A 72,089-nucleotide genomic window follows, 5' to 3' on the forward strand; every position below is an offset into this window, starting at 1 on the left:
GAACCGGATTTTGTTTTTGATGGAAAACGAGGATGTGAATAATAATAATAATAATAATAATAATAATAATAATAATAATAATAATAAAAAGTAAAAGGTGCTTTGCTTCTGTCAAGTTGTTTATGATTGATATAACACAACATACACGTGTCGGGGTTTAAGTTTTAATTTTCTTTTTCTTTTTTAAGTTTTAATTTATGAATAGAGTACGCTAATGATTCGTAGGGCTGTCACTTTTCTCGAAGCTCGAAATTCAATATAAGAAAACTCGTACCCGAACTAATTCTAACCTTGGTATACTGAAAACGATTATGTTAGTCTTGTTTATTATGATTGAAGTTTGTTAAAGTTTACTCGTTTTAGGATGTTTTATCGGTTTATTTTTGTTTTGTTATTACATTACAAGTAAAGAAATATATATTGCATTTAAATTTAGCAATGTGGTTTTTTTTTCATAGAATACTCGAAACCCGATTAACCCAACCCGAAAAACCTGAACCTGAAGAAATCATGAGAGATTTGGGTTGGGTTTCGAGTCTAGATTTAAAACTTTGAAACCTGAAAAACCCGACCTAAAAACCGAAACCTAAAAAACTAACCCAAAAAGCATCTCTGCCGGTTCGGCTTGTTAGATATTGGTACGGTAAGGGTACTCAAAACATAAAACAAAAATGAAAATCTGAAAATGGATATCAATCATGGGCATAGTGACTTTTAATATTATATCCTATGTTAATATTTAATCTATAGACAGGTTTGTTGATTAATTTAAAAATCTATTTGAAAAGTTATATTGAAAAGTTTTAGACATAAATGAAAAGTTTTTAAATACTAAGATTATACGTAGTTAAAACTAGTTTTACCTTTTCACTACCTCTCTTAAAAACTCTCAAAATTCATGCCATCTTAACGATAGTACAAAACGCTTCACCAAAAATATTAACCTAAAATGCCGAGGGGGGGCTGTGTGCCCCAGCCTTTTGGGCTTAAAACGCTTATACCGCTTCGACTATGGACGGTCTAATAGTCAGTTGGTTAGACATCAAATCCCTTTTTGGTCGTATTTGGGATTACTTGTGAAACCTCCTTATTACTTTTCAAAAAGTTAATAAGTGTAACTTATCAACTTTTTCCCCTCGCAAGTCACACCATAAGCAATCTCAAATGCCTTATTACTTTTCAAGAAGTTATTAAGTTATAATTTGACTATAATAAGCAATCCCAAACGCCCCCTTTGTTTTATGAAATGATTTTAATGAACTAATCTATGATATCTCAACAATCAAAATTTTAATCAAGTGTAAATAGCTAAAAGATAAGAGCGTTAGCAGAGGCCTACGGTGCGTCTTATCTGAAGGGAACACGCTTTTTCGACCACGGGATGGTATGATTGTCGGGGCCTCTCCTCGTTCCGCCCGCTGGCCTATTGGGATAGCAGCCTTCGGGCTTTGCCTGTCCTTTCTAATCAAGAATTATAGCTCGGCCTGGGAAAGCGCTGGCGACAACAGAAAAGGGGTCCATGTAGCTGATGTGCCCCCCCCCCCCCCCCTCTTAGTCAATGGGCAGCAGGTTCGGCATCTACTACAAAAGAGAGAATCTGCTTCAGATAACCACACCTCTGCTAGGCAGCGTGTAAAATGGCCGAGAGCGGACTTTATTGGATATATAATCCAAGTCGAGAGTAGAGTTAGTCGATTCGCCGCTACAATGTTCGTGTTTTGTCATTTTTTTTGTTTTAAATTTCTTAATTTTTCGAATAGATTTTTTAGGTTTAGTTCTTGTGTCATGGCGAATTGATCGATACCGATCAAATTTTCTGCCACAAGACCCGTATTTTACCAACCAAATAAACACCGTTTTACATATATTATTTTTTTTATCATAAGCTATACATTTAATAATTTATTTTTTTAATTTGGCGTTGGTACCAGTATGAACCTAACCGATATCGACTGTATATGTGCCGCTTTAATCATAAGTTATATGTGTGTTGATACTATTTCGGGCGTTCACATATATTTTTTGATTTAGTGTAGGTGTCGTGACGAACTTAACCGATATTGACCGAATTTATGTCAAACCGCCTCTGCAACGCGATAGCAATTTCTTTACGTTTAAGAATGCAATTTTTTTCCTGTTTTTCTCATTGCATTTGTGTATCAATGGGTTAGCCACGGTTTTTGTTGTTTTCGATTTTAAAAAATGTTAATTTGTTGTATTCTGACATTGACGAATTTATATTCTGGTACCACAATGAAAGTTTTTGTGTTTTCGATGCGTTTTGTCTTCAGTTTTAAATATGATAATTTGTTGTATTTTGGTGTTAACGAATTTTACAATGAACATACCCGACATTATCCGATTCAGGTAGACTTACCTCCGCAACGCTCGATTTTTATAGAATGATACATGTGTTCTGGTGTTTACTAATTGATTTTTTGCGTTTAGTGTCGATGACATAATGAAGTCAACAGATACCTATCGAATTTGTTTCACTTTGATCATAAATTGTACGTGTGTCAATGCAATTTGGGCGTTCACGGATTTAATATCTTCATTTCGAAGGCACTGATACCGACCAAATTCTCTACGGTTTTTGGTGTTGGATAATCTATGAAATGTTGATTCAGTGTAGAGAAAATTGGCCGGTGGCATACAAGCATAATTCACGTAAGCAAGGTACCATGGCCGACTCGGCGCCGCCTAGCTCGACTTTTGACCAACTTGGATTACCCTTGACCAAGTTTTGATCAACTGACTCCGACTAATCTTGGCCGACTTGAAGAAAGTCTCTTTAGAAGTGGTCTGAGGACCGACTACTCCCCACCTAAGCCGACCTTTTCAACATTGATTAAAATACTGTAGTATTCTTAAAATTGCTAACCACTAAATGATATTCATTCTTTAATACTAGATAAATAAGAATCATGTTTTATTTTTAAGTCAAAATCGACACGAGTTAACCGACTATATCCGGTTTTGGCTGAAGTTGACCGCCTTTGATCAATTCTGAGTAACTAGACGGAGTTAAAGAAAATTATATTGACATCGTACATTACAATAATTCAAAAATCAATCAATCAATCATACCTAGTGAAGTCTCACCAACAGCAAAGCTATAAGTAGGGTTTGGAGAGGGTGAGATGTAGGCACACCGTACCTCTATCCAAAGGGATAAAGAGGTGACTTTCAGAGAGACCTTCAGCTCTAAAATACATATGTATGAGTCAATATAAAGTAAATCAAAGTTCAACAGTAATATAAAAAATTTAAAAAATAAAAAGAGAACAAAAATAATAATAATAATAATAATAATATGGAAAGAAAATACCATTACGGTGTGTAACCAATATAAGGTATATAAAAGCCCTAAGGTATTTTTTTTCTCCCTAAAAATCCTTATCTCTAATTCTACTTCTCCAAGAAGTCTTATCCTCAATTATGTCCTCGAAAAGGTTTAGGTCTATTAAATCATGCATAATTCTCTCATTCCAAGTCAGTCCTCTACCCTTGTGATTCAAGACCTCTTAACTAGGTTCTTATTGGTTAACATCTTGCGGTCTACGACCCATACACTTTAGTTTAAAGAAAATCTTAACTTGTTTCCCATACATCGTCTTGCAAATTTACAAACTTCATATATCCCATATCTGCCCTTTAGGATAATAGTATTAGCCAAGGGTTAACATTACATGTTTTGTACTTGATGGATTATGGCTAACCTAAGTTGGTCATATTTCGCACGTGCTATCAGATTGTGAAGGATAATTGGTATTCGTTTGATACGAGGAAGTTGGAGAAACATATTGTGCATCACATCCCATGTATACAAACAAACAAAACACACTTAAGTTCTAATAAGTAACAAAGACGAGATTATCTACTACTCTAATAAAAGAATACTCCTTTGTGCCACTTGTCACTCTCTCATCCATCCTCACATTTTTTAAACACATTTTGTTAAGTGGATCCCGTATGGGTCAATCCAACCCAAAAAGCTTTATTCTTATGTATATATAAAGCAAGTGTGTTAATATTTATTTATTTCTTCTTTTTTTCTTTTTATATTTTAATGTGATGTTTATCCTTAATTAATAAAATGAAATAATAGACTATAGAAAAAAGAACATACTAAATGGGATTGAAGTGGTCGGAATATTGTTTTATTATTATTTTTTTAGTATTTTCAGGTATATAAAATAAAAGTTAACTAAAATACTTTCTTCTTTAAGAATTTTCAGTATATACATTGACTACATTCTCATAAATTTGTTTATCGACATACTAACCATTTAAATTTATTATTTTGGAAAGCTAGAATCATGAAGTTCCTTTCTTAGCTATCATATATATATATATATATATATATATATATACATATATATATATATATATATAACTAGCTTTATTCCCTGTAATACGAGGTTGTTTTATATTATTCGTTTCTAATATTAATAATTTTTTTGTTATTAATATACTTGGGATTTAATGATGAAAGAATTTCACAAATAAATGAGATGTTATAACCTGGTTTAGAGGCTATATGGGTTTGGTAAGACCCATGACCCGTTTATCTTTTACTATAAAGTTGTTTTTTAATTATAAATTATATTAGAAAAAACCGGATACTAATTTTTAGTATATCCCTATTTTACAGGATTCTCATATCGAATATTTGATAAGATTAATTAATAATATAATGAGATGTTATAATCCATTTAAAAGGTTATTTGGGTTTGGTGAGACCCATACCCGTGAATTCGGTTTAAATGCATGAGAAACATTCATTTACAAATAAAATAATCTGGTGGCTTGAGAAAATTTAAGGAGGTTTCGTTTTTATATATTCAAGATTAAGATATTATACATAATCTTGTTTTATTATTTATGGTTGTCTTGTACTTGAAAGACCCCGTGCTTTCACACGGACATCTATACGTCACTTTGTCAAGATTTACAGGCAGACATTGACTTAAAATTTTGATTATTGATAAACTAGGTATATTGACCAACACAACCGCAAACGTAGTGTACAAGGAAATTTTTTCTTATCAGTAAATATTTGCGTAATGTTTCTTTAGTAATTCCTATAATTTTAATATAAATTGTAATTTTATTAACAATATATGATAATTGTGTTGTCGATTGTATTTTGATTAATGTTCAAATTTTAAAATTTTCATCAATTCCCCGTGTAATACACGGGGCTCAAACTAGTGTTAAATATAAATTAATCTTGTTAATACGTATAGCCATGGTATATTATATTATTATCAATTATTAATTATTAATTATTATATCTAATAAGCAAAGCAATGAAGATTAAGGTAATACGTTTTTATTTATATATCTATGTTGATAAGTATTTTGCAAGTCATTACATTCAAGTGTGATAAGATATTCAAATGCACCAACTAATGCTTTCACTTCGTTCCATCTTTGAGTTGTTAGGATTAAACGCACACACGAAACTGAACACGACATGAAAGCAATAAACAAACACGAGGATTTAACGTGGTTCGGTCTAAACTGACCTACGTCCACGGGTGGCAACTAGGTATATCTTTATTGAGTGACAAATATTACAAGTACATAATGTTGTTTATATAGAGACTGAACTAGGGTTAGTAAATTATTATGCAAGAAATCTAAACCGGGCCGGGCTTGGGCCCGACCGCCCACACCCGTCTCCTCTTTTGACTTCATATAATAAACCGGGCCAACAAGGCCTACGAACCCAACAATCTCCCACTCGGAGGCCTTGAGTACTCTCGTCTGCACTCCTGATTGTACTTCTGTAATCTGAACATTAAACTTCTTCTAGTTGCCACCGCCTTCTCATCAATTAACCTGAAGGCCCGTTGAAGCTCCCCGGAGCTCCAACACGTCAGTCACGGCTGAAACTGCCCCTGACCCATTCTCTGTCCCTACCGGCTCCCACTGTAACGAACTACCGGATCCTGAGATAACCTGAGAACAGACACTCTCCATATTCAGCAAGTAATTCATTGGAGAGACTTTTACAGCTGGAATACTGGTTTTCTTAATCCACTGTCGACCTGGAACTGTAACTGAAACACGACCTGTGCTCCCACTGTCACGATGTCCCCCAACTGATTTAACCTTCCTAGCTCGTTCATCCTGAATCTTCACTTTGGCTCTGGGTTTGTTACTTGCAAAACGAACCTTCTTCTGCCCACGAGATTCTGTGAACCGGACTTTGTCTTTCACCAAAACTGGATCCACTCCTTTCGGTGACATATCGACCATATACAACGAACCCATTTTCTTGCCACGAGCAACCACGAGATTCCCTTTGACTACTTTCCACTGCCCATTCCCGAACTTAACATCGTGCCCTTGGTCATCCAACTGCCCAACTGATATCAAACGTTTCTTCAAACTTGGAATAACCCTCACGTCTTTCAAAGTCCAAGAAGTACCGGCTGAAGTTATCAAATCAACGTCTCCCATACCCGTAACCTCTAAAATATCATCATTCGCTAGTCGAACCTTTCCAAAATCCCCAAATTTAAGATTCTTCATCGTTTCACTACAGTGAGTGGCATGAAACGATGCACCAGAATCCATCACCCAAGCATCAACGCTACTCTCAACACTACAAACCAAAGCCTCATCACTACTGACCCCGTCATCTGTGTCGTCTTCTGTAACTTTCACCTCTTTCTTACCATTCGGACACTGATTCCTGAAGTGTCCTTTCTCTTTACAACCCCAACATTCAATATCCTTACGAGTCTTAGACTGACTCCTCTTCCTGCTCCCACTGCCTCGCTGTTTTCCCCTACCTCTACCTTCTGTAACTAGCATATTGCCTGATGATTCACCTGAACTTCTGCGTCTTGAATCTTCTCCCAGGATCAGATCTCGAATCCCATCGAAAGTAATATTTGTAGACGAACTACAAACTGCAGTCACTGTTTGCGACCAACTGTCGGGCAAAAAGGATAATAACAAGAGGCCTTGAACTTCATCATCAAACTTAATATCAACTGACACTAAGCGGGACAAGATCGAATTAAGATTATTGATATGAGTTGTAACTGACCCACCCTCTTTCATTCTTGTTGTCACTAGCTCTCGGATAAGATAGACTTTATTCGCTGCCGAAGGCTTCTCATACATGTTGGATAGTGCGTCCATCATACCACGGGCTGTGGTTTCTTTCATGACGTTAAACGCCACATCTTCCGACAACGACAATGTAATACAAGCCCTAGCTTTCTTGTCTAACTTCTTCCAATCTGCTTCTGACAACTTTTCTGGTTTTTCATCCTCAAGTACTACATCCAAGTCTTTCTGACAAAGTAGTGCCTCAATCTGCATCTTCCACCAACCGAACTTCTGTCCGTCAAACTTCTGTATCGAAACCTTTCCGTCTTCTGCCATAACAATGACTAAAACGAAAAACTGGATAAAAACAGAGACAGACACAGCAACACGAGCGTGAACTTAACGACTGTTCTACTGAACTCTGTTAAAAAATCAACCTATTTAAACCGCAGCGGAATACGAACTGTAAATCAGAAACCGAAACTTTAAACTGAAACGATAAACCTGACAAACGCGGTTGGCACTGGTTCTCCGTTTCTTTAACGCTTCTTCTGACTTGACAACGATTATTCAACTAAAATAGGATCTTGATTAACGCGTTCCTGGCTCGTACTTTGCAAAATATGATCTCGTCCCAAAGAAAATATATGAATTTTACCCAAATAATTGTTTATTGTCTAAAGTGCTAGGCCCTCTCAAAAAATTAAACAATCTGGATAAAGTTGGTGGCCATTGAACTCCCTTGTCAACAAAATAATATAGTTTTTCCTTGTCTTTTCCTAGTCTGGCATGAATCTCAAGAGAAAAATAATAATACAAACCCTTCTTTTCTTCTCTGTTCAAACGCCACTAGCGGAAACAAAAGAGACAACCTGGAATCGAACAATACGATGCTTACAGCTTTCAAACGGAACCAACAAAAAAACGCAGATCGCGCGGGCTGGGTTTAGTAGCGGCGAAACGACGGCGGAAACCCTAACGGCGATCGGAAAACCGTAGGCGGCGGCGGAACCCTAGCGCAGTAGGGTGGCGGCGGCTGGATGGTTTGGCGGCGACTCGGCTGGTTCAACGTGTTCTTCGCGTGATCTGAACCTAAGCTCTAGATACCACTTGTTAGGATTAAACGCACACACGAAACTGAACACGACACGAAAGCAATAAACGAACACGAGGATTTAACGTGGTTCGGTCTAAACTGACCTACGTCCACGGGTGGCAACTAGGTATATCTTTATTGAGTGACAAATATTACAAGTACATAATGTTGTTTATATAGAGACTGAACTAGGGTTAGTAAATTATTATGCAAGAAATCTAAACCGGGCCGGGCTTGGGCCCGACCGCCCACACCCGTCTCCTCTTTTGACTTCATATAATAAACCGGGCTAACAAGGCCTACGAACCCAACATGAGTCTCCTCCATCACATAATCATATGCTTCAGTTTCCTTCTTCCCATAAGCCACAACCTCTAATCTTTGTTCTTCTTCTTTTGGTACCTCTTTTACTGCCTCCGGCTCCGGCTCCGGCTCTTCGTTATGCGCTCCTGGGTCATTTGATCTATCTTGTTCCACATCTTTTGAGTCAACCTCTACTTCTTGATCAGCTTCAAAATGAGGATGTTGGTCATTAGAATCGTCAGTGATACTCATTGGTTTAGTAGCGGTATGTTCAATGCTGACATGTTCATCAGATGTTGTTAAACTATCTTCACTACATGTATTCGGTTCGGCCATGTTTTGATCTTCTCTTAAACATATTGGGGCATCTCCGACATCTTGAGACTCCACTTCATATTTTAAGATATTTTCATCCTCGCGATCCATTAGTTTCTTGTCATCTTCATCATGAGTTGCAATCGTTGTTGGCTGCCTCGTTTGCTTCTTACCATGAAAGATTTCCTTCACAATATCGGGCTTTCTGAGGTCCTTAGTTTTGGTTAAACCGGTGTACGAATTTGTAACCTTTTTTCATTAAACTTTGATTTAAGAGACATAACTCTAGATTGTGGTACAAGTTTGTTACTGTCAACAGAAGGATGTTTTACATGACTTCTCGCATACATGCTTGAACTCACAGTATGTTTCTCATGGATAGGTATTTTTCTGGTTTCCGTGGAGGCCACGGTATGCTTTCGAGGAAACGGAGACCGCCCTCGTTTCCCCACCACGCTAATATCGCTTCCTTTTGTCAACATTGATCAAATGTAAACAAATCACCGGCTATCTCTAGATTGTGGTACAAGTTTGTTACCGTCAACAGAAGGATGTTTTACATGACTTCTAGCATACATGCTTGAACTCACAGTATGTTTCTCATAGATAGGAATTTTTCTGGTTTCCGTGGAGGCCACGGTATGCTTTCGAGGAAACGGAGACCGCCCTCGTTTCCCCACCACGCTAATATCGCTTCCTTTTGTCAACATTGATCAAATGTAAACAAATCACCGGCTATCAGAGGACCTGAAATATTCAAACAAAACATGATCATTTTCATGTTCAAATCCAATTACACGCATGGAAAAAAGATAGAAATAGATTACGAGTCACGCTAACAATCGTTACCGTGGTAGAAGAACGATGATGGACGTTGCGCTATTGGAAGAAAGCCCGCAGAGGTGATGAGAAACTAAGCTTATTGCCAAGGTTCCACATATAGGTTGACATGAACGAAATTTGATGGTTGACAAAATTGGCATGTTTTCTGGAGAACACGAACACCATCCGATATTTAGTTTCAAATTTCTGTCTCTAAAACAATCCTAAATACATGGAATTCTGGACCATTCAAAATTGCTTCCTGTTTAATTTTTATAAATAGGATAACGTTTACCACGCACGCCAAGTGTTTGTGAAGCCGTAACATGATTAACATAGAAAATAAGGTACATGAAATACAATCACAAAGTATATGACCATGAATTACAGATGGTTAGTCAAACACTAGATTAGTCTGAATACAAGGACGTAATAATACATACTACCTGCTCTAAAGCCTAGAAATAAACGCAAACTCGGTCTCAATCATCGGTCTTTTTTTTAAACACGCTAGTAAATAATGTTACAATGACATGACAGGCAGCATGTAATAAAGCTAAGTTACCAGACTACCCTCGTATGACCTTGTCATTTACCTCTTCCTTTGGCTCTCCGGGTGCTTCTGCTAGCTCTGGTCACTGCTTGGTTCTCAGTTATCTCATCTTTCTTCTTTGTAGTCTGACTTTCGTCGTTGGTCTTATTAAAGCTGTCCTGAGAATTACTAACAGTGGGTATGTCGGGCGATTCGGTCATAAAAAAACAATTGTTGTCTGCTTGAGCCATATCCTTAACCGAGCTATTGTTTTCATGGCCAAGATTTCTGTCATCAGGTTGTGTGGTGCCTTGTTCCTTCTCCAGACCGTTTTGATTAATACCCTTCGCATACCAACCAAAAGTTTAAACCGGTGAGGAAGTAAGCAGTAATATAAGTAGAGGTGGCAAGCGATGTAAGTGAGCCGAGCTTGAGCCTAGAAATAAGCTTGTTTAATGAACAAGCACAAGCTCGAACTTCACTTGTCAAGCTCGATTTGGCTCGTGAGCTTAAACAAGCCTATTATTAATATTGTTGTCATTAATATATTTAAATAAAAGTCTTATTATACATAGTATACTGTGTTAAAAATAACTAAATAATATATATTATGTTACATAAAATAAATAAATAAATATAAATGTATATAAATAAATTAAGAAAATCATTATTATATAATAAATGCGCCAATCTTTAGAAATATAGCTTGAAACGAGCTCCTAAATCACTGAATTCAAACTCTCTACACTAAATTCAAACTCTCTATCGGATTAAAGGGAGCGAGCGAGTGTAGGTTACTGCTGAGCGAAATTTGAAAAACTACCCACCAGCCAAGCTCCAACTTTAGAAATATAGCTTGCAAATTGCAATAAGCCGAGCTCGAGCTCTGGTAAGTTAAACCAGCTGAGCTCGAGCTTGACTCGTTTACACCCCTAAAGGTGGCAACACGGGTTAGGCAGCAGGTTAACTTTACATTTTGGTTCAGAATGGGTTGACCAAAAAGAGGACAAACACATGTATTTTTTTTCTTTACATATAATTATTGTCAAATTTGATCAATTTAAGAACGAATCAGTCTGATAAATTTGAGAACGAATCAGTAAAATATTTATGCAATGAATATTCACTTGTGGTGACCGTAAACCCGTTTGACATGTTTCTTTCTTTAAGCTATTTTATTCTAATTTACTCAGTAGGATCACTAGATAAAAAACATAACTTGACCTATTCATATGTAGACATAGGTCAAGATGCAAATTTTCTTCCACGCTGGTTCGATCATAAACATGTTTTGCCCTAACTTTCTAACTTTTTTAATAAGAAACTATTGTGTTAAACATGGTTGGAAACTCATATTATATCAACTGACTGTAGACCCATTTTTTTTACTTCTGTTTGACCATGTGACATGTTTCCTTTTACACTCTTCTTTATTTATTAAACCCATTAGATATAGAAACACAATACCACCCATATATACTTAAAATGGGTTTAGACTGCTACCTAGGATAGCCAAAATTACGCTTAGTATTATATCAATATACCCTCCCTTTCCTATGAGAATTGCAACACTTGACTATACATACTGATTAAAAAATGGTTGTCAATTAGCTTTTAGTCTCTAAAGTCCATCTTGTCAAAATAAAAGAAACCATTTTGAAACTCATTTCCAACTAAAATAGAATCTTGTGGACCAAGATCAGCATCAACAAAACTTTATAAGAGGGCAACTAGGTAATTTGAGCTTTAAGGATTACTATACTTAAATAAGCATACTTCTGTTGCAATTCCATACCTGATATTGCTCCAGATTTGGCATTGCAGGATGCGATTGTAAGGCCTCAGTGGCTAAATTATTTTGAGAAGTCATCATATCTGACACGGTGATTTTATTGCTTTAATATGCATGAAAATCGGAAACTGAATATTTCAAGACAACTAATATTTCACACATTTTCACATACAACCTGAGAGGATTGGATCACTCCCTTCAGCAGCCAGGTTCACAACTTCATCCACTGATTTAAACAGCTCGGTTCTTCCTGCAGCAATTATTGATGTTTCATTTGCAGATAATGCAAGTTTCGCAGATCGCTGGCTGTTTAGCAGATCTTCAGTTGCTTTGGTGCGAACCCGCCTAAGTTCTTCTTGAATGTTCCATGATCCAGCAGAAAGATAATCCTTCTGTGTCATTAACATGTTCACAAATCAGAAAATAAAGGATAGATTTTGGTATTAAAGGGCATTTTAGGTATTTGACTATTAGTATTGGTGACCTTTGCTGATGAGAAACAAAGACCACCAGTCGAAGAAAATGGTGTTCTTTCCTTAAACAAATCTGCAGCTAATGGTGATGGAGTTGTTAGTAATTTATCATTATTTATAGGAGATGCCCATGGAGGACGAGATTTCATATATGATTTTGCCACATCAACTGGTGACCCTGCTTCCTTTTCAGTAGCCTGAATACAAAAAAAATCAGAAAACAGATATTATTCATGTTTCATAAAATAAACTCAATTGAGATGAACAATCAAACACTTAAGGGAATATGATTGTATCAAAAGCTAAAAACCTAACCTGTGGTGTCATAACAGACTTAAGAGCAAAGATTCCATTATCCAAGTCTGATCTTAAACCAGATCTAACTTTGTTCTCTGCAATCCACTTTTTTGCTTCCAAAATAGCTTGGTTATGTATATCAGAAGTCTCTGTTTAACATTAAAAAAACATCATTTGTCCATATTAACGTAAGTTTAGCACAGAAAAACATAGTCACGTGTTCTTCGATGTTGGATATACCATTGTTAGTGCTGCTATGTATCATACTTGGTCCTGCATCATTAGAATTATCCACAACTCGTGAGTTGATAATCTCTATGAGTCTATCACACTCTTCCCTGTTAGATATTTTGGAAAAAAAAAACATTGGGAGCACAAAGTTAATCATCAAATAAATTGAGAACACAATGGACTAGCCAGTTTTTCACTAATGCACAAATCAAGGTAAATTGATTAAAGTAGGATACTAGTTGATAGTAATAATAGAATAATTTAATCAAAGGATACCTTGTAAAATGTTCAAACAAAAGTAGCTGCTCAATATAGTGCAAAAGCTCACTCTTCTGATACGGCTTTTGCTGCAGCAAAATATACACAATCAAACTTGAGTGGAAAACTAATCACTGGATCTACCATTTACAGAAGACTGTATGCAACTATTTCTTTTAAACTATTAAGTTCATAAACAGTTAGTTTGTGGTCAAAAGTCAACACTGCATACGAAACAAAAACTGAGAATAAAGAAATGAGAAACTACCTCACTCAACTCCAAAACACCATCCAAAGGATTTTCTTCATCTCCAGACTCATCATCTGCAAAGCATAGCAAAAACAGTATGAAATTAATTAATGAATTACCAAACTGTTCAAATCAAATTTTCTGAATCATAGAAACAGTATTATTCCCCTTCCAGTTTCTTCAGATTTCTTGTTTGTAGTATAACTATCCAGTTTTTTATAGGCCCTATGTTGTCAAAAGCCCTTTAGGCGCACCCAGGTGATGCAAGGCACATAAAAAGAGCATTGCTACCATTAAGGCCTCCTGGCGACCTTCATGCAAAGATTCCGGCCAAATCTTGACAAGTCAAGTAAAATTTTGCAAATTCCAGGAAATTTGGTCTGTAACATCCAAAAATGGCCTGGAACCAGCCTAAAGTAGCCCTAAATAAGCGTGAAACATGTCTAAAGCTCCCAAAAGTTGTATGTTTACGCTATGTGCCTTGCTTATCTCCAGCTCTCGTTTTTTAAGTGCCTTGAGCGCAGCATGTGCCTTTGACAACTATCTATAGGCCTAAATCCCAGATTGATTAACTTATAAATAAATGAAGATCACCAGCCTCCACCACCAATCCCAGATGAACTCATAAATAAATGAACATCAATTATGTAAGTCACAATTCTATAATAAAAATTGGTTTGAAATACTGAATGAGAAATTACCATTAATTCTACTTAATTAACTTTAAATTGAAGCTTCACCAATAACTGTACTCTAACTCAAGTAACAAACCCTAGAGCAAGTGTACGAACAATTTAAATATTTAACTAAATCACAATCCATAAGCCCTAAAATAAGATAATTAACCACCTGACTCAATCTCACTTTCATTAAACTAACATTAATTCTACTTAATTAATTAACTTTAAACTGAAGCTTCACCAATAACCGTACTCTAAACTCAAGTAACAAACCCTAGGGCAACTGAGTGATAAATAACTGAACTAAATCACAATACATGATAATCAACAACTAGTACCTGATTCAGCATCAGTATCTGAGGAACGAGCGGACCAGGTGTTAGGGTTCCAAATGGAGGAAATGATTTTGGAAGCACCGCCAGCGACCAATTTAGCAGGCGAAACAAGTCCCGTGAGCCAACCAGGCCTTTCTTCTTCTGGTTCTGGTGGTTGTTGAGGCTGAGTAATTGGACGGTCGTACGGTGTCTTCCGAGCACCAATTCGCTTCTGTTTCAGGATTTTACCGCCGGATCTGCCGGAACCGGAATCCATGCTTGCTAGATTAGATGTGCGTTTTACAAAGGGGGAAAGTGAGCAATTAAACCAATTTGACTTCACTTAAAGGAGTTAAATAATAATAATAATAATGTGTGAAGGATTTAATTTAAGGATTATATACAAATACAAATTAAAATTAACATGTTATATGTGAAAATCAGTTTGTGTAACTATAGTATTATAATTACACTACTCGTATATGTAATTACATTACTTGATTTTCATAGTTAGCATGTTAATTAAATTTGTATGTTAACTTTCTTTAAGTTAAAATTTCATATATATTATTTTTTATTATTTTAATTTTTAACTAATAGAAGAGTTACCGAAACTTCGCTTGTGGTCTAGTGGTACGAGACTTGAGTTTTTCAGTGAAGATTCAAGTTTGACTGTGTCACTTTTGGTGGATTATGGCAATTAATATTTGAGTTACGCCTTGCGAGGTTGTCAATTCGAATCCCGAGCCCACCCGGCTTTTCATCACACTGTGTGTTACGCAGGGACGGAACTACAGGAGGGTCTGGGGGATCACCGGACCCTCCGGCCGGCCAAGTTCTAAGTATACTCGGAAACTCAGCCAAATTAAATTCTTGTAGTTGGAACCTTTTGATTTATCTCTTATAAAGTCTAGAAGTCAAAAGAGGAAAAAAAATGGTTCAGAAACTTAACTGCCGGAAAATGGTTCATCGACGTATTGGAAATAAAAGAGGAAGAAGAACAGTACTATAGTGTATAGTGTAGTTGATTTGTGAATTTACTGTGAGCTTTGCATTGTACACAAAGTTCACTTTCAAGATTAATATGCCTTGTGAGTGTGTGTTTTTTTACTTTTTCTTTCTCTTTTTTTTTTAGTTTTGTTTTTTAGTTACTTTTTATTAGTTTATTAAGATTTTTACTTTTAGATATTTAGAATGTAATGCAAAGCTCTAAGTTCTTTTATGTAGGTTATTATATAATTAGTTAATATGCTACATAATTTTGTTCTTTTATTATGCAACGAGGGTTTAAATAGTAGACAAACAACCATGGTTTAAATGTAAAAAAAATTAATAACGTGACCCTCCAGTTGAAAAGTTCTGGTTCCGTCACTGGTCTTACGCCAGAGTTCTGATTATGTGGTGGCACAACGATTGTTAAGTGACAACCAACGGTAACGCCCAAGCAAAATTCTGAAGCCAACGTGGGTCCGGTTAATATTATTATAGTTTGGCTATAGTGAGATAACGACACTCTCCAAATTGAAGAGTGTGATGACGTAACACACAAGAAAGTAGTCGTTCAAAAAAAAAGTTGAAAACGCATGGGATTTTCCCACTGATATGCTAATCAATGAGATCGAGGTTATGGTAGCAAACTGGTTGGAAATCGACTTTTAAGAAATCTTCTATAAGAGGTTTCGTATCGGACGTGTGCTTATATACTTAAGAGGGCAAATTTCTTTCTAAAAATTGTGTAATGTTTATGGTATCATCATCATCATCGTACTCAGTATATCCCACCAATAGCAATGCTATGGTAGGGTCTGAGGAGGGTAAGATGTAGACAGCCTTACCTCTATCCCATAGGGATAGAGAGGCTGCTTCCGGTGAGACCCCCGGCTCGATAGTAGTTTTGAATCAAGCCTTGGACATAAGACACATAACACTCAATCATCGGGACGCCGGCTGATTGGTGCATGTGCCCTTGTCTTTCGGCTATCAACGCCACCACATGATGCCTGATTAACCTTCCGCCACTTTTAACGTTATTTTCACGTGATTAGTAAAATAACGTCAAAATTAGTGCAAATTTACTTTTGCCCACCCAAGGGTTCACACATATATACATTATATGTGCGCACCGCAAGCAGGGCGTATATATGTTCACACATATACGTTATTTTCACGTGATTAGTAATGTTTATGGTATGATTATATTAAATCATGTATCTAGCATCATTGCTTTATTTTAATGTGCGTATATATATATTTACATCAAAAGTTCTATAAAATTAAATTGATTACCCGTCACGTTTTAAATGAAACTAGTATGGTGCCGCGCAATGCAGCGGGGCGCACGCGCAACTCAATATCTAACGCATAGTCCGTGTCGGTACATACGTCACCTGATGAAAGTGAGCACATAACCTAAAATTGGGCGTGTAACTCGTGCAAAGCCAGTTGCGTGTAATCAAAGATTGAACACGTGTAACCGGACGGGAATGCACGTTACTGATATTAAAACATGTTAAACCAATATATAGTAACTTGAAATAAATCATTTTTTAAACCAACCCATTATGACCCCAAACCCGTTCTGACTCGACAACGTTTTGATCTGGCCCATTTCTACTCGAACCCGAACCATAACCATTGTTTTGTATCGACTCATTTCGACCCTATTGTACTTTTATAAATGACCCGAACTCGCCCGACTCGACTTGTTACCCGGTTCTAAATGGTAAGCGCGTAACATGCTAAATTTTTAAAACTAAAAACCATAACAATATTATACCCAAATTAAAGAGAATAAAATGCTCGTTTTTATGACGTAATGTTTTTGAAAAAATATTAACGTGTGAAAAAGTTATGCCCGTTAAAAAGTCGTGGGGTAGTTGGTTTTGAATTAGGGGGCATATGTGTAACTATTATTAAACTTTACAAAAAAGGTAGTGAAGTTGAGGGACCAAAATTGTAAGTATATTTTTGTAGGTAAAGACTTAATTACCCCTAGTTTTTTAAATTTTGGTGCATTAGGTGTTATATATAAAGCAATAAGTTTGGTACCTCTTAAATTTTAAGAGGTCCGTAACTCATGCTTTATATATAGTATAGATATAGATATAGATACTGGGTAATATTTATAAATAAATATGATTAGTTTTTATAATACATAATTTAAAACTGAAAAATAAAAAAAAGTACTGTATAATTTATGTTAAATTAAAAATACGGTAAAAGATTTAATAGGCTTGAGTAACTTTCTTTTATCTGAAAGATGCTTAAAACATATATGTGTTAAATTTTGACTTACGAGGTAGTAAAAAGTTTAGACCATAGAAATGGCAAGGTTGAGTAGGATTAAGTTGACCAAATTAATATCTTATGATAAGAAATTAAAACGAAAAACCATTATGATCAATGATTCATATCCATGGAATAGAAATACATAATACATGCACACTACTTTTAAGAAATTGTCCTAGTAATGATGCGTAGAGTCAAAACACGCTTTCCACAGTATATTGTGAGGCAAGATTTTTTAGGCTCCAAGTAAGAAGATAAGACAGAAGACAACAAAACCGATTAAAACCGAACCGAATTACAAGTTCGGTTTGAAACTAAATAAATTCGATTTGTCTTTATGGTACTTAAAACAAAACATAGCATTAAGAGTGACGTGTGTATTTTGGTTTTAAAAGGCGCGAGATGAGCTAGCAACGCCTTGAAGTGGCCGCTCATGGTCTCATGTATTTCTGGGTCAAAATTGGTTAAAATTAGAGTACATAGGAGGATGTTGTGTAAACACAACCAAAAAGACAGAAGATATTGCGAAAGCTTAACTTGCAAAGAGACGAGATAGACACAGCTTCTTGATGTGAATAAAGCTTTGGTTGTGTACACAACAATGTCTTGCATATGTGATGCGCACACCTCGACTTTTGGGACCTAAACGCCTCAGTGCACCTAGTGCCTTTCTAAACCAAGTTGTATGTGTCAGGGTGCATTTAATAATACTTAACATACAGGTTGCAAGGTATTATGCATATTGTTAGACTTGGTTAAATGTCAAATAAACACATCACACATGTTTTGACGAGTAACTCAATAACCAATGAAAATGTGCACTATAAATAAAGAAGAAAAGGGTGAATGATACAGGAATGGTGAAAGGTGACAGTTAAACATCATATACACATGGAAAAGGGTACCTTTCTAATATCACAACCCAAAAAAACACTTACAATCAAGTGGAAAGCTGAATTTGCAGAACAGAAAGATCTTCGCATATCTCCGCCGGTGGCTGTTTTGACTCCAACTCACGAGCACGAACCGTTTGATATAAACTTTAATCTGATGATGAATCATAGAAGTCACTTGGACATGGCGTCATAACCTCAGATTCAAGTGTCTTCACCACTTTGTGCATCGTGGGACGGTCTTCCAGGCTTGAAGAAACACATTGGATTGCAACCGAGAGCAGAGGGTGTAGGGTTTCTGACCCCACACCCTCACACCTACATCAATTATCTCATGTGGCCTACCCTCCGTTACTAAGTAATTTAACTGAAAAGATTTGGTCATGCAAATAAGGTTTTCAGACAATAACCTTATTATAAATAGTTAATGTGCTAAATAAGGCTATAAATGCAAGAAATACATACCCAGCCAACAATATTAAGGCCTTTCTCTATGAAAGAAGCATCAGTGGGCCTTCTTCTACTTACAACTTCAAGCATAAGCACACCAAAACTATAAACATCGGTTTTCTCTGTTGCTCTACCGCTCTGCATATACTCTGCAGTACATTACACAAATCACTGAATTAAAAAGATATTAAAAAATCGGTATGAAGGGATATTATAAGAGAAAGGCGTAAAATTTATAAGTGAACCTTACACTTTTTTAGTATTTTTCACAATTTTAATCAACATTTAATTTGGTGAAAATAGAAACCAAGATAAATTTCATTACCGACTGTACCAATGAATGAAAAGTTCAATTGGTAGCCCGTCATTTTGTTTGCTGATTTTTCAGAACCGCTGACGTGGCATCTTATTTGGCAGTTCAGTGTGCATGCAAATGCATGTGACATCTAACTTGACATGTAATAGTCATATTTGAATATAAACTAAAAAATAGATCATTTTCAAACTTGTAAATAAATTTGGATTTCATTTTCTTTTCATATAATCATTTCTTTATCAACCAATTAAATTAAGCGTAAAATATAAGCCAACTTACAACTTTAACAACCAAGTTGCATTTTATTACTGATTGTAACACCAAATGAACAAGTTCAATCGGTAGCCATATTTGAATATAAACTAATAAACAGATCATTTTCAAACTTGTAAACAAATTTAGATTTCATTTTCTTTTTACATAATCATTTCTTTAGCAACCAATTAAATTAAGCGTATAAAATATAAGCCAACTTACAATTTTAACAACCAAGTCGCATTTTATTACTGATTGTAACACCAAATGAACAGGCTCAACTGGTAGCCAGTCATTCTGTTTGCTGGTTCCCCAAAACTGCTGACATTGTATCTTATTTTGGCATTTTAGTGTATATGTAAATGCATGTTACATATGTAGCATCTAATTTGATATTTAATCGTTATATTTTAATATAAACAACCTTGTTCATTTTCTTTTCAAATAAACATTTCTTTTGCATATATGGCATAGATTGAACACTGCAACAGCAATAATCAATTAAATTTTAAAATGAGCTTAGTTGCTTAATTTGATAATAAACCGTAAGTTGGTTTTATGTTTTACACCTAACTTAAAGTTGATATTTCTTACCAGGAGCTAGATAACCAAAAGTTCCAGCAACTATAGTTGTAATATGAGATTCTTCATCCTCAAGCAGTTTTGCAAGTCCAAAATCAGAAACCCGAGCCTCAAAATTCCCGTCAAGTAAAATGTTACTAGCTTTTATATCTCTGTGTATAATCCGAGGTGAACAATCATGATGCAAATAAGCAAGCCCTTTTGCAGCTCCCATAATAATCTTAAGCCGTGCATCCCAGTTTAGTCGATTGCCATTTTCTGGAAACATCATGGTTATTATTAGTAACTATCACATAACTACTTGTTTAATGTAATTAACAAAGATAAAATGCACTAATTTATTACCATGGAGAGCTTCATCTAGATTGCCACCTGGCAGGTAGTCATATAACAGCAATTTGGATGTGGGAGAATTGCAATATCCTCGCAAATTCACTAAGTATTTGTGTTTGATGCTTCAGAGAATCGCGAGCTCCCTTTCGAAAAAACGATCGAATCCTTCGTTTAATTTCATTATCTTTTTTAAGGCGAAAATATTCCCATCATCCATTGCTAACTTGTAAACTGTTCCAAAACCGCCAACCCCGATTACATGCTCCTCGTTTAATGTTTCTAGTTTCTTGATGATGTCTTTTGATGAGTATGGTAAGTCTCCATGAAACATAACAATGGATGCACCTGACATTACAAAAACTTATTATCACCAATATAAACTCACATTTTCCCTTATTATTATTAATATCCATCAAATGGTTATTAGAATCCTACCTCCACTGACAACCTTTGCAAGACCTTTAACATCATTTTTCCCGAGTTTTTTATACAGAAAACAGCCCCAAAAACACATAAGTGCAACCAACAACAGTGCACCCACAGTAGCTGAAGCACTGATAAATAGCCGTCCAGAATTTTTTTTCACATTTTGGCTCGCTAAACAAATAAAGATTGAAAATAAGATCAGTCAAATGTAAAACACAAGTGACACATAAGGAGATGTGTCGAACAGAAGGAAGTTGTTAGCAATTACTGTCATAAGCAACAGATTATTATAAAAAAATCAACTAAAATTTTATTAAAGGAAGATAATTAGACCTGTAGGCTGTTGATTTTCAACATCATCTTTACATAACTTATTAACTTGCTTCCCACACAAGTCACTGTTTCCAACAAACCTACAAGAATTTAACCAATATGGCTTGTTATACTTGTGCATATGTAAAAATCTAAAATATATTTATGCATTTTAATACAGTATACATTAAACAACGTGATAAGCAGGGAACGGCAAATTAAGAACTCACGAGTTACTTCCAAATTGGCCAAGAACATCATCAGTTGGAATTGGGCCGGATAGAAAGTTGTATGACACATTGCTTTATGGATTATAAACAATACATGTCAGTAGAAGGTACCACAATATAAATAAAATAATAATCCAAAAAGAGCGAATGAGAAATTAAAACGAAACATGCTTACAGGTTTACAAGATTCCTTTAATTCCCAATTGTAGTGGGAATGTTTCCATCAAGAGAATTACTAGATACATCTCTACAGTAATATTTACAAAAGATCATGATTTTTTTTAACAGTCATGTATGAGCATGTACGTTTCCCAATCTAAAGAGAGAATCTAACTCACAGTGTTTGAAGGTTTGAAAGATTTCCCAATCCAGTAGGAATAAATCCACTTAAGTAATTATTCTGCAAAAATCTGTTTAAATAATAACAGAAGAAAACAAAATTAAAATTTAAGCAAATAAAGATGGTCATAGCTAAAACAAAGATGGTCAAATGGCTTACAATTCTTGCAGCTCTGTACAATTCCCTAACTCTGGAGGAACTGCTCCATAAAAGTTGTTGTGATGAAGATCTCTAGAACACATTACATATTCAAGTATACATCATCAGTAGTTATAGCAATCAAGCACAAACGTTTTAAGAGAATTTCAAAATCACTTACAAGAATTTCAACTGATCTAGCCGTCCAATATCTGGTGATAGTGGTCCCTTTAACTTGTGATGGGAAACATCCCTAAAAAGATTAAAACACACAGCAATTACAACACATACATACAGATCAAAACACCAAATAATAACAATAATCTATTTTGTTAAAATGAGGTTATGATGAATGATGACTCACAAAGATATAACTCTCATGGTTTTTGAATCACATGTTACCCCTTTCCACCCACACGGGTCAGGATCCTCAGGCCTCCATTGTCCAAGAACATCATCCGAGTTTATAATATTTGAACGGAAGTTAACAAGAGCTTCACCTGGATAATGAGCGCCACAAATGTGTTAATAAAAGAACTAGATTAAGTGACAGCTAAGCAAGAATAAAGTTGACATACCATCAGCAGTTAGACCTTGGCAGATTCTCATCAAACAGCAAAACAATACAATGTACACTTGCAATGGCTTTTGTATACTTTTTATTCCCATTGCGTTGCTGATTAAGCATAATAATGAATCTTTCACATATCATCTGGTTAAACCTAAATCTGCACATGTATTAGAAAGTAACCATTAGTGCAATCGTGAATGAATTCAAAGTAATGACTACTAGCAGTAATTACTCTGAAATGAAATGCTGACCTGGCAGCAGCAACTTTCTATTCTGGACCAATGGTTCATACACTACTTGAAGAGGTAGGTCCCAGCAGAGCCCAGTTGGACCCGCAAGACTCACCTCAAAGAGAGACGTCTGCGCAGTTGAACCCGCAAGACTCACCTGCAACAGGGACGTCTGCGCAAAGGCTAAACTCGCAAAGACTCACCTTGAAGAGAGACGTCTGCGCAGAAACCAACTGGATCCGCAGGACCCACCATGCTCAGAGACGTGACCTCCTTACGCGCAGTACGCAAGCTGTTCCGGCAGGAAAAGCCTCCCAATGGTCGACGTACTCCGCCTGTTCCCGCAGCAACGGATACTAGCCATCAGGGAAGGCTACCCGCGCAGCAAGGCTACACGCACAAGGCACTTAACTCTTAAATAATTCAGTAATGTCACCTGAAGAAGGAGTGAGCAAGCCGGGAACACTCCCGCACAAAGCCGGGAAAACTCCCGCCCAAATGAGCCAGTCCGTACGATACTGGAGGATCTTTTGTACTGTACCTGACGAGGTATGGACAAAAGATCTGACCAAAGATACGACAGCTCACTGACAACAGTATGACGAGCAGCACGCTCTTGTACTGTATGTCACTATTAGCCGCTGCCTACTCACCAACCTGTCGGAGGACGTGCATAGCCTGCAGTTGGTGGAACAGGAATAGTACACAGCCGCCCTGGTCACTATCAGCCGCTGCCTACCCACCAACCACCAGCATGGCACGTGCGTAGCCCACAGTTGGCAGAGCAGGAATACTATTCAGCCGGCTGTACCTGCTTGGAAACCTACCTTCGGCTATAAATACTCCAACACCTTGGAACGGTATTATCATCTCATCTCATACCATCATATCTGCTCTAGTCATTTCTCTTAATATACACTTATATTCAAGAGCAATCTAGTCTGATTCTCACGCCGGAGGGTGGTCACAAGGAGGTACCCCCCCCCTTCTCAGTGACGAGCTCACGGTGTCTGTTTTGCAGGTCATCTGAAGAACCATCTTTGCTGGATCTAACCCCTCGTGGGAAACATCTATTTAACCCCCAGATTATCCGTAATCTGCCCGGGGTCAATTAGTGTTTCTTCACTACTATTCACTAAAACCTGAAATGAATAACAAATATGCATATCAAATTATCAACAAAACCATTGCCAATAGCCTCAGGGTTACCACAAGTTCAGCATATTAAAACAACAAAATAAAAAACTCGATAATATTCATCAATAACAGATCACAAATCATCATTGCAGGTAAACAAAATCATAAAGCAAGCAAGAAACTATAACTCTAACCTAATTTCACATAATTACATCGAAAATACTCAACAATCTTCACCATTAACAGATCACAAATCCACATTGCAGGTAAACTAAAACAGAAATCAATAAAGCAAACCATAACTAAACCTAATTTCATATAGCTACATCAAATTGCAACTAAATCTGCTCAAATTAAACTGATAAACAGTCAACTGAACTCCTACGAATCTAATTCACCTAATTCGAGTAAATTACAACTATCAGAGTTAAACTTAAAGCTACCAACAGAAACTGAACGAGTATAAACAGATCGCTAATCATCAGTTTATGTAATCAGAATTAGAAAGCAAGTAATGAAACTATAACTCAACTAGTTTCACATAATTACATTGAAAAACCTCGATAATCTTCACCATTAACAGATCACAAATTCACATTGCAGGTAAACTAAATCAGAAAGCAGGTAAGGTAACCATAACCAAACCTAATTTCACATAACTACATCAAACTGCAACTAAATCTGCTCAAATTAAACCGATAAACAGTAACGTAATTCCTACGGAACTAATTCCGCCTAATTCGAGTAAATCACAACTATAACAGAAACTGAACGAGTGTGTGAGTGAATTTCACTATAAACAGATCGATAACATCATTTTAGGTAATCAGAAGCAGAAAGCAAGTAATGAAACTATAACTAAACCTAATTTCACATAATTACATCAACATCTCAAACCGATAAACAGTAAACTGAACTCGTACGGAACTAATTGGAGTAAATTACAACTAATTGAATTGAAGTAAAACCTATAAACGTTAATTGAACCGTTAATTGTATCTGCAATTGAGAGGATGAGGAAGCAGAAGCAGAAGCAGAAGCAGAAGCAGAAGCATGAAGGTTGAGCTGCAAAGTAAGTAGAGAGAACACATTATGAGTCTGTCAGTGTGTGACCAATCAGAGTAGAGTAGGTTCGCACGTGGGAGAAGGATGCTAGATACGTGCGACCGACGCCTTGTTGAAGAATTGATGATACATACAACTCAACTCAACTCAACTGCCCGTGGTATGAGGTATTTCAGTATGTGACTTGTTGATTGATTTACAATAATAATAATAACTAGGTAGCAAACTCGCCGCGTTGCGGCAGCGGAACACAACTTTGGTTAGTATCGATTAAGTTCGTACGTCACCAACACTAAATCAAAAACTATAACTTTGTAAACACCCAAAACAATATCGGCATACATACAACTTAAAATCAAAGTGGCACGACTTTGGTCGCTATCGGCCAGGTTCATACCAGTATATGCATTAACCTAAAAAATAGATTAGTAAACACGGTAACACTCATAATAGTAGTGACACTCGTATAGCCAATTATACAATATATTAACATGTTTAAAACAGAAAATGTTGGCTACGTTTGCTATGGTACCGGAACTAAACCAACAAAAATTCCATTAAGTTAACATTTTAAAAACACGGGCGCCACAACGTTGAGTTAACGCGGATTTGATCGGTATCAGTTAGGTTCATTACGGATATAGAAACTAAACCTAAAAAATAATTCGTTAAGTCATCATATTTAAAAGAAATAAAACATTCTAAAAAACTGAAAAGAACCTTCTCTCATAGATTCCTTTCACCAAGTCTCATTGCCAACAATCCGCTCTTATCCCTTGGTGTGATTTCTTTCTATCAAAGAATCATACCGATGGTTTATTCGTGCGCGATACACCGTGAATCGAAGTACCCCCCATCATAGTGAACCTCTCCTTGTGATCGGGATGAGGTAGATGCCTTCCGCCCCTGAAATAACTGAATTTTGGGTTGTTCGATGAAATAGAATTATCCGTCGCTACGCTGTTCCCAAGGACTAGCAGAATCGAAATAAAAAAGAGTCGAATTGGAAGTCAAGTAAGAAGGATATACTTATAAAGTTTTTTCCGTTTACACCCATTATCTCAAGTTTTGGATCGAACTAATAAGGAACAAGAGAAATAGTGCTTTTGTGGAAGAAAAAAAAAACTAATAAAGCAATCGAAAAATACATGCATATAGATACATTGAAGATTAAAGCAAAAATAATAAACTGTGATAGTGGAGAATCGAACTCACACGGATCACATATCAAAGGTTTTAGAGGACACCTTTAGCCATTTAACCAAATTAATATGTTGTTAAAATTCTAATGTTTATTACCTAAAAGGTCTAACAGAATATCCTAAAAAGTTTGTGGCACCGTCATTTGATTTTTATCTATATAGATAATTAGGTGGGTTGGCTTCACTATGCTAATGACTTTTGTAATCGGGTAAACTAGTAATGTCTCGTGAAATAATTTGACGTGGACGTGGTGGAGAGAGAACCAACGGCACGAGTTCTCGTGAGGAAAGTTACGGAACAGTCGTCGAGTGGTTAAAGCAAGAGAGTCAAGGTTAAAAAAATCTAGATCCCAAGAAATATATTTTTCAAGTTATGAAGTGCATGATCGATAAACAACAAAAGATATATGATTAGCGTGTTATGAAAACAAAATGTTTATTAAATAAAGTCTTAAAACTTAAAATGAAGTTTTGTGAAAGAAATGTTTACAAAAATATATCTAACACTTTACATTATGTGTTATAAAACTAGAATGTTTATAGAAAAAATGAAAATAAGATTATGAATATTTATATGAAAGTGAAAATGGCTTAGTATTGGTAAGTTAAAGCTTAGTCAGAGAAATCTTCTTAAATAAGAGGTAATTTAAATGAAGTTGAGTAGAAAAGAAGTGAGATTAAATCAACATAATAAAAAAAAATAATAACAAAGTCAAATATTTTTTCTCTAAGTAATAAATAAAAGTAGTTTTAATCATTAGTTGTAAAGATGGAGCATGTCTAGGGATGAGCTCGGTACCATACCGATATTCACCGATACTGACTACTGATTCTAAATTTCCATATTTAAAAAAAACTTGGCACCAATATCGGTATAGTACCGGTACCAAAAATGATCAGTTTGGTACTAGTATGCTACCAATATAGCAGGCAATTTTTTTTGATAAATACCAATACTAATATCGATCCCGATTTTCTAAAAACCGTTATACCGATACTGAAATGCTCATTTCAATACTAGTTGCTAGTATGATTTGTTCATACGTAAATGTGTCCTTTACTTTCCTCTCTCATACTACAACCACTTATCACATCCTTTCCAATTGTATCACTAAATTTTTATTTTTATTTCTATTTCTATTTATTTCACATCCCTTTTTCATCCTAAGTGCATGGCATGTACATCATTTTCGTCCCACCCACCCATAAAGAGTTTTTAGTTATTAATTTATATTAAAATTATACAATAATACGAACTAGTATTTAGTGCCCGCGCAACGACTGGAAGAGACCGTAAGCATTTGAAACGCACTGGTATGTGACCAATAAAGCCGTAAACGTTTGAAAATGTTAACACCAGTCGAAGCATAAATGAAAACCACATTCAAAACATAGGTAAAACAACATTTTAAACTGTTAAAACGCCTAACATAAATAAAAAGAACATTTGAAACTTTTAGCCACAAAAATATTCATAAAATAGTAAACAATTCCAACCTTACATGTTTACATCAAACCAATATATTCATATAGAGAAGTAATATTCATATTTTTTCCATTCCTTTCATCTCGCTATACTGTGCTCAAATTTACAAAAGTAGCAAGTTTACAAAAGATAATTAGTTATTGATATTACAACATCATCCCCTGCCGTTTATACCAAAAATAGAACGACTGCATTACCACCTGCCATCATTCTCTTGTCTACGTGCGTAGTGCGAAAATTACTTACCATGAAAAGTGACTCGTTTTGATCTTAACCGACTTACTTCTTACCCAAACGGGCCCACCAAATGCTTACATGATACAATTGTATAGAATTAAGGGAATAAGTAAGCACTTTTGAGGCGAGGCAAATGAGACTTGCTGGTACGCCTTGAGACGACTCAAGGGTCCCAAGGCAGAATACATTATGGCTCATAGTAAATTCATACATCACTTTCATTGTGTTACATATGCTATAGTTATAAGCCATTAAGATAATATCTGGAGATGCATAACAATATAATCTTACTTGCAACTTTAAGAGCCATATGTATTAAATTATTTGCACATGCAAAACAGTTCACTTGAGTTACAATAATAATTTTTTTGAAGAAGTTCAAGTTGAACAATGCCTTTCAAAACAGAAATGAACATAACATAAAAGAAAACAATAAAACACAACCTAATGAGTAACAAAAACTGAAATCATAAATTGAAATCAATATAGATATAAAAATGACAATTACCATGAGAGCAGGGTTGTTAGGTTTGAGCCGAGGTTCAGGTCCGCTCTACAGTTGCAACATAAGCCCAAATAATGAAACCAAGTAACAGTGATTGTGATAGCTTTGACTTTCTAAAGTCAAAAGTTGCACATGTCAACCAAATATAGGATACCACGAAAATCTATTTTGAAACAGCGAAACAGCAAAACTTGTAATTTTCATTGACATCATTAGCATCGTCATTTGTCCATACAACATTGAAATAAATTAGCATGTTTGACAATATTATTTGACTTGCATCCGGTAGTTAAAGGAGTGCAATAGGATACAACTGAGCAAACCACGTGTTACATGAAAATCACTGTAAAAGGTGGAACATAATGTTGATCAGTTTCTTCTATTTGATGATATAATGGAAACGAGTAAGGATGTAATACCTGATAATCCAGTGATGTTGGAGATCGACATCTTCTTAATCTGATTCGGTTCCCCTTTAGGGTGTATCGGTTAGGATGGAGTTATGTGTTCTTGATGAACACGATTTGAGAGAGAGAGTTGTGGGGTGACTCTGAGGTGTTATGATTAGCCAATTAACCAACCTTAGACTCTCTAATTATCTCTCTATATATATACACCCAAGGGGAAACCTTTTAATTAGTCTTAAGGGTAAAAGCGTCCATCAAGCTTTTACCTATTATCTAATAAGGCTTATGATATTATTTGATCAATTATAATAATATAAATAATCATAAGGGCCATAAATAAATATATAAATATATTTATTCTAACATTCTCCCACTTGGCCGAGTGATTATTTATTATGAGCATTAGGTAAGCATGCGCAGGAATTAATACTCATTTTAGTTCTAAACCCAAATGTAGCAGAGAAATACAGTCATTGAATCAGTAATCGAAACAAGACCCCCATTAATCATACTACAATCCAAATTTAAAACTTAACATTAGGATCAAATCATTCCCTTAATTTTGACTTACATATTAGTGTCTATATGTCATTAGGCTAGCGTGAACATATTAAGAGACAAGTAAATCAAGTAAGTGAGGAAACTTTTATTAATAAACGTAAGTAAGTACAATATGCCATTAAATAATATCTTTAAATAAGCCCATTCTCGAAACAAATTCTTCGAATACTTTAGATGGGAGACCTTTTGTCATCGGATCCGCAAGCATATCTTTAGTACTTATATACTCAATACAAAGATTATTTTCCTCAATTCGTTCACGTACGAACAAAAACTTTGTATCAAGAAATAGTCCAGCGCCAGTCGAACTGTTACTGTTCGAGAAACTAACGGCAGCTGAGTTATCACAGTAAAGCTTCAATGGTCTAGAAATAGAATTGACAATTTTGAGTCCAGTGACAAGATTCCTAAGCAACATTCCCTGACAGGTAGCGTTGTAAACAGCTATGTATTCTGCCATCATGGTAGAAGTTGCAGTCAACTGTTGTTTATGACTCTTCCATGAAATAGGTCCGCCTGCTAACATAAAGATATACCCTGAAGTGGATTTCTTATCATCTTTGCATTTAGCAAAGTCAGAGTCAGAATAACCCACCACTTCCAAATGATCACTTCTTCTATAAGTCAAATTATAGTCTTTCGTCCCTTGCAGATATCTTAAGACCTTCTTAGCTGCTTTCCAATGAGCCAGACCAGGATTAGTCTGATAACGCCCAAGCATTCCAGTGATGTAGGCGATATCTGGACGAGTACAGACCTGAGCATACATAAGGCTTCCAACTACTGATGCATAAGGTATCATTTTCATTTGCGCCTTTTCAGCCTCTGTTTTCGGACTTTGGAATGAGCCAAAAACATCTCCTTTAACTACTGGAGCTGCAGAGGGGTTGCAATCTTTCATGTTGTAACGGGTTAGGACACGCTCAATGTAGGCCCTTTGGGATAGACCTAAGATCCCATTGTGTCTATCTCGATGTATTTCGATGCCAATAACGTAAGAAGCCTCTCCGAGATCGTTCATGTCAAAATTTCGCGAAAGTAAGCGCTTCGACTCACACAACATGTCTAAGCTATTACTTGCCAGTAGAATGTCATCTACGTAAAGGACAAGAATAGTAAAATTGCTCCCACTCATCTTGAGGTAGGTGCATTGATCCACTTGATTTTTTCCGAAACCCTGTTTCTTCATGACTTCATCAAACTTTAGATACCATTGACGCGATGCTTGCTTTAGCCCGTATATAGATTTCTTTAACTTGCAGACTAAGTGTTCTTGCCCTTTGGGTTTGAAACCTTCAGGCTGTGTCATGAACACGTCCTCATCCAAGTCACCATTAAGGAAAGCAGTTTTGACATCCATCTGATGTAGCTCCAAATCATAATGAGCTACTAGAGCCATGACAATCCTTAAAGAATCTTTTCGAGAAACTGGAGAAAAGGTCTCTTGATAATCGATTCCCTCTTTCTGAGTATAGCCTTTTGCAACCAATCTCGCCTTATAGCGTTCAACGTTTCCATTCGGATCCAGTTTTGTTTTGAAGACCCATTTACATCCTACGGGTTTGACACCGCTGGGTAATTCAACCAAATCCCAAACGTCATTTTGCTTCATGGATTCAAGCTCGTCAGTCATAGCTTTATTCCAATTAGAAGATTGATCACTGTTAATGGCTTCATGATAAGAGGTAGGATCATTAAGCTTTCCATCATCCATTTCTTCAGCTTCAGCCAGAAAGGTTACATAATCACCAAAATTAGTAGGCTTTTTTGGGCCTAGATGACCTTCTGAGTTGATTATCGGGTTCAGCATTGTGTTGATATTGATCGTTTAATGTGACTTCATTTTCTGGTATGATAAGTTCTGTAGAATTTGGTGCAGTGACATGCGGTGCAGCATTGAGTACAAGAGGAGTAATCGGAGTTAATGTGAGCGAGGAATCCCTCTCCCCCGCGTCTTGTGCTTCTTGCAAATCAGCATTAGGATTTTCACTGCTCCCACTGACCTTAAAATCCTCAAGGAATGCGGCACGCCTGGTTTCTACAATTCTAGTAATGTGAGAAGGACAATAGAAGCGATAACCCTTTGAGTGATCAGGATAGCCGATAAAGAAACAGCTGATCGTTTTCGGGTCAAGTTTCTTTAGAAAAGGATTATAAAGCTTTGCTTCAGCAAGACAGCCCCATACTTTCATATATCTTAGATTCGGTTTCCTCCCTGTCCAAAGTTCATAAGGAGTTTTAGGGACAGATTTGGAAGGAACCCTATTTATTATATGAACAGCTGTCTTTAAGGCCTCAGTCCAGAGAAATTGAGGTAAATTAGAGTTGGCCAACATACTGCGAACCATGTTCATTAGGGTTCTATTTCTTCTCTCAGCAACACCGTTCTGCTGAGGAGTACCGGGCATGGTATATTGGTTCACAATCCCCTGGCTTTTACAAAATTCATAAAATGGGTCAGGAGCTTGTCCAATGTCAGTATGTCTACCATAATACTCACCTCCTCTATCTGATCGAACAACTTTAATTTGAAGACCTAATTGTTTTTCAACTTCAGTTTTATAGTCTTTAAAAGTTGTTAATGATTCAGATTTTTCCTTAATGAGATACAAGTACATGTAGCGTGAATAATCATCAATGAAAGTGATAAATGAATTATGTCCAGTTATTCCAGCGATAGTGTAAGGACCACTGATATCAGTGTGAATAATTTCTAATAAATTAGAACTCCTTGTAGCACCTTTCTTATTCGCTGATGTCATTTTACCTTTAAGGCATTTGACACAAGTTCCAAAATCAGTGAAATCGAGAGATGGTAAGACTTCATCCTTCACGAGTCGAGATAATCGTTCTCGTGAAATGTGGCCTAAACGTTCATGCCACAACTTAGATGAGGTTTCTAAGTCTCGTTTTCGTTTATTCTTTGTTAGTGATTCATTAAGATTATATGATAACAAAGACTTGGTAAAATCATCATCCAATTCTAATTTATAGAGACCATCCAGATAGCCAAAACCAACAACTTTAGATTCAAAGCTAATAGTAAGTTTGCCATGACCATGAGAAATTACATAACCGTCATTGTCTAACTTTATTCCTGATACAAGATTCCTGGTAATTTCAGGAATATATAAGGTATCATAAAGTTTAATACAAAACCCAGTTCTCATGCGTAATTCAAAAGTTCCCACAGCCTTGACTACTAGAGGCTTTCCATTAGGCATCTTTAGTGTTCTTCGGTTTCCCTCCAGCTTCTGGATTGTAAGGAATCCCTGTAAAGAATTGGATACATGAACAGTTGAACCGTTATCAACCCACCAAGTATCAGATGGAACTTCTAAATTAAAGGACTCAAGTATCATAAAGAGATCATTACCTTTCTTAGCCAGCCATTCCTTAAATTTTGGGCAGTCCTTCTGCTTATGATCTGTCAGACGACAGAACTTGCAGAAAAACTTCCCTGAAGGATTCTTAGAGCTGGAGGCAGTGCTTGTACTTGGATTGTTTTTCTGGAACTTAGAAGCAGCTTTCTTTTTGAAAATTCCTTTCCGCTTCTTGGAATTATCGGTAGTCATAAGGTAAGCCATCTCAGGTTTGTCCACTTTCTGACGTTCCTCTTCTTGGACACACATAACGATCAACTCACTCATTGACCATTTTTCTTTCTGTGTGTTGTAATTGACTTTAAAAGTCTCATAAGAAGCAGGAAGAGAAGTCATAATGAATTGGACTAAGAAACCCTCACTGATTGACATGTCCAAGTCTTTAAGCTTGTTCGACGTGTCTTGCATCATCATGATGTGCTCATGAATACCGCTCCTTCCATCATACTTTGTAGTCACCAACTGAAGCATAAGAGTGCAAGCATGTGCCTTAGACGTTCCCTTGAATTGTTCCTCCACAGAAGCCAGATAAGTCTTGGCGATAGTTGAATCAGGAATGGCTCCTCTGATGGTAGCAGTAATAGAGTTCTTGATCAGCATAAGTGACATCCAGCATACCAAGTGTCAGCGTAAGGGAGTCTTTCCAAGCAGTAAAGTTAGCGCCAGTCAAGGTTTCAATCCCACAGTTGGGAGCTGGTGGAAATAAGATGAGAAAATAAGATACTAATCTAAATAAGGCATCTAGTTGGAAACTTAAGGAAGAATTTAGAGTGATCTAAGGGCACTTAATCTAAAGCAGGCAAACAAGTAAGGACCATTATATAAGGAAGCTGTGATATAGTCTATTATAAAACACCAAAATAACAGACTTAAATTAAGTTCTACTTAAATAAAAACACATCACCGTTGGGCAGAAGTGAATATATTCAAGCAATTATGAAAATTAAAGTTTTGTGCAAAATTAATTGTAACACATCACCGTTGGGCAGAATTGAGACAATTAAGATTTTAGGCACTAAGTAGGTTCGCAATGCACTAAGTATAACACATCACCGTTGGGCAAAAGTGAAAACTTTTGTGTATTTAAGGCAAAACTAAAATCACGCGAATGTCTGATAATGTTAGGACATACACTTTTAAGTGACATACTTAATTAGACTTAAATAACAATATTAGGTTACACATCACCGTTGGGCAGAAGTGAACTAGAAGTGTTATTTAAGTTAAGTAATTTAACGGGGGGTGCGGGGGGCAGCGCCCCCTGCTTGGGTTCGGGTTATCATAAGGGTTTCTGATCATCTCGAAACATCTAAGATATAAGAGAAGTTGCGATTACTTCGAAATAATGTTGCGAATTTGGTTAGGGGATTTTAGATGTTGCGGATAGTGAGGTCATAAGTAATGTTGCGATTGATGCTTTATAAGAGATGTTGCGAATGATGTTGTTGCGATGTAATCAGCATTGTTGCGATTTGAAGTACTCGCAACATAATTGTTGCGATTAAGAGTACTCGCAACATAAGGTAATACTCGCAACATCTCAAGGCTGATCGCAACATCCATAGGTAATACTCGCAACATCTTAAGCACTCGCAACATTATTGACCTTTCACAACATGTGTCCCTTTCGCAACATTTTGTGATGCCAGGTTCTGATTCGCAACATAATTAGTGGATAATCGCAACATGTTACTCGCAAGATTTAAAGCACTCTCAACATAGTTGTTGCGATTAAGAGTACTCGCAACATCATGCGATTTTGCAACATCTTGTTTGTTGCGATTGGAGTCCATTTGTTGCGAATGGATGCCTTGATTCACAACATTAGCAGAATTCGAAAAATTAATTTTAATCAACCTGATAACCTATTTCCTAATTTTAAGGGATTTGGGAGATTCTGTTAAAATTTTAGATTATCTCAAAATTTAATAAGATTTCAAAATAATATCTTTTATTTTATTTAAAAGATTTTGAAATTAAATTTAGAGATAACATTATCTCTTTAACAGATTTCAGTTTCCCAAGTTAATCCAAATTAGTGTTAGTTTTTCGAAAATTATGATGTTCATCAAGAACATCTTCGAAAATAAGAACAGTTTCAAAAAATAATGAAACTGATAATTCGATTATTTTATCAGATTAATAACACTGGAATCGAAATCTTAACGTTTTGTAAAACAGATTTCGAAAATAATCAGGTTTTGATAATAAACAGGTTTTAATCAGACCTGACAATTCGTTGGAAGTAATACGAACATCAAATCCAATCAATTTTATGATGATGATCAAAACCGTAAACATAAGGGTTTTAAACAAAAATTCGTTTCCGATTTTAATTCCAGTTTTATGGACATCGAAGAAACTGATTAATCAACATCATGCTCTGATACCACATGTTGATCAGTTTCTTCTATTTGATGATATAATGGAAACGAGTAAGGATGTAATACATGATAATCAAGTGATGTTGGAGATCGACATCTTCTTAATCTGATTCGGTTCCCCTTTAGGGTGTATCGGTTAGGATGGAGTTATGTGTTCTTGATGAACACGATTTGAGAGAGAGAGTTGTGGGGTGACTCTGAGGTGTTATGATTAGCCAATTAACCAACCTTAGACTCTCTAATTATCTCTCTATATATATACACCCAAGGGGAAACCTTTTAATTAGTCTTAAGGGTAAAAGCGTCCATCAAGCTTTTACCTATTATCTAATAAGGCTTATGATATTATTTGATCAATTATAATAATATAAATAATCATAAGGGCCATAAATAAATATATAAATATATTTATTCTAACACATAACCGTCTAAAAGGCCCGAAATTAAGGTAAAACGCGACACCACAAAGAAAAGCCGAAGGTCCACCACCACCACAAAGCACAATCGTCGTCGCATAGGGCTCCAAAATGGAACCCAACAACAGTCAAAGATGACCTTCTTACCTCCACCGCCACCGCCTAGGGTTCCAAAACGGTACCCGGCAACGGCCGTCATCGGTGGTGAAAAATAACCGTCTTACCTCCGCCGCCGCCTAGGAATCTAAATGGAAACCGGCAACGACGGACATCAAAAGATAAGATAAAAGCATTTCATGTAGATAGAGAGAGAAGGTTTTCCAAATGCCAGTGGTAAAAGAATATGTAGACAGAAAAGCTTTTTCAAAAGACTGAAGGTTGCACAGAAGACACGTTACAGAGCACGTGTAACTCAACGGAGACAAAGAAATAAGTACTAACAGACCACGAGTACCCCACCGAAAGAATTATACAATACACAAAATGATTTGACAGAGTTTACAATAGAAGTTGCATAGTATACAACAATCGATGCATAAGAAAGTTCTATTTAGTTCGGATAAAAAATTATAATAAAACTAATGATTTGATGGACTACTGGTATGATGTTCTTTCTCTTTTTCAAATGTGAGATTGTGGGTTTAAATTATTATAAGTAAGATAAAAATAGAATTTTATTGTTTAAAAAACATTAAATACGAAAACTATCATTAAAAGTACTAAAAAGAAAAAGACTTTACATTAACTTAAAAAAAATACAAGAGTAAATAAAAACAAACACATCTAAAATAAAACCAGTCATCTATATTGGGTATGTGAGTGTGTGCAATATAGCAACGCAATTCCGAAAGAATGACGTCATTTTCTTCATTGGTTGGAGGATCGGGCTTCATATTCAAGGCTTACCACCGAACCATCAGTTTGCAAGATCATATGAATGCGATGCATATTTTGTCATGATACGTTGCCCCGTTCAAACTATAACTAGCCCACCGAGTTTTTAGAACACCAAACTCCTAAGCTCATAGCACACATTCTTATTGTCTGGTCCCAATCCAGTATAGATTTTGATTATTGATGGATGGTATAGAGGTAGGGTACCAAAAAGATCCAAATACCCTTAAGTACCACCCGCGAGTCATTGAGGAACCTCTCATGTATCACCCGCAGGACATTCAGATCACCCGCATATCATGGGAGAGGGAGAACATCCTCGTACCACACGCGGAAGTATCCTGAGAAGTCATCAGCGGGATAAGACATATGTCCGCCAGTATGACCGTAGGGCAATGTTAACTACACAGATGTCAACAACTAACTACACTATAGAAGAACGTCCACGATTGTTACTTGAGGAGTACGTGACTTGCCCACAAATGAAAGAAGGACACCTGGCCAGTTTGTTATAACCGTGCACATGGCCAGGGTGCAATTCGTCCAATCATTAGGTGACGCGTGTCCAGGTTGTTATACCCATGCACATGGGACGTATAGCTCAACCTATCATAAGAGGACGCACGTCCAGGCAGTTATCAAGATCTTCCAGAAGAGGTTAGCTGGCCCAATAACCTTCCTACCTCCTTCGGCTATAAATACCTTGTCAACCTGCATGAGGTATTCATCCACACTCACTCACTCGTATTCTGACTACACTTAGTCTACCTTACTTCAGTACTTTCTCCACTATGAACGTTACTGATTCTCACGCCGGAGGGTGGTTACAGGAAGACCCCCCACCTTGTCCTTCCTGTAGCGAGACTCACAGTGTCTGTTTTGCAGGTTCCGGTCATTGGACTTTGGGAAGTTGTGCTCATACTGTGTTAGTAGTTATCGTATCATACCCTGTGGACTCATTGGATCCAGGACCCATACCAGGGGATCAGATCCGTGTTTCTTCATTGGCGCCATCCGTTTTGGTGTTAGAACTGCACAATTTTTTCTTCGTTGGTTTTTCGGTTCGTTTAAAGTATGAGTAAACTTCCTGAAGGGCCGACGGGAACTCCTGTACAAACACCACGTGTCGATAATACTGAAGCACCCGAAGGATTTGCTTCCAGTATTTTTGCACGTGGTTTGGCTTCGGGTTTACGTGCCATCGGTGTAACGCCGAAAGGTCGTACCCTTGAGCGTGTTGTTGCACCAGCCGGACCAACTCCCACCTATTTGGGACGTGTTACAGCTCCGGGGGGTTCCAACTTGGCAGGTCAAAGACGAATTACGAGAGAGACTCGCCGTACTAGATCAATTATGGATCTGGAAGGTGATTCCGGAGACTCTGAACTAGCGAGATCTCATCGTCATGAATCCAGATCTAGAGGAATGTTGTCTCCGGATGAATGGTTCCGCGTGCAACAGGAAAGTTTGGCTGCTGAATACGAACGCAGGGTACGTAATGAACGTTATCATGCCCGTACTTTGACTTACGAAGAGTCTCCTCAGAGATCTCTTTCACCTCCTTCAACGGTGAGAGGAATTCAGATTCGTTATAGCCAACAAACTGATCAAGAATTTATTGAGCCACGAAGGCTACGTCCTCGTCCTCGCATAGACATGCAGATGCCTTCCTATTTGGACGAATATGACAGCTATGACTCAACCTATCACCCGGAAGATAGTTTCTATACGGGTAATAACAGGATGAGTTCAAGGGCAAGAAGCAGTCGTCCGCGTGATGTTGTCCGCCATACTGAATATCACAGCGATGCTGAGGAAGATTTCACCAAGCCATATCGTCCGGCAGCTTTTGCCGAAAAGTCGAAATTTATAGCTAGCATTGCGACAGCACCCTTTCCTGTCAATGCTAAGATACCTACAACGGTGGGTAGATACAATGGCATGACTGATCCTAGCGATCATTTGCAGAACTTCGTGGCGGTAGGTGGTGTGAGCGGATGGACGCTCCCCTATTGGTGTCATATGTTCGCATTGACACTAACAGGGGCAGCGAGGGAATGGTTCGAAAAACTTCCTGATGGTCAAATTTCTAGTTCGGATGATCTGGTGAAGAAATTCTCACAACAGTTCAGCCAACAGAAGATGCACATGCGTGACCAATCAGAAATTCTGGATGTTGTCCGCCGGGATAATGAATCCATTGAAGACTTTATTACCAGGTTAATGACGAAAGTCTAAACATTGGTGGGATAAGTAAGGACATGCTTCGAGGTGGCTTCCGCAAGAATGTCAAGTGTGACGAGTTGATCCGCACACTCACTGGCCGTGATGGGATGCCAAAGGAGTGGGATGATCTTATGACCGCAGCGAAGTTATTTGCTAATACTGAAAAAACATTGGGGAAAAACAGTTCAAAACAAAAATTCAAAGTTGAGTTTCAAACTCCAAGACCCAATAAACATGCAAAAGGGCTAATTTGTTCAAGACTTCAGCCGAATACAAAGGCATCAAAACCATTTGATGCAAGATCCCTCATTGGCAATAAGAACAAAACAGGACCCTTGAGTCGAGGTCCTCACAGATGGACTCCTCTTTCAAAAACTCCTGCGGAAATCCTCACCACTGAAAACGTGAACTTCCGGAAGACCCAGCCACTCACGAGGAGGTCGTTCCTCGATAACAAAAAACATTGTTCATTCCACAATGACATTGGCCATAATATAAACGAATGTAATGCTTTAAAAAGCGAAATTGAAGCGGCTGTGAAGTCTGATAAACTTGGACACCTAGTGAAACATGGAAAGCCGGGGACTGGTAAAGCTCCTATGCGGGACAACCAGGGCCCATCCAAAAAACAAGTCAAGGACTTAAACGTCCATATGATCCAAGGCGGACGAAAGACGGGAGGAAAGAGAGGAGAATGTGATGAGAAAGAATGGAAAAATGAACCAGTGATTTTTCCGCGAGTCAAAGGTGGTCCCAGTAATAAAAATCCATTAATTATCACTGCTGTTTTTGGTCATTATCGTTCCCAATATGTTTTCTTTGACACTGGAAGTACATCAGACATCATGTACGAACAGTGCTTTAAGAAATTGGATGACGAGGATAAAGAAAGGTTGAAACCTATTCATGCTCCAGTATCAGGATTCGGAGGAGAAATAATGCATCCGCGAGGGGTGATTTCCTTCCCGGTTACTTTGAGCGATGGAGTTAGCTCAAGGACTGAGGAGATTGAATTTTTAGTTCTGCCGGCAACATCGAAACATGATATCATCCTTGGGCGAGAAGCCATTGGTGACTTCAATGCTCATTCGTCAACTGCTCACGGCGCGGTGGGAGTTCCAACACCCACCGATGTAGCAATAATTCATGTCAATCGACATTGCTTTGCAACTGAGAGTTCAAAACCCAGCAAGATTCCAAAACAGGCTCAACGAACTGAGCCTGAAAAGTGGATTTTGAACAAGAATTTTCCTGATCAAACTGTAACAATTGGACCCACTATCTCTGAGATAGTAAAAACTTTCCTGAAGCAACTATTGTCAAAATATATTGATGTCTTCGCATGGCAGCCCGCAGACATGTTTGGTGTCCTGCAGAGCATCGCGGAACACAAACTGAGGGTAAACCCTCTGTTTACACCGATCGTTCAAAAACAACGTAAGATGCCAGGAACAAACAAAAGCAATGAATGAGCAAGTTCGAGACCTCTTACAGGCTGGAATCATCCGACCAATTCAGTATCAAACTTGGGTCGCCAATCCGATTATAGTTCCCAAAAGCAACGGGACGTGGCGGATGTGCATAGATTTCAAGGATCTTAACAAGGCGTGTCCCAAGGATTGTTATCCTTTGCCCGAAATAGATCTCAAAGTTAATGCTGTGGCACCATTCAAGTTCAAATGTTTCCTGGATGCCTACAAAGGCTATCATCAGATTCGCATGGCTGCGGGCGATGAAGTCAAAACAACATTTCGCACTGATCAAAGGACTTTTTGTTACAAAATGATGCCCTTCGGATTGAAGAATGCGGGTGCCACATACCAACAGTTGATGGATATAGCGTTTAAAGGACAAATTGGTCGAAATTTGGAAGTGTATATGGACGATCTTGTGATCAAAAGTGTTGAGGAATACCATATGTTGAGAGATATCGAAGAGACGTTCGAAACCTTGAGAAGCATCAACATGAAGCTGAATCCAGCTAAATGTTCGTTCGGGATGGAGGAAGGAAAATTCCTTGGAGTAATTGTCACGGGTGCGGGCTTCAAAGCTAATCCGGATAAAGTCCAAGCTGTAGCTCGCATGCCTTCTCTTTCCTCCCTCAAGGAAGTTCAGACACTCAATGGTCGGTTAGTTGCTTTGAATCGTTTCTTGGCGAATCATGCAACCAAGTCTTATCCTTTTGTAACAACACTGAGAAACTGCCTCAAGAAAGCACAATTCAGATGGACCGCGGAAGCGGAACAAGCTTTCCTGGAGGTCAAAAAATGTTTGATGGAACTACCTACGTTGACAGCACCTTATGCGGGAGAACCTTTAACGATATACTTGTCAGCATCAGACATTGCTATCGGGGCTGTCCTTCTGACTGATAGAAAGAATGTTCAAACACCGATCTATTATGTCAGCAGAACACTGTCAGACCCGGAGATGAGATATTCCATGTTGGAAAAACTTGTCCTAGCGTTGATCTATGCAGCACGACGCCTCCGCAGGTACTTTCAAGGGCATCCCATCAACGTTTTAACCAGATACAAGCTTAAAAACGTCCTCAGCAAGCCGGAATTGTCTGGGCGATTGGCCAAATGGGCCATCGAACTAGGTGAACACGCAATATAATATAAACCTAGACCAGCAATTAAAGGGCAGGTGTTGGCGGATTTCGTCACTGAAGTCCCACAACACAAAGAGAAAGAATGTTGGAGCGAGCAACAACCCCAAGTACCTCCGGAACAAGAACAAATTTGGTCTTTATTCACGGACGGGGCTTCAAGCAGTGAGGGATGTGGCGCAGGCCTCAGGCTAGTCAATCCCGAAGGCCATGAGTTCACATATGCCATAAAGTTAAACTTCAAGAGTACTAACAACGAGACAGAATATGAAGCTTTCTTGGCAGGCTTACGGATAGCCAAAAAGCTTGGGGTTAAACATTTGGAAGCTCGCGTGGATTCAATGTTAATTGCGGGGCAGATTAATGGCACATATGAAGCAAAGAATGACATCATGGCTTCATATGTATCGCAGGCGAAAGACTTGATGCTTCAGTTCTCCTCGTGCAAGGTCATTCACATAAAGAGAAGCGAGAACAAATCAGCAGATGCTCTTAGTAAATTGGCTTCAACGAACTTCGAACATTTTGCAAAGACATCCGCATCGAAATATTGGACCGCCCGTCTGTTCTGCAACACCAAGTGCTAGTGATCCAAACGGGAGTGGAATCCTGGATAACACCCATTATAGCATGCTTGTGATCCGAAGCTCTCCTAGAAGGAAAGGCAGCGGCCCGGAAGATAAAACACAAATCCTTGAACTATCAGCTACACGATGGTGTTCTATACCGACGTTCCTTCCTCGGACCACTACTTCGTTGTGTGGACGCCGAAGACGCGAATTATATAATTAGAGAAGTTCATGAAGGCATATGTTGTCTTCACGATGGCCCGCGCATGGTCGTAGCAAAGATAATGAACGCCGGATATTATTGACCAGGAATGCATGTGGACGCTGTGCACGAAATCATAAAGTGTGATTCATGCCAGCGTCATGCTCCTAACACGCTACGACCAAAGAACGAGTTAGTTCCAGTCACTTCGCCTTGGCCGTTCCAGAAATGGACAATTGATATAATGGGATCGTTCCCCGAAGCCCCCAGACGTGTCAAATTCTTGATAGTAGCCATCTACAACTTCACAAAGTGGGTGGAAGCTAAACCGGTTGCTTCCATAACAGCAGCAAGTGTTAAGAAATTCCTGTGGGAATTCATAATATGCCAGTTTGGTATTCCTCTGGAACTCGTTAGTGATAAAGGAACTCAGTTCGCGGACAGTGGGCTACAAGAATGGTTAAAAGAGTTACACATTTCTCAAATTTTTACGTCTGTAGCTCACCCGCAAACAAATGGTCAGGTTGAGAGAACCAACCGGACGATTTAGGAAGGAATCAAAGCAAGACTAGGGACTAAATGGACAGGTTGGGTCGACGAATTGCCCCACGTACTATGGGCCTTCCGCACCCAAAAGAATTCCAGCAATTCTGAAACCCTCTTTAGTCTAACTTATGGCACAGAGGCTTTGATTCCAGCCGAGATTGGAATCCCATCCGCCCGAGTTTTACTGACTGAGGACAATGATCATGAACTCCGGATGAACCTTGACCTCCTCAAAGAGAGGAGAGAACTAGCATTGATCCGCGAGCACAATTACAAACGACAGTTGCAAAAGTATTATAACTCGCGGGTCCACAGATGTGAGTTTGATGCAGGAGACTATGTCTTCCGCAATAATGAAGCCTCCGGGCAAGTTGACCCCAACTTGGGAAGGACCCTATAAAATTCAGAAAGTTTTATCTAAATGCGCCTACAAGTTAGAAAAGTTGGATGGGACTGAGATCCCTAGAACTTGGAATGGGCCCAACTAAAGAAATGCTACATATAGTTTGTTTTTCTTTTGGCCTGCTTGCCTAATTAGATATTCACAATCTATGTAATTTCACTTTTTGTAATTCAGCTTATGCCTCATTTATAGAAATTTTCATTTCAGTCGTTTAAGACTTTTATTGTTATGTAATCCTTTATTGGCCTACAAAGAAGATCCTCCAAACACTTATATTATGAAAAATAAACAAAGTGTACCGGATATAAAAGTACGCCTTCTTTATTCATACAAAAGGGATTACAGAGGCGTGGAAAAGATAATTACAAAGAAAAAGAAAAATCTATCTATGGCGCGACATCATTGTGTCATGCACTTTCGCCTTCCGCTTCCTCAGCTTCTTCTTCATCTTTTTCATTTTCTTCATCAAGCTCAAAGAGAGATTTTTGCTGCTTGATACTGTCCTCCTTGTCCCCAAGCTCGGATATCTGCTCCGTCAAAGAAAATTTCAAAGAATCAAAATCCTTTGATTTTTGTTTAAGGATGGCAGTAGTATCCTGGCCAGCCAAAATATACTCCTCAGGAATCCTGGAAGTTGAACCAAACTGGTAACCCTCCACGAAACCCAGTTTGCGGCTAGCTTGCTTGGATGCCTTCAAGAGAACAACAACACAGTTCCCAAGCTCATCACTTGCCCGAACATCGGCGATGACCTGTTGGAACAATCATGTATAAGTAACTCTAAATACTTAGATTATTTATAATAAAAACAATGTACAAACCTTGGGGATAGCTTCCGCTAGTAGCCATTTTTGATCCGCCTTGGCCCGGACGAGATCCATCTTGTGGCCGGCACACTCTAAGACCTGTTCTCGGTTCTTGGCATTAAGGCCTGCCAAACGCCTGTCCTTAGTCACCGATTCAGCTCGCAGAGCCTCCACCAACTTGGCTTGCTCATCCATTGATTTGTCTTGCTCATCCAACCGTTACTGGAGAGCAACCCTGGCATCCTCGACATCGGATCAAGCAACCTTCTCCTCCTCCAGATCCTGGCGGGCCTCTCGGACCTCATTCATAGCTTTAAGACCTTCCTCCTTGGCCTCGGATGCAGAGGCCGCCAGCTTGTCCCATTGCTCATTCATCGCCAACCAGTCCCTGGTTATTTCCTGGTTGGTAGAAATAGTATTCGCCAGATAATAAGAATTGGAGTTTAATAATTCTTGGCGAATACTACGGCGACGTCGCTCCCTCTCACCGGGAGGAAGACTCTCCCGCAAGTATTCAAAACAGAGGTCACACGTCACGGAATGTTGAATCCCGACGTAAGGACCAGCGTGGTTGGTGTGGGGTAGGATCTTCCTCCTGAGGAGCTGGAGAAGTCTGAGGAGCGTGAGGAAATATGCTCACGCCTCCTTGGTCCCTGAAGTGATGAACATTATAAGAAGGCGACATACTGACATGTTCAGTATTGTCGACGTCCTTATTCTTCAGAGGAGAGTCATCCGCCACCTCAATCGGATCCTTAGCACTATTATGTGGTGGGGCCGGAAGAGGAGTAGAACTTTTCAGACCTGAAACACCTTCAGAAAGGTTATCCAGGTTCACTGAAAAACATTAACAATGGGTTAGAAACATTCTAATCAACAGCAGTTAACAAGTAAAAAGATTTTGCTTACCTAAAGAAGGATCGTTTGCGTCAAGCTGGTCCAAACGTGCTTCCAAAGCAGAAGGTTTTGCCTTCTTAGATTTCTTCTTAGGGGCGGCTTTGGCAGGATGTACCTTGCGCTTGCCAGCCACCTTCAAAGCATCCGCATCAGTAACCAGACGTTCACCTTCAGTAGTGACATCGTTGGGTTGGGGATGGTCTCCTCCCGCAGCAGTGTCAACATCATCTTGACCCACTGTCTGGCTAGTAGTGGCTCTTTGGCGGGTGAGACCTACAGTTGAGTCCACAACTTTGTTAGCATCAACTGGAAAACTTCCTTCACAAAGTGACGACTCTTCGGTGGAGGAAAAGAGTACAACCACTCCGCTGGAAGTAATAGCAGTCACAGGTCGGGGTTTTAGAATGCCCTCACCTTTCTGGATGCAATCCTTAACGTATGCCTCACCTTTGGCGTACATAGTCTCAGAAACTGTGGGTTCCGAGCGAAACGTAGTGGGAAACACAAAATTGGAACGGGTGCGCTCAAGAAAAGGCACATCCCTTTCATGAATTGGGCGGCGTACCATAATCCCTCCCTCATGATCTAACAAGGTGCTAAAGGCAGAACCCTCACCTTCACAAATAATGATAACAGTAAAAAATCTGAGAAGTATTAAAACAAGAGAAATAATACTCCCAAAACTTACTCTTGTCAGTCTGTTCGTAGTACAGTTCGAACGAGGGAAAAGGCCATAAACGGCTCATCTTCGCACTCACCATTGCCCCTTCGTGGATCGGGCGCATGGGATTTGGAGTAGCAATTAAGGCTTTAAACCAGGAAAGCCCCTCGTGGGCGGAAGCCGGAACCACTGGCATGGTCTCTTCCGCCTTTCGACGGGTCATCGGGAACAGAATAACTTCCTCCCGAATCCAGAAAAATTTAGGCTTCCAACCATGAAAGCTGCGGATCCATTCCGTGCCTAAGACATTCTTCCCAGTAGAAGCAAAGCTATACCATCCATCGTGGAAGGTCATCTTGTAGAATACGGCAAACATGCCGAAAATGGTTCGAAATTTCGAACTTGGCAACAAAATTCGAAATGTCGAATTCGTAACATCCCAAAAGGATGATCCTGTAGGTTCCCAGCCGGATCTACACAGGAGTATCTCGTAACACGAGGGTGCAGAATCCCCACGTAATACGATACGAGCGTAAGATAGATAATACGTTGAACCGATAAACAAACACACGTCATAATACTAATAAACACGATTGTATTGCAACACTTCAACACGTGATATCAATAATCACCAAAACCCGTTCCAAAAAAACTCTTTTAAAATAAGCCGAAGTGAGGTTTAAATAGACCTCGACAACTTCGCCTAACATACTAGGCGAAGTTGTCATAACTTCGCTTATTTCCAAGTTCGCCTACATCCCAGGCGAACTTGTGTAAAACAATATTCAAAACCAAAACAAACAATCTAACACGATTACATCCACATACAAAACACAAGATACTGAACTACTGACATTATGCACCAACAGACTCCCCCTTGGTAGTAGCTTCATATCTCTATCTTCATTCTCGTGTCTAGTAATCCCAAAAATCTCGTGTCACCCGTCTTCAAGCATGAACTCCCTGTCTTACACAGACAGAGACCACCCTCTGGTACTTCTTGGCTTCATCTTTTCACGCAGGAATATAGAAGATCTTCTTATCGTTTAGTACCTGTAAATCAGCTTGAGACAAATTTACCAAGTGCATGGGATCATACACTCTTAGAATCTCCTGTTCGTCTTCATCTTCCATGACAGCTTCAGCTGTTTGACTATCAACGTACCACCACTTGAGACTCTTTAAGACATCCTTGGGCATTATCTTCATCGGCACTTCTTTCAAACACCGAATCGGCTTATATTTCATCACCATCCAAGGTTTGCCATCAGCTCGCATTCCCCTTTCCTTATCTTCAACTAACTTCCCTTTCTGAGGCTTTAACAACTCAAACTTCTTCTCTTTCACACTTTCTTTCCACACAATCTTCCCAATTATTCTAGCCATATTGTCATCACTCCTATTAATCGATCCCAATTTAGCCAAATCCTTCACCTCACACTCAGGCAAGGTATTGAGCGATCTCAACGTCCTCTTAAAATACTGAATCCCATCAAAGCGTTTAATCACAAATAAATTTAACTGCTCATCATACAGCCAGCAAATAATACCCTTCTTTAACTCAGCATACCCCTTGATATTGTAACTCTTTTTGAACATCGTTGGAACCGCTGGCTTCTTTGTCTTAACAAACTACTGAGCGTAGCCTTCTTTCCATCTCGGCTGTTCTTCCACTCAGACTCATCAGACACATCCATATCTTGACTCACATTCACCTTGTCAACATCTGAAATATCATGTTCTACGCTATCATCCACAATCTCACCTTCTTCTATCTCACTATCAATCACAATCTGTTCTCCTATCTTTTAAATCTCATCAATAGTTAACACATCATCTGTTAAATCATCGTCATCACCCAACATTTCCTCATCATCAACAACCACGATATTTTCACCACCTGATCCACCTGATGTACCAGTTGACTCCCCCGGAATTGTGGAAGTCCCAAGAGTTTGTTCAGTTCTTGGAAACTCACCACATGCACCTTTCGATGCATTGGGATCATCGTCTCTATCTTGTCTCTTCTTGGTTCTCAACTCGTCGCCCTTGCAGCTCGTCTCCCCCTGAGATGCTAAGAACGGTTTTAGAGCATCAAACAGTTTACCGTGTTCAACAAGGAGGGACGATTGGATCTGATTTTCTGCTACAAGTCGCTGGATAGCTTGAGTCTTGATTAGATTGATTCTTGACTGTTCAGCAACTACCCGTTCAAGAGAAGCTATCCTTTCAGAATCAGACAAGGTAGCATCAAAATCAAAATGTATGTGAGAAACGTCTTGAGCATAAGGTGGAGGTATTCCCAAACTAGCTGGAGTATCAGAAGTAGTCTGAAAAGTAACTGCGGGTGGTATTGAAACAGGCAACCCCGCAGTAGCAACCAACGTTGACTTAACAAATCTTGCAACAACCTCCGATGGAGTAACAGTAGGAGGTGGCAAGGAGACTATCTTCGGTGCTGTAAATTGAAATGTGGTCGGAGGAACACCAAAGGATGACGATGTGGTCACCACGGGAACACTTGAGGTCATCGGCACTGTCACAGGCATAGAAGCAGGAACCATAGTCATACCAGATAATGAGGGTGGAGAGAAACGAACCACCCTTGAGCTTTCACCAACTCCTGAACTCTCACCAGTTCTGACCTTCTTCGATCTTCGTACCAACTTGTCTAACTCCTCCTCATAGTCAGATTCACTGTCATCCGAGTCTTTCTTTCTCTTGCCATGTATTCTTTCTTGTCTGACCAGAATCTGTTGTGCTTCAGCAATATCGTCAGTGGAGGAATCAGAGTCGGTTCTCTCAGAATCCGCCACAGACGTAGCGACAATAGAGACATGTACACCAGATGCCTCAGCTAAGGGAGCTCGAACCTCAGCAGCTGGATCAATTTGTTCCATGTCGAACAACCCTTGTCCTCCAAAGGCGGCTTCAAGATCGACCTGTTCTTCCGGAGCTGCAACAGGATCAGCAGGCAGTGCTTGCTGTACCACAGGTGGTGGTTGAACCACAGGAGGTGGTTGAGGAACATTAGCCTGTTGCGGTGCCGGGTCACGAAATTCATCTCCTGGAGGAGCAATATAAGCAGGGTTCACCAAATAACCAAACAATGCAGTGTGCCGCGGACGAAGCTCTGGTTTGCTATGAGCACTTGACGACCTACATTGCGCAAAGATTCTCTTACTTACACTCTCAACATAACGGATAGGACGTCGTTGAGGCATCGTAGGGGCTACATGATTCAGAATCATCTGTAAAAATCTCGGGTACATTAAAAATCTTTCCTTGGCGACCGCGCGTCTCTGACGATCAATTTCATAAAACACCATCTGACTAAAGCTGTATGGCTTGTTGTAAGTCAGGGCTATCATTGCAGATTGCATCGTTGCCCCCATACCGTTTGTACCAGCTTTACGACCAGACATGCACACTATCATCACGTGCATCAGAAAACGCCACTGATCTAATAAAAATCCCTTTCTCCTTTGAGTGTCACCCAACGGACCCGAATAACCCATACGTAGAAACGCACCATCTCTGAATGGAGCCGGAAAATCTGTTGGATCATTTTTAGTTTCAATCCCGAACTGCAAAGCGACCCTTATTTGATCTACAGAGAACTGTACCACCTGATTGTTCATTGTAGCGCGCATAACTGGTGGATCAACTCTACAGTCATATTCCACCGTTCGCCAAAAGTCTTCAATATTTGGTAGAGAAATGGGGAGAGTAGTCGTGATGGCGTGAAAAATACGTGAGCGAACGAGGAATGATATGATCTCACGATAGTCGTCTATACCACTAGCATCCGGATCCAAAGTAATATACATGTTGTGACTCGGAAAGAACTGTCGGTTGTTGTCACCACCTTCGTCACCACCAGCACCACCAGCACCTGCCACAACAGCCATATCTGCACAACAAACGGTCTAAGTTAGAACATTGACGTAGCAGATCATAACTTCGCTTGTTACCATGAGCGAAGTTATGATAACATCTAATGTGCAGGCGAAGTTAGACATATGGCGAAGTTGAGTACAACTTCGCCCTAAACCCTAACTTCGCCTGAGAACAAACCAGAACTCATAAATAAAATAAGCTTGAGCAGGCGAAGTTAAACCTAAGGCGAAGTTGAGTGTAACTTCGCCTAACCCTAACTTCGCCTGAATCTGAAACGGCGTATTATTATGATCCGATCAAGGTGTTGTCTGAAGTATTTGAGAATCAAAAAATGAAAGGATAGTTCTATTGAGATCAAGAAGACCAAATGGGTTACAAACACAGTAAAAACAGATAGTTTATCGAGTGTTTAAAGGATTGCTTAAACTATGTCACAAATCGGACCACAAAGGCTTCTGATTAACACCATTAATATGAATTACAGGTTAAACCGATCCTACACACCTTGATCACGGACAAGAAATAGATAATATGAGGTTCGATTCAAGGATTAAGTTCGCCGAGAGTTTGAAGTTTGGGTATAAGTTCGCCGAGTGTTCGTAGGTTGGAAAGTATTTGACCAAGTTGACCCCTGTTACACCTTTTATACTTTTGAAAATACATGGGCGAAGTTATTGTTAACTTCGCTTACCATTAACTTCGCCCCTAAACAGCTTACCATTAACTTCGCTTATGGTCAACCAGGTGGTCAACTTCGCTTACCATTAACTTCGCCCCTGAACAACTTCGCCCCTTTACCTTACCAGTAAGTTCGCCTATTTTAATTTACAAACAAGACCTTATAAATTTGATCAAAAAGTAACTGGCTTTTAAGAACCAAGTTTTAAACCATAAAACAGAATATGCAATGAAAATTTTAGTAATTAAATAAACGGGATCAAATTTCAGTCTTGACGAGGACCTACATGTTTTAGAAAAGATCCGAACAGGAATCATACTAATTAAGCGGCTGTCACATAGATCCATGTTCAGCGGTATTATGACATAAAGAAACAGGTTGTAAGCAGGTATAAAACTTAGTATGGTTTTCATCGCTTCTGTGATACGGATAAGGTTCAATTAAGCTCAAAATTTAGATGGACATCACATGAGAGATTGTGATGCCTCCTATCTATTCTCAAAGCGTATTTGGCTTTCCCCAAGTCACCCCGAGTTGACTTCTACCCGTAGTGTCTGATTAAACAGTAAGCACACATCGATCTTTACAGTCTTCTTCCCGTTCTCTTTCTTGCCTCTTTATTGATATTTGAAACAACATAAGCTTCAGAAGGCTTAACAACATGTTTTTTTTTGTTTTTTTAATAAGGACATTAATACAGCTTCAAATTATAGACAACTGCAAGTCCCAAATCTGGATCACTGCAGGTACTCGACACTATCTTCTCGGGAATCAGAACACTCACGGGCTCGTGTATGACTGGGTAATCACTTTTCTGCCTATCATTCGGAAAGATGTATATGGAGACATGCACAACTCAGAATTATTCTCCTCATTAAATCGAGGAGATTTCGTTTGTATCACTTCTACTTTTACGCACCATAGAAAGCTACCCTAACATACAATGGCTGTTCTAGAGTCTTTTAGGCCTAATAACTTCACCAGTTAAGCACACAAAATTAGCGTTTCTATCACTTTCTATGGTTGGATCAATTTTCTTTTAAACATTGTATTGAAACTTCTTACGAAGTTATAGACTTGAAAAATTATATCATCTCCCAAAATTTTTTTTTAAATTCTATCGCCCCGATCAAGTCAAAGTCTTCAGGTAAACGGCTATCCTGAAGATCCAATGGATCAGCTGGACCGATCACATACGTGTATGTGTCCTTCTAACTAAGTATGAACGACTATTTTTCAGCGAAAGAGTAAAAACCCATCATAAACCGCCCCGGTCACTTTCAGTCATCTGGTTAATGGCTATCCTCATAATCTACTAGTAGAAGTAAGGACCAAACATATCCGAAGATGTGTCCTTCAAACTGAAGCAACTGACATAATTCTAAGCGATAGTGATGTTTTTTTTTCTTTTTTTTTAAAATAGAACGGAAAACAAAGTTACTCGGGATTGATCATCCCATTAAGCTCAATAAGATTTTGAAAACGGGATCGGTCAAACGCTTTAGTAAAAAGATCGGCGAAATTATCCAAAGTATTAACCTTTTCAAGCACAATTAATTTCTTCTCAGCACAATCCCGTATAAAATGATGACGAATGTCAATATGTTTAGTTTTGCTGTGTTTGACGGGATTGTTAGTTACTGAGATTGCAGAAGTGTTATCAATGCAAATAGGAGTTTGAGTGAAATTCAGACCATAGTCGCGCAATTGCTGTTGTATCCATAGAACCTGGGAGCAGCAGTTTGATGCTGCCATGTACTCTGCTTCGCAGGTGGAAATGGCTATTGAGGTCTGCTTCTTGCACTGCCACGACACCAATCTTCCTCCCAGAATCTGACATCCACCGGTTGTTGACTTCCTGTTATGATTGCAACCTCCATAGTCAGAATCTGTGTAAGCTACCAAATCCAGTTCTCCCCCTTTCGTATACCACAATCCCAACTTAGGCTTGCCTTTGAGATACCACAATATTCTCTTCACTCCCTTCATGTGAGATTCCTTCGGGCTTTCCTGAAAACGAGCACAAAGACAAACTGCAAACATAATATCAGGTCTAGATGCAGTTAGATACATTAAAGAACCTATGATTGCTCGATATTGGGTGGGATCAACGTCTTCATCACTGTCAGAATCAGCACCCAGTTTGTGGTTGACGCAAACTGGAGTATCAAATGGGGTGCTATCGTCCATCTTGAAGCGTTTGAGCACATCATGGACATATTTTGTTTGATGAATAAACATCCCATCTTTCTTCTGATCTACCTGCAATCCCAAAAAGAAAGTTAATTCGCCCATGGCGCTCATTTCAAACCTCTTTTTCATGATTGCTTCAAATTCCTGACACATGGCGACCTTTGATGCAGCAAAAATGATGTCGTCCACATAGACTTGAACTAGTAGATAATCTCTCCCTTTTCTCTTGACAAACAGCGTGCTATCGATCTTTCCTCTTTCGAACCCATTCCCAAGCAAGTAATCGGACAAGGTTGCGTACCAGGCACGAGGGGCCTGATGTAGCCCATATAAAGCTTTACTCAGTTTGTACACATGATCAGGAAAATCTGGGTCTGGGAATCCCAGAGGTCGTTCATCATACACCACCTCATCGACTTTACCATTAAGAAAGACACTTTTCACATCTAACTGGAACACTTTCATCTCTTTGTGTGCAGCAAATGCCAAAAATAGTCGAATTGCCTCCAATCTTGCCACAGGAGCAAACACTTCGTTGTAGTCGATTCCTTCTTGCTGATTAAACCCTTTTACCACCAGTCTTTCCTTGTTCCGTATGATTATCCCTTTCTCATCTCTCTTACATTTAAAAACCCACTTTGTACCGATAGCATTTACGTTCTGTGGTTTTTCAACTAATTTCCATACTTCCATCTTCTCAAACTGTGCTAATTCTTCTTGCATGGCTTCAACCCACGAGCTATATTTTAGAGCCATTTGATAATTCTTCGGTTCAATCTGGCTGATGAAGCAGGTGTACAAGCATTCGTTTATGATACCCGTGTCTTTAATGCTTGCGTAAACACATGTGTGTTCATCCAAACTTCTTCTTGTTTGAACACCATCAAACAGATTACCTATCACGTTCTCCAAAGGGTGATTTTTGTGAATTCCAGTAGTCTGAACCGGACCGACTTCCAGATTGTTTTCTAAATTTGAAGAGAGTTCATAAGTGTGTGATTGATGTTGAGAGTGAAATGGATTGTAGAATTCTTCTTTAGTAGAGGCAGCAGGAGTATCAACGGCACTTGACGAGGAAGGTTGACTTTCATCGTATCGTGGACGTTGCACAATATTTTCCTCCTCGTCATACAGAATCTGTGAAGCAATTTTCTCATCATCTTCTGCAAAATCCAAGTAAGGCATATTAAAATATTTGAATAGTTTATCATAGTCGAAAGCTTCAGCGGGTCCCATGCTAGGCCTCGGTGATTTGTAACTCGTAATGTCAGTGTTACATATCACCTCAACCTTGTTGTTCGATAAATTAAAGACTCTTCTGTTGGGAGTCCCAACAACATATCCGACTAAAATACCTTCGTCGGCTTTCTCACCAAATTTTGAGTTTGTCTTTAATATCGAACATGGGGACCCGAAAGGTTCGAGACCATTCAAGTTTGGCTTTCTACCATGCATGAGTTCATAACAAGTTTTATTTAATCTTTTAACAGTTAAAACACGATTAAGGATATAACAGGCTGTGGCAACAGCTTCAGCCCAGAACACCACGGGAAGTTTAGCATCTGCCAGCATGGTTCTTGATCCTTCGATTAGCGTCCTATTCTTCCTCTCAGCTACCCCATTTTGTTGTGGAGTATACGGGGCGCTATACTGATGTTCTATCCCTTTCTGTAAGCAGAACATCTCCATCTGATAGTTCTTGAACTCTGTACCATTATCACTCCTGATGTACTTAACCTTTCTCCCAACAATATTTTCAACCTTGGTAATCAAGTTAATTACCAACTGAACTGTCTCATCTTTTGCCTTCAGAAAGTATACCCAAGAGTATCGAGAGTAATCATCGGTTACAACCAAATAGTATGACGTTCCACCTAGACTCTTTACATTCACGGGACCAAAGAGATCCATGTGAAGTAGGTCTAGGGTACTGACAATTGAGTTAACCTTCTTAGAGTGATGAGGTTTTTTGTGTTGCTTTCCTTTCTTGCACGACAAGCATTGATCTTCAAAGTTAAAATTCTTCAAGGGAACACCAAGCACCAGCCCATTCTTGACAATGTAATTCATTTTGCGAAGATGTATATATCCCATTCTTCGATGCCATAACTCTGACTCAGACTCAGTTGCCTTTAACAGAAGACATGACACTTCTGTTGTCATTTCAGTTGACCTCATATCCATTACATAAGTGTTCTTTTCTCTTGGAGCTTTCATCACCACCTAGGCCTCTGGTATCTTGAAACCAGGATAAAGAACGATTGCTTCATTTTTAGTAAAATGCACTGTGTATTCTTTGTCACAAATCTGAGACACACTCAACAAGTTATGCTTCAACTCTTCCACAAAATTCACCTTCTCTAACTTCATTCTTCCATTTGTCACAGTTCCAATACCACTTATTCTACCTCCACTCTCTCCAGCGAAACTAACCCTCCTCCTTGAACAGATTTCCAGTCACGTAACAAATTCTTGTTACCAGTCATGTGCCGGGAACAACCACTATCAACAACCCACAGATTGTTTACAGCCCTGTTTGACTGTTCCTGCACAATTAAAGAAATAGATTAAAATCTGGGGACCCAAGACCTACTGGTCTTGGGTCGATTAAATCTGTTGACCGGCATCCAGTACTTTGGTTGCCCAAAGTCAGTTTGAGAATGGTTTCTTTAAGTTCTGAAAGAAATCCTTCTAAAGGACTGGCTATGAGGCCATCCAACCCTTAGTAAATTAACTGAATTATAATTTTTGGTTTGAAGGTAAACTGGGAAGAAATGAGACCGATTTCTTTGAAATCTTGGATTAGTCCAATGTCTGAAATTTGGTGTGTTCGCATTCGTTTTATTCTCAGTTTTCGGAGGCCTCATACCTCTAAAATTCCTCTGTTTTAGAGGACAATCAGCAATAAGGTGTCCTACTTGATTGCATCTGAAACAACATCTGTTTTAAACTTTCGTCTCAACAGTTGTTGCAGATGTCGAGGTTGCATTACTACCCGTTTGTCTAACATATTATGGGACAAACGGATTTAGGGAAGAATTCTTTTCATCGGGCTTATATTACTTCCCACGTTTTAGTAACACTACCTCTTCTTTCATCTCACCCAATTCGGATGACTTGTCCGAATTTGATGAGACAGAGCTAGGGACAGAGATCGCAACGTTAGAACCTGACTTACTCGTCTCGCTCTTATTAACTTCAGTTTCTTTTGTAGAAATTTTAATTGAAACTGTCTGACTAATCTCAACATTCGCAAATTGCTGATTACTAGGATTATAAGTATAGTTATTGTTATACGGTGGTGGAACTTCAGAAAATCCAATTCCCCCTTTGTTAACTGGGGAACGTTGAACACTTATGATGTGATCAAGCATTGCTGAAGAATTTCTAAATTGTTCAATTTTTCTGTTTAGTTCCACCACTTTTACCTGGTAATCAGCTATCTGTTTATCTTTTTCAGCAATTAGTTTGGTTTTTTCTTCTAACACTTCATAACTAAGATCAATTACTTGTATTTTTTCAGCTAGACTGGCTTTAAGACTTCTGATATCCTTTTCACTAGCTTTTATTTTTACCGAGTAACTGTTTTCTCTAGTTTTAGTATAGTGATGATCTTCTTTTAAGGTTTTAAATTGTGTGTCCAAATTAACAAACTGATCAGTTATTGTTTTCAATTGTTCAGACAGATTTTCACATTGTACACAATGAAGTTTAGAACTTACCTCAGAGAGCTGATCGTTCACTTCTGCCATATATGCTTGATTTTCCCCCGTCTCTCTCTCACTTCCACCAGTTTTGATGTTTACCAAATTAGCCTGTTCGAACACTTCCTCAACTTGTATATTCCAGTTGTATCCACCATTCTGTCTAGATACCATAGCCCTATTCACACTACCTCCCCCATTCTGTTGTACAGGCCTGTTCTGACTTCGTTCGACTCTCTCATTTGTACATTCCTTAGCAAAGTGACCATTTTGTTGACAGTTGTAACATCGAACCTTTGATTTATCAAACCCTGGTCTTTCTCCAACGAACTTTCTACCCGTTTTCTTCATGAATCTCTTTACCCTTCTTACTATCATAGCCATCTGCCACTGCAGGACCATCTCTTCCAAATCATCAGCATCAATCTGATCATAGTCTTCATCCAAAGTTGCAGGGTCGACTATTTTACCTTTGATGTAGTTCTCATAAGATGCAATGAAGAATGCATATAGAGCAAACTGCTGTTCAGCTGATTTAACACTCATGGGAATCTGTGAGTAGTTGTAGCTTGGAACATTTGACGAGAAATTTCCAGTTGTGGCTTGAGGTTTTGAAGGATTACTACCTCCAGCTACGAAACATACGTCGCCATCCATATTGAGAATCACATGACCATCTCGAGTTGAGTTTGAGTTTGATTCTCCCTTTGAGTAGTAGGCAGTGGATTCTGATTTTGAACTTAAGCTTGGATTGACTTTCGCACCATACATTCCCGGATCCTGAACCTTATCAGTTTGTGTCTCCTTCCGAACCATGTTAAGTTCAAAATTTCGTAACTTATTGACTGCTGTTCCAAATCAATCTTGGCAAAGTCTTTATCCTCTCTCATCAGAACCGTGTACATTTCCCATATCGGTGGAAGAGCATCAAGAAGTTTCTCTACTATCTCTTCTTCCTTGTATTCAATGGAGTAATTACTAAGTTCGATCATCAAGTGATAATATCTTGTGATGATATCGTCAAGTGATTCATTTTTCAAATACTTGAATACAGAGAATTGGGTTTTTAGTAGCTTTATCTTGGAAGCACGTATCCCCACATTACCTTCATATCTATTTTTTAGTGCTTCCCATAGCTCTCTAGCAGTTTGGTACTTCTTGAAGGTATGAAGAATCTCTTGTGGAAGAGCCATGGTTATTGCTGCATGAGCTTTACTCTCTGCCTCATACATTTTCTTTTCCTCCTCTTCCATCTTACTGTACTTCTTAATTTGTTCACGACCTTCAAACAAGGATGTTGGTGGAATGTATCCGTCTTGAATGCAAAACCACATCTTAGAATCTTGATACTTCACATACTGTTCAAACCGATCTTTCCATGCAACGAAATCGGTACTCTTAAGCATTTTTGGAGCTTTAGTTGCTGAACCGGCTTCAACCATCATTTTTACTAGTTCTATAATGTTTATTGAAGTCATAGTTGAGAGAAACACAACTCGAAATACAAAGAAAGTATTTTATTTTTATTTATTTATTTATTTTTTTTAATTTTTTTACTAATAAACTGTGATCAGATAGCGAAGTTATTATAACTTCGCTTGTGCTTATCTTCGCTTGGACTTAACTACGCTTGTACTTAACTTCGCTTGTTCTTAACTTCGCCTTCACAGTAACTTCGCTTAAACTTTATAAGTTCGCTTAAACCCTACGTAAGATGACGGCAACTTAGCATGATGAACACGAGGTTTTGCAGGTTTTAATTGGATGTATTGCGAGGTATGCGAAGGTGTTTTGGGGTATATTTGATGGTGGGAGATGGGCAAGACACAAAAACTAGGTATTTCAACGTAAACTCGTTCCGCGAATAGTCGAACGGAACGATCTTAACACCCGTGTGATAATCCCGAACCACACAATCACGAGCAAACGCTCTGATACCAATTGTAGGTTCCCAGCCGGATCTACACAGGAGTATCTCGTAACATGAGGGTGCAGAATCCCCACGTAATACGATACGAGCGTAAGATAGATAATACGTTGAACCGATAAACAAACACACGTCACAATACTAATAAACACGATTGTATTGCAACACTTCAACACGTGATATCAATAATCACCAATACCCGTTCCAAAAAAACTCTTTTAAAATAAGCCGAAGTGAGGCTTAAATAGACCTCGACAACTTCTCCTAACATACTAGGCGAAGCTGTCATAACTTCGCTTATTTCCAAGTTCGCCTACATCCCAGGCGAACTTGTGTAAAACAATATTCAAAACCAAAACAAACAATCTAACACGATTACAGACACATACAAAACACAAGATACTGAACTACTGACATTATGCAACAACAGATCCTGGGAGATATGAATTCCATAGGTTGTCAAAACCGACTGGATGAAGTTCGTCACCGGAATTCGGAAATTTCCAGTCGTGAAGTGATCCACATATAAAGCTATCTTCTTCGGTGGTGGACTGTGGCAACAAAATCTTTTGCCGGACGTTCTGGCTCCCATTCTGGTGCCAAACCGTACACGTTAACGACATCGTCAAAATATTTTTCTTTAAGATTTACAACGACATCATGAATAGTATGAGTACCTTTCTTTTCTCCAGCCATTTGATAAAGAAGAAGGAGGAAATCTCAAGAAAGCTATTATGCTTCGAATATTTGAGAGAAGAAAAGTTTTGAGAGTAATAAGAGTGGAATGAAATCACAACTGCTATATTTATACTCATCGCAATTAATGCGATTGATGGTGTGCCAGAGGAGAGAGAAACCGCGGACCACCAAATGATTGACACGTCAGGCGGGAGACTCAAGAAACTGTAGACAGACTGTCAACGACGTCATACACGTCTTATCAGTTGTCTCCAGAAATTTCTTTCTCCGCCACGTCATACAAGTCATCCGACTTTCAAAATTCAAAAATATCTTCTAAAAGGTATTTTCTTTAAAACAGTTGGATATTTACAAAAAGCTCTTTCTCATTAATTGTCCAAAAGAAATATTACAAATATAGAAAGAAAAATTACAAGTCACAACATCTAGACCTATTCTAAAGGTTCAAGGTTGTTTTGTCTTCCGGATCCTTCAATGACGTGTCTTCCTAAGAGTCATCCTCAGACTCCTCACCTAAATAATTCTTTAATTGTTGCACACCGTCATGAGCGGAAGAAAATTCCGGAAGCATGTCCTGAAGCGGGAAGCGTAGACCATGGTGTTCCTCAACCCGTATCCTCTGCTCCTGTTTGACATCAAGGCCGTGAAGAGGATGATCTTTGAATGAACGATCACTTTGATCATAATCATCCCTTCATGAAAGCCTATCACACGTCCAAGTGAAGAAGAAGCAGCCATTACATTAGCAAAGCTGTCAGTAAACTCCTTGCTTCCCCTGATATGGCGGACGACCTGTCAGGATAAAAATACAGAGTTTTTAGTATCAGAAATAAGAAGTAAGCAATGAACACTTAAAGAGGAAAGAGCTTACAACATCAACCCCTCGGGTGAGGAACCACTGACGGTCCTGTTCCGCGCGTTCGGCTCGCACTTGAAGCGCCCGAGATTCCGTGGCCATTTTCTCATGAGCTTGCAAGAGGGAGTCATAAGCAGCTTGAGCCTCAAGGGCACTTTTATCTTTAAGCTCAGTTTGCTCCCTTTGCAGCTTTAGCTCCTCAAGCTCTTGGATTCGAGTGCCTTGAAGGGTCACTTGATTTTCCAAGGCCGAGTTTGCTTCCTGAAACCGGGCCAAGTCATCCCTTTCCTTTTAAGCCTTTGCCCGAGCAGCCTCAAGAAGGGAGTTTTGCTTTTCACAAGCTTCCTTCCATCGACGAGCAGCGGCAGCATTGCGATCCTGCTCACTCTTGAGGGCGTTCTCTGCATCGGCCTGCTTCCATTTAGCAGTATGGGCCGCAACGCTGTGCTCCTCAGCTTCTTTCCTTGCTACCAGCTAAGGCATTAGCCAGATGATAAGCTACATTAGTATGAATGTCGTGGCGGGAAAGGTCACGTTGATATGCCATCTCAGCAGGTGGCGCACATGCTTCATAAAACTCATACAAACCCCGGGGTTAGTGAACCGGGATCCATTAGTAATGTCCCAAGGAGTGACAAGCATATCATGCTTATCACCCAGGTTCGCATCCCCATAATAACGGGAACCTGATGGCTCGAGACGAACTGGGAAAGGAGACGGCTATTGTGGAGGAGGAGTCTCATTGCTCCTAAAACCTCCCACATCCACAGACGGGTCATCACTCTGAAAACCTGTACCACCCCCAGCCTGGATAGATAGTCAAAACGATTATCAGTCCCAGACTGGTTGTTTGGGTCTTCCGCCGAAGTATCAACTGGAGGAGTCGGCACCCTCTCTTCTATTATGGTCTCAGTCGGAGGAAAGGTCGGTTGGCCTTCCACGTTAATATTATCTGGAGGAGTAGAAGGCCGGTTCTCTACTTCCTTTCTGGAAGAGGAGAAGGTTGTCTTTCCATTTGAGGAGTTGGAATGGGCAATCTCTCAGACACGTCCTCCGGTAAGATCAGTGGATCTGCACAAAAGTTACACTTAGCTAATAGCCCAAAAATAGTAAAAAACCCCAAGGGTAATACATACCTTCTACCGTGTGGATGCGATTAGCAAGACTGCACTGTGGCTTCTTGGGACGATGGGTCTTTCATTTCTTCTTTGAAGGTCTCGCCTCTGCATCCGCAGTCTTGGTGCCCGTTTGACTTGCTTGAAAAGCCAAAAAAACTCTCTTCCTCTCCAATTCTACCAATAAATGGGAGACAGAAGAAGATTCAGGTGCATCGTCATCAGACCCCCTCTCTTCTTGAGAGGTGGAAAAATTAGAGGCATCGCCATCATCATCACTCGATAATAAAGTGGCGACCGTCCCATCAAGAGTAATAGCATTAAGCGGATGAGGGTTTAGAACGTACGCACCTGTCTCAAAGGTGGCGTCCGAGACAATAGGCTCAGCTCGCACCTTCTTCGGAAAAAGGAAACAAGACTTGGTTGTCTCAAGAATAGGTTGGTCCCCGGCGTCCCGGATGCCATGTCAGACACAACCTCTATTCTCAAAAAGGGCATTGAGCATAGAATCTCGACTTGAAAAGATAAGAATTTAATCATAAAAAACTTTAAAGAAAAAGAAAGAACAATAAGGGTAACTTACGTTTATATAAGTCAACGAAGATGGGCTCCATAAACTCCGAGGCCCATAAACGGCTCATGCCTGCCCACACCAAGGATTCCTCAGGTAGTGCCCGCATCGGCGTTGGTTCCGCCATTAGAGTGCGGAACCAATCACGTCCCTCATGGGCAGCCGTAACAACGTCCGGAAGACGAGAATTAACCGGACGACGGACCATGGCGATAGGTACCACGTCCTCAGAAATCCAAAAAAATTTACTACGCCAATCGGTTGACACCTTCTCAACCTCGTATCCAATACTTCGGCATACTTCGGTCGGGGAATCCCTGACAAGTATACCAACCATTACGGAGGGCAAGACGGCAGAAAACCGGAAAACGATCAACATGCGGTACCAGGTCACGTGCTATACATACAAATTCGTAATGGCGAATTCACATTACAGTACGTGGGTGTAACTGGGATAAATGAATCCCGTAGGCAGTTAATACATTCACAAAGAATTTCGTCAAAGGAAGACGAAAATTTTCACATGTGAAATAATCAGCATAAATAGCCATTTTACCAGGAGGAGATAAACGGGCTATAGAGCCCGGAGAAGGAAACTCCAGCTCCCACTCCGGTGGAATGCCATACGTCTCTAACAGTCTCTCGTATTCCGAGTAGTCCCATGAAATTTCTACCTCGTCAACTTCGGTCTGAACGTTCGACATTGCAGAAGAATTCAGTAATAGGATATAGGAGAAAATTCAAAGTTCTATCAGAAAGAAAACCAAAGAAGTTAATTAGAGAAAGAAGGCGATAAAACTTCAATTAGAAGATTTCCCTTCCTTTTATACCCATCGCAATTAATGCGATGAGATATGAACAGTGGAGAGAGAAACTCATCGCCTAATCACAAATCGCCACGTCACGCGGGAAATTCGAAAAAGAGAAAAGCAGCGCAGTCGGGTACAGTGACAGCCGGCATAAAAGTCCCATCATTTGTTCACGCGCCAGCGAGTGGTCAACTTGTCCTTTTTCATGATTATCTATATCAACAGAAGATATTTTCTACCTAACTTCGAAATTCAAAAAACCCCAAAATACATTAAGTCTAGAATTTCACCCGCATAAAGACTTCACATGGAAGAAACACTGGACTGGGGGGACTTATAGAGGTAGGGTACCAAAAAGACCCAAATACCCTTAAGTACCACCCGCAGGTCATTGAGGAACCTCTCATGTATCACCCGCGGGACATTCAGATCACCCGCATATCATGGGAGAGGGAGAACATCCTCGTACCACACGCGAAAGCATCCTGAGAAGTCATCAGCGGATAAGACATCTGTCCGCCAGTATGACCGGAGAGCAATGCCAACTAGACAGCTGTCAACAACTAACTACACTATAGAAGAACGTCCACGATTGTTACTTGAGGAGTACGTGACTTGCCCACAAATGAATGAAGGACACCTGGCCAGTTTGTTATAACCGTGCACATTGGCAGGGTGCAATTCGTCCTATCATTAGGTGACGCGTGTCCAAGTTGTTATACCCATGCACATGGGACGTATAGCTCAACCTATCATAAGAGGACATGCGTCCAGGCAGTTATCAAGATCTTATAGAAGAGGACAGCTGGCCCAATCACCTTCCTACCTCCTTCGGCTATAAATACCTTGTCAACCTGCATGAGGTATTCATCCACACTCACTCACTCGTATTCTGACTACACTTAGTCTACCTTACTTCAGTACTTTCTCCACTACGAACGTTACTGATTCTCACGCCGGAGAGTGGTTACAGGAAGACCCCCCACCTTGTCCTTCTTGTAGAGAGACTCACGGTGTCTGTTTTGAAGGTTCCGGTCATTGGACTTTGGAAAGTTGTGCCCATACTATGTTAGTAGTTATCGTATCATACCCTGTGGACTCATTGGATCCAGGACCCATACCAGGGGATCGAATCCATGTTTCTTTAGATGGCAAATTAGCCATTGGCATAACTGGTCAGTAAGCTCATCAACATTATTCTGTTAATAGTTTTACAATATTATAAATAGATCAAAATCATGCTGACTTAATTGTATATAAACTGTTGAATTCTGGATGGCAGAGTAGCAAAATGTAGAAAGTAGTGTGTTAGTGACTTCAAGTCTTTGTATTACTCTGAGCTTAGCACTCCTACAACAAATATTTAGCTTCTCTTCATCTTCTGAAGGCGTAACGGGTTTCTTCGTGAGGATTACTCCACCGACCCCATGGATCATCTGTTTGACCCACGGTTCTTTCTCCTTGTCATTTTCAAAATCAACATTTTTGTTTTCATCAGTTAAACTAGTATTAATGATGCCAAGAAATGTTTGTATTACAATTCTGTCTTCTAGACTACGAAACGATATGACTGCCAGCCTCCCACCAGGTGCCAGACACTGTAGAATCGTACAATGAAGACTCTAGCGTCTTCAGCACCGCTATTCTTAAAGCCTGGAATACTCAGATTAGATCAACTAGTTCACGAGTAGAATGTAATCCACCGCTTAATCGGGCATTAACAACCCTTTTCTGCATAGCCCGCCAATTTGTTTTCTTCCCCATAATCATGTAAATTTTTCCCTATTTCTGCCTCTGGCCATGTGTTTAATGTTTAGTATGTCTTCAGCTGTAAAACTTGCCTGTAATATCGCTGTTTTAGTCAGTTAAGTCATAAGTGAACAAAATATACTAACATTTTACAAATATTAATATGAAACCAGACAATTAACTCTTAGATATTAGCTACAATTACACATGCTAGTTCTGACCTGAGGATCCATTCTCATATCAAGTGGTCCATCACAAAGCGATCCTCATCCAACTTTTTATCCGATCAAGTCCTTCTTTTAACTACCGAATTTGTTAATACTCTACTTACTGGTAACAGAATTGTGTTTTCTGTTTAGTTTTTTGCTGTTGCGGGTGGGAGTTGAATTACTAGCAACTGCGAGAAGAGAAGAGAAGATGCTTAACGGCGGCGGCCACTGCCGTGGCTGCGATAATCGTGTATCAAGTCCGAGCTCGAGTCTTGTAGGAGAACACGGTTTAGGCTCCTGAGCATTAACGAGTCTACCATACTTTTAAGTTTTAACTCTTTTAAACTTCTATGATTAGTTTCACAAAGCTTTGGCTTGTTTAAAGCACTACACGTGAGCTAGAACCGAGCTTAAACATGTTAAGGCTATCTCAAAATATATAAAAAATAATTAAATATGTAATAAAAAGTATTACTGTAAGGGGATAGTATGATTGTGCATTGAAATAACCACATTGTCCATACATCCCGTAAGGCTATATGTAGTGGATGGGCTACAAATGGGGGCGAATTGTGACACGTGACGCCCAGTCAGCATGGGGTGAGAATTTGTTTTTGGGGTGTAATGGTGTAGGGGCTACAAATTGGGCCTACAGTACATTTTTTTATTATTTTCTTTTTATAATTAAACTAATCAAATAAAAGCCAATTTCTTCAAATAATTAAATAAATATGCATTAAAATTAAAAATAAATACAAAAAAAATTACATAACTAAAAATATAAAAAACATATAGCTAGTTGGCGTACATGTTTAGGTTCGGGTCGGGAAATTGAAACAGATAGCTCGGTTGGTTTAGGTTCATCGGGTTTCATTGTAAGTTCACGTTCGGTTGGTTTTGCGAATCATGGTGTTGACCGAAAGGAGGGAATGGGTGGTTCGGTTGGTTCGGGTTGTTTCTAGGATTCATTTTGCATATACATATACACACACACACAATATATATACATATACACATACACATACATATATACACACACACACACACAATAGTAATATAATAATAATATATAACATAATAATAATAATCTTCATCTCTTCCAGGTGATAAAAGAACCCCGCCCCCGCCCCAATTCGCCCACATATCGCCTAGGGGGCGGTGTTCTCACCAGTGGCGAAGTTTGGACTGAGGTATCGGGGGGCCGAGCTCAAAATGTATACAAAATTTCACAAACGAGGGGGGCCGGACTCAAATTTTCGGCCAAAAAAGGCTAAACTTACACTACATATAAAATTTTTTGGCCGAAAACGGGTAAATTAACACTACTGCGCAAAAAAATAGGGACGGGGTCACCCCTGGCCCCAATGAAGATCCGCCCATGGTTCTCGCCCCTTCACGCCCACAATTCGCCCGAGCCCACGCCCACTACACATGGCCTAAGGGGATTTTGCTTACTAATTATTATATTATTATAACTATTAATTAAAATGTAAATTAAAAATGTGACCTTGGTGATGGTAACCAATTGTGAAAGTCAAGAAAGTTCAGCAAAGTTTCAACATGTTTGAACATGATAAAAGAATCTTAGAATCTAATGACTTTAATCAGAACATAATATATTCTAGAGTGGTTAAACGACAATTAGAGCAGAGTATTATTGACATTTCTTATTACTGACAAATAACATTTTACTATTTTTAATTTACAAGAATAAACAAATTACTTTTCTTTTTCAGAGTACAACAAAACAAAATTCCATAAATGATCAATTACAAGTAATAACATACAGATTCTTCATTCTTGAAGGTGCATTCTTTTCCATAAACATACTTCTTAAACAAACAAAATCAAATATTTACTAATTTTTTCATAAGATACACATGGATGGATCATAAACGATCTGACTTCTATTTTTGTCGTGTTGTTTGGACTAGCTAATTTGAAGAAACGTGGATCGACTCACTGGTAGACGATCTACTTTCCTCGGGTGTGATTATACTATTTCACCGATGGTTTTCTTGGATCTGGGTTCTTCCACCTACAAAATGAACAGCACCGTTAACTTACCCCTCAGAAAGGGACAGAGGGGTCCTCTTTGGGGTAACCCTCCGGTGTGAGAATAAGTATTTGTGGAGAAGATAATAATATCAGAGTAAGTAAATCTGGAGAGTATTGCTTAATAGCTGAATACTCTGTGATTGGATGTGATTGTGAATGTTACTGGCTGTAACTGTGTGTTGTTGGATGATCTTTTCATTGTGGAGTTGATGCTGTATTTATAGTGCTAGGGTTTCCACTGATTGGGCTCAGCCTTGTTGGCCTCCTCCAATTGCTCTGCGCCACGTGTCATCTGGGACACCTGGTGCTTTCTCATTGGTTGTAATCACGTGGTAGCACATGTGTTATGCTGAGTTGTCCACCTTTTATTTGGCAGCTGTCAACATCAGCATATTCTTATTCCTTAAAAAGATACCTTCTGGAAGGTTGTCTGACGTGCACAATCAAGGTTGCCCTAATCCTGATTTGGATAAGGACGAGGTTGATTATGTGTATGTGTGATATGCGCCAATCCTGAGGATGCGCGAGGTCTTCTCTTTATTCTCACGCGCAGATGTTTCATGCGCAGATGTGATATGCACGAGCATGTGATATGCGCCGCGCGCTGATGCGCCGCGCGCATATGTGATATGCGTGAGCATATGTGATGCGCGAGCATATGTGTGCCTGGGCATATGATGCCTGAGCATGTGTGGTGCCTGGGCATATGATGCCTGAGCATGTGATGCATGAGCATATGTGATATGCGCCATGCGCATAGGTTTTGGCTTTGTGACTTCTTAATGTCTTGATTTCAAGCCTCTTGTCTATATCTTGTGGGTTGACCCGCCTTGCTCGGTGTTGAGGCGGGTACATACCTCTTCAAGCCCCCCCAGTCTAATGTGTGTCTTGTCTCGCGCGAGCGAGGCAAGATAGATATTAGACTTAATAGTTTGCTCTTTTAGTAGGGGTTTGTCGTTTTCTTCTTATTATTCACCGTTGCGCGAAATTCTATCCTTTTGGTTGCAAACGAATCGTCCCTATACGTGGTTGGTTGTTGCTGACGTGGGCCAGTGATGGAGACGTGTCAGGCCTTTCGTGTGCTCGAGGTGCTACAGTTGCCTTTCGTGTCCCCTCACATGCTGTCAGGGACACGTGTCGCGCTCGCGTTGGTCCGTTCCTGCGAGTGGGGGCGCGTGAACTCTGGCAGCAGCCGTATAGTTTCCTTTCATGCCCCCTCACACAGTGTCAGGGACACGTGTCGCGCTCGTAGTGGCTTATACCTGCCAGTGGGGGCGCGTGAAGTCCGTTCAGCACCAAAATTTCTCTCTCCTGGGCCTATAAAAGCCAGCCCTTAGATTTTTTTTATCCTTCATCTTCTTGTTTAATATTCATAGCTGTTTTCTTTCTTTCCTTGTATTCCGATTACCCTTGTTCTGCTTCCAGCTATCTGTTCTTCAGAAGTTTCCCTTGTTTGATTTTACAGTTGTATGTCTGATAGTTCAGACAATACGATCTCCCCCATCCATTGCCGTAGAAAATCGTTAGTAATGTCCACATTGAAGAAGACCGGCAAGGGGAAGAAGGCTGCTGAGGGCTCATCGGAGGAGGTAGGGAGGACCAAGGCGGTGAAGAGGTGGAATGAAATCCCCTGCAAATTGAGGCAGGCTGATCTTGACAGCCTTATCGCCTCTCAGGGTTTTCCTACCCTGTTTGGCTGCATGTTGCCTGGGGCCGGGCAAACGGAGGCGGACCCGCCTGCCGGCTATATATCCTTGTATAGCCATTTTTTCACCCACTGCAACCTTCGTCTCCCGATGACAAGGTTTGTGGGTGCACTGCTTCAGTTTTATGGGATTCATATATCCCAAGTCCATCCATTTGGACTTGTGCGCATGACTCACTTTGAGTTCATGTGCAAATCCCAGCGCGAGGAGCCCACCCCTCGGCGCTTTCAGTATTTTTACAAGCCCAAGATCCAAGATTCTTGGTTCTCATTTGTTCCTCGCAGTCAGAAGGTGAAGTGCTCCACTGTTTCATTCAAGAGCCTTCATGACTGTTCTGAGAGGTTCTTTTACATAAGGGCTGGTGTGATCCCCATCCGTATGACCATGCGCTCGATTTCTTCTGCGCCTGCGGATGTGGGTGTCCTCAAGAACCCAACTGGCGCCTGGGTTAATAAGCTGACCGCCGAACCATCCCCCGCCAAGAACATTTGTGAGGAGGCGCTGGTGGGGGTTGGTATGAGCAAGAGGTGGGCGGACAGCGCGCTCGAGCCCGTTATCCAAGTCGACGGGTTGTGTAAGTTATTCTCATCGCTTTACTTCTGCGCGCATATAATTCTTTTTGCTGATATCATTTGACTTGTTTTGTGCAGTCACCAAGGAGTACATCCACGCCGCATATGATGAGCATATGGAGGGTTGCTCCGTCGCGCTCGGCGCTGGGGAGGTTGGTTTCCCGGATCGCTTTGATGACATGTTCATCCCTGTTGATCTGGGATTTGTCTTCGACAGCGATGCGCCTGGTAAGCCTTTGTAGTTATGCATTTTCCCTTATAATACAAAATTTTGCTAACACTTCTGTTGTATGTATTGTAGATGCGCTCGAAAATTACGAGCTGGAGCTCGCGGAAGAGGAGGAGGAGGAGGAGGAGCCGCCCCAACTAAAGCGTAAAGCTAAGGGGAAAACTGGCGCAGGGGCCAGTAAGAAGCAGAAGAAGAATGATGCCCCTGTTGTTCAGGATCCTCCTACTAAGGCGGGGGGATTTGGGAAAACCCAGGAGTTTACCACCAGGGTTTCCTTGGCTTCCCTGCCTCAAAAAGTGGGCAGACCTCCTGTCCACTTGAGATATGGTGGCGCTACCTCCTCCCTTCTCGCGGCGGAAAAGGGAAGTGGTGTTGCGCCTTCGACAGGTATATTTTGCTTATCCTTTGCTTATCTTTTATGATTCTGTGAGCGCGATTCTGATAGAATTACTAATGAATCTTTGCTCACTCAAATGTTTGTAGAGCCGGCGACAGCGCAACAAGATGCCGAGGCTGCGCCGGAGGTCGCTTCGAAGTCCCCCGTTTTACCCTCAAAGAAGGGTAGAATGGACTTCATGGCGATGTTTGCTGCGCGAACGGAGTTGCGCCAAGGTACGTATTGCGCTCTTATTTTCTGACTTTCTTTTAGATCAAGTCATTAACCATTTCCTGTTGTTGATTTTTTCATAGAAGCCGTAGCTGGCGTACAAGCTTCTGGCGGCACTCCTGGCGCCGGCGCCAGCGCTGCTGGCTCTGCTCCTGCTCCTGCAAGCGATGAATCTCCCCTCATCAGCATTACTAAGGAGCAGGAGGCCGTTTTGCGCGCCGACTTGGCGGCGTCGAGACCTCCCTCACCTAATCCTGCGCACAGCCCTCCTCGCGAAACCGATTTTGATTCTAGGTCTCAGGAGAAGAGACCTATTTCAGAGGAGGGTGAGGAGTTTGATGTTGAAGACTCCGCAGGCGCCCGCGCGAGCCCTGCAGCGCCACGAGGTTTCTCGGCGGAGCCTTCTCGTGGGGCTGGCGCTGACTTTTCTGCTTCATCCCCGCAGGTATAGGTTCTTTTTTGCTCCGCTGCGCGGACTTCCATCTTAATGTTTTGATGACTTAGATAATTTCTTTGTTTTTTGCAGGAAGCCGATCACACTTACCGCCCGAGATGGAATATTACTGAAGACAGCACCTTTCAGTCTATGGGTGTGTGTGCGGAATTCTGGGCTCATGCTGTGCCTCCATCTGAAAGGAGGTTCCAGGAGGACCGCGCTCGCGACGACCTGCTCAACGATCATATGTTTGCTGGGTCGGCCTTCATTGCTGCCTCCCAAGAGCTTCGCTCTGATTACGTTAAAGTACGTGATGCTCTTGCGGAAGCCAAGCAAGAGGCTAAGGTGTCTGCTTGGCATCTTTCTGATGCTCGCGAAAGAGCTGAGAAGCTCCAAGCAGAGCTCAGTGAGAACCGAGCCAGTGCCAACAGCGCCTTCGTGAAGCACGGGCATGAGCTTCAGGCGGCGCGGGAGAAGCTGCAGGCGGCGGAGGCGGACGCGGCCAAGTACTCGCGCCGGGCGCGCGAGTTGGAGCTTGAGGCGGAGGCGCGTGACCAAGCTCTTGTCCAGTCCATAACTGAAAAATCATCACTGGAGAGTGAGGTTGCGCGCCTGAAGAGGGAGCTGGCGGCCGCGCAGGCCGATAAGGATGAAGCTCTGGCGACGGCAGCGCCTAGCCAGGAAGCACTTGATGCTGCGCGGGTGGAAAAAGAAGAAATCTTGGCGGCAGCAGCGTCCGACAAAGAGGAGCTAAAAAAGACTAAAGAAACTGTTGAGTTATTAAACTCTCAGGTTCCTGCCCTCGAGACGTCTGTTGCTGGCCTCACGCAGGATCGCCAATGGCTGATCTCACAGGGCATGCCTCGTTGCGCTTACGCGATGAAATACTCAGGCGAGTTTCAGGCCCTGGTGATGGATTGCAACGCTGCCGCGCGCTTGGTGGGCCGAGCTGAAGGGTTCACGGATGGTTATGAATATGGCATGTTGAAGAAGAACCCATCCGAGTACCCTTATCAGAGTGACGCGGCCTGCGCGGAAATGGCCGCGATGGGGGAGAAATATATGAATACTTCCATTCCCATCCTTGCGCAGGTATTTTAACCTCAATGAGATTACCTTGACTTATTTTCTAAGTCCTTTTGTACTCATATTTTTGCTTATGATTTGCAGATATCCGCGCTTGCTGACCAGCCCGATCTCGTCGCGCTAAAGAAATTACTTGACGAGTGCGAAGGGGCTGGCGGCGGCGACGATGGCGCGGCGAATACTGGCGTTGCTAGCGGCTCTGGCGTGGCCAAAGGATCCGCTCCTGACACTGTCGCGCTCGAAGACTCCATTCAAGATGAACAACTTGACTATGGTCAGTTTGGAGATGATGAGGAGCAGGCTGCGCCAGATGCTGAGGGCGAGGATGAGGATGATGAAGAGGCTGATGTCAACGTGGAGACTTGAGAAGCCCTTCATGTTTTTTTATTTTTTTTTATTTTGTAGTTTGTATCTCATCTTGTAAACTTGTAAATTTCGACGCTTTGGAATGAAATTTTGTTTTTCCCTTCTTCGCATCTTGCGCATTCCCCATTGATCTCTTTATATCGCATGTTTGCTTGTTGAATATAAGATATGCTTGCACGTTGGAATAAGAACAAGGTTGTTAGGAATTTATTATACTTAACCCTTGTCGTATTGTAAGTGATTTTGCCATATCTTGATTATGTTGACACGTGTGTTGGCGTTTTCATTATTCCTCTTTTGCGCGTCGTTATCGCGCGTGTATGGAATTATGAGTTTTTTAGCCTTACGCGTCAATGTGTTACTCAGATATCCATTACAATTTTATGCGCGACCTCGACCTGAGACCTTAACAACTATGTTTTGGCATTCGCTTTGCCTTAGTTGTGCTTAGGTATTTATGGTCAGTCTGCGCAGCATGTAGGATGGATGTTGTGAGTGATTTGAGCTAAGGCTCACATTATTGGGCTAAGGCCCTGAGCTAAGGCTCATATTATTGGGCTAAGGCCCTGACGTTTTAGAGTTAAGACTCTTTAACGCGTTTGAGCTTGAAGCTCGCGCATGTATGTTTTACTTCGTTTTATTTCGTTTTGATGTCAATACAATGTTATCATATTGCTCAAAATCAATAAAGGGAAGTGTGAAACATGTATGCAAAAGGTGATAGAATTGGGCTAAGGCCCTGACGTTTTAGAGTTAAGACTCGTTAACGCGTTTGAGCTTGAAGCTCGCGCATGTATGTTTTACTTCATTTTTATTTCGTTTTGATGTCAATACAATGTTGTCATATTGCTCAAAACTAATAAAGGGAAGTGTGAAACATGTATGCAAAATAGAATCCACATTAAGAGAAGATAGCGCGTATCATTATTCATAATGGCTTAAAAAGCCTTGATTACAAACTTGATATTTTTACATGAAACATTTTCTAAGCTGCGCCTCGTTCCATGCGTGCGGGATCTTCTTTCCATTCAAATCTTTTAAGGCGTATGCGCCTTTTCCCAATTCTTCCAAGACTTGATAAGGTCCCTCCCAATTGGGGGACATTTTTCCCGGGGGTATCGCGCGACTAGCTTCATTGTTTCGAAGGACAAAATCATTTTTCTTAAAGTGGCATTCTTTCACGCGCTGGTTGTAATATTTTTCCAGTTGTTTCTTGTAT

General features: G+C 39.7%; 1 protein-coding gene and 1 pseudogene across 2 annotated transcripts; both read right to left on the bottom strand.

The window, feature by feature from the left end:
- Positions 1-9,833: 9,833 nt before the first annotated feature.
- Positions 9,834-14,748, bottom strand: LOC143613203 (protein KAKU4-like). Its single transcript, XM_077086978.1, has 9 exons — positions 14,462-14,748; positions 13,462-13,517; positions 13,212-13,282; positions 12,945-13,042; positions 12,723-12,853; positions 12,419-12,604; positions 12,110-12,326; positions 11,938-12,017; positions 9,834-10,486 (listed from the first exon to the last, which is right to left on the bottom strand). The coding sequence occupies exons 1-9, from the start codon at positions 14,712-14,714 to the stop codon at positions 10,199-10,201; spliced, it is 1,380 nt and encodes a 459-aa protein (XP_076943093.1). The 5' UTR covers positions 14,715-14,748; the 3' UTR covers positions 9,834-10,198.
- A 3,786-nt stretch (positions 14,749-18,534) lies between these two features.
- Positions 18,535-22,869, bottom strand: LOC143613201 (LRR receptor-like serine/threonine-protein kinase FEI 1; annotated as a pseudogene). The gene is made up of 14 exons (XR_013150070.1): positions 22,823-22,869; positions 22,579-22,728; positions 22,365-22,500; positions 22,182-22,253; positions 22,022-22,093; positions 21,861-21,932; positions 21,698-21,769; positions 21,523-21,594; positions 21,314-21,393; positions 20,990-21,151; positions 20,567-20,899; positions 20,234-20,479; positions 19,084-19,217; positions 18,535-18,985 (listed from the first exon to the last, which is right to left on the bottom strand). The product of XR_013150070.1 is annotated as an LRR receptor-like serine/threonine-protein kinase FEI 1 (transcript).
- Between the last annotated feature and the right edge of the window lie 49,220 nt (positions 22,870-72,089).

The sequence above is a fragment of the Bidens hawaiensis genome, unplaced genomic scaffold (genome assembly GCF_021521415.1).
Source record: "Bidens hawaiensis isolate Kalapana, Puna unplaced genomic scaffold, B.hawaiensis_p1.1 tig00036808_1, whole genome shotgun sequence".
In the NCBI taxonomy this organism is placed as follows: Eukaryota; Viridiplantae; Streptophyta; class Magnoliopsida; order Asterales; family Asteraceae; genus Bidens; species Bidens hawaiensis.

Coding starts and splice junctions, on each gene's coding strand:
- LOC143613203 (XM_077086978.1), bottom strand. CDS start 14,714: ATGGATTCCGGTTCCGGCAGATCCGGCGGTAAAATCCTGAAACAGAAG. Junction 12,854..12,944: donor ACATAGCAGCACTAACAATG/GTATATCCAACA, acceptor AATGTTAAACAG/AGACTTCTGATATACATAAC. Junction 12,605..12,722: donor AGTCTGTTATGACACCACAG/GTTAGGTTTTTA, acceptor TTTTGTATTCAG/GCTACTGAAAAGGAAGCAGG.